This window comes from Lampris incognitus, chromosome 13, assembly GCF_029633865.1.
Source record: "Lampris incognitus isolate fLamInc1 chromosome 13, fLamInc1.hap2, whole genome shotgun sequence".
Classification (NCBI taxonomy): Eukaryota; Metazoa; Chordata; class Actinopteri; order Lampriformes; family Lampridae; genus Lampris; species Lampris incognitus.
Window position 1 is genome coordinate 51,114,911 of NC_079223.1, and position 70,000 is coordinate 51,184,910.

General features: G+C 46.2%; 2 protein-coding genes across 2 annotated transcripts in view; both read left to right on the forward strand.

Annotated features, from left to right (window-relative positions):
- The first annotated feature begins 3,858 nt into the window (after positions 1-3,858).
- On the forward strand, positions 3,859-39,790 carry hells (helicase, lymphoid specific). The gene is made up of 23 exons (XM_056291874.1): positions 3,859-4,201; positions 4,873-4,970; positions 5,700-5,818; positions 10,893-11,015; positions 15,528-15,569; positions 15,650-15,683; positions 15,803-15,861; positions 15,953-15,991; positions 16,089-16,316; positions 16,495-16,677; positions 16,953-17,096; positions 18,397-18,593; positions 19,251-19,347; positions 27,761-27,922; positions 28,396-28,538; positions 28,855-29,002; positions 29,812-29,895; positions 30,573-30,692; positions 34,894-35,010; positions 35,493-35,652; positions 36,871-36,967; positions 38,670-38,746; positions 39,038-39,790. The coding sequence occupies exons 1-23, from the start codon at positions 4,194-4,196 to the stop codon at positions 39,124-39,126; spliced, it is 2,568 nt and encodes an 855-aa protein (XP_056147849.1). The 5' UTR covers positions 3,859-4,193; the 3' UTR covers positions 39,127-39,790.
- A 24,960-nt stretch (positions 39,791-64,750) lies between these two features.
- The window catches only part of calhm3 (calcium homeostasis modulator 3), a 16,610-nt gene continuing 11,360 nt past the window's right edge, over positions 64,751-70,000 (forward strand). The window contains exons 1-2 of the mRNA XM_056292363.1: positions 64,751-65,037; positions 66,139-66,266. Coding sequence (XP_056148338.1) covers positions 64,751-65,037; positions 66,139-66,266 — 415 coding nt within the window. The remainder of the gene's footprint in view (positions 65,038-66,138; positions 66,267-70,000) is intronic.

Below are 70,000 nucleotides of genomic sequence, written 5' to 3' on the forward strand. Positions count from 1 at the left end.
GGTTAGAACAAGACTATTAGTTGACTAATAGAATCAGGTGTGTAACTGCTTGGTTAGAAAAAGACTATTAGTTGACTAATAGGATCAAGTGTGTAACTGCTTGGTTAGAACAAGACTATTAGTTGACTAATAGGATCAGGTGTGTAACTGCTTGGTTAGAACAAGACTATTAGTTGACTAATAGAATCAGGTGTGTAACTGCTTGGTTAGAAAAAGACTATTAGTTGACTAATAGGATCAGGTGTGTAACTGCTTGGTTAGAACAAGACTATTAGTTGACTAATAGGATCAGGTGTGTAACTGCTTGGTTAGAACAAGACTATTAGTTGACTAATAGAATCAGGTGTGTAACTGCTTAGTTGGAACCAGACTATTAGTTGACTAATAGAATCAGGTGTGTAACTGCTTGGTTAGAACAAGACTATTAGTTGACTAATAGGATCAGGTGTGTAACTGCTTGGTTAGAACAAGACTATTAGTTGACTAATAGGATCAGGTGTGTAACTGCTTAGTTAGAACAAGACTATTAGTTGACTAATAGGACCAGGTGTGTAACTGCTTAGTTGGAACAAGACTATTAGTTGACTAATAGAATCAGGTGTGTAACTGCTTGGTTAGAACAAGACTATTAGTTGACTAATAGGATCAGGTGTGTAACTGCTTAGTTGGAACCAGACTATTAGTTGACTAATAGGACCAGGTGTGTAACTGCTTAGTTGGAACAAGACTATTAGTTGACTAATAGAATCAGGTGTGTAACTGCTTGGTTAGAACAAGACTATTAGTTGACTAATAGGATCAGGTGTGTAACTGCTTAGTTGGAACCAGACTATTAGTTGACTAATAGGACCAGGTGTGTAACTGCTTGGTTAGAACAAGACTATTAGTTGACTAATAGAATCAGGTGTGTAACTGCTTGGTTGGAACCAGACTATTAGTTGACTAATAGGACCAGGTGTGTAACTGCTTGGTTAGAACAAGACTATTAGTTGACTAATAGAATCAGGTGTGTAACTGCTTGGTTGGAAGCAGACTATTAGTTGACTAATAGGATCAGGTGTGTAACTGCTTGGTTGGAAGCAGACTATTAGTTGACTAATAGGATCAGGTGTGTAACTGCTTAGTTGGCACAAAGACCTCTGCACCCGCACCGGCCCTTCCTGCATCATGTTGCCCATCCCTGTAGGAACACATACGTGATGCTTATCAACATATGTCTATGATGTTGGCTGGTTTTTTATCTTGGGACCACAAACAATTCCCGGGATGTTTATTTGTACTTAATAAGTATTGGTGTATAAACGATCATCATTATATTGTAATAATTATTTGTATATTGTAAGAAATGGAAATGGATGATCCGCTGTGGTGACCCCTAACGAGATCAGCCGAAAGTAGTACGAGTAGTAGGAGTAGTAGGAGGAGGAGGAGGAGGAGTAATAGTAGTAGTAGGAGTAGTAGGAGTAGTAGGAGGAGGAGTCGTAGTAGAACCAGTAGTAGTAGTAGTAGGAGTAGGAGGAGTAGTAGGAGGAGGAGGAGGAGTAATAGTAGTAGTAGTAGAACTAGTAGTAGTAGTAGTAGTAGTAGAACTAGTAGTAGTAGTAGTAGTAGTAGTATAATGAAGGATTTTTATTCAACCCAGTGTGACCCATTCTCGTCTTTAGAGCTGATTCCCTCTTGCAACGCCCGAAACTTCCTGATTTTCAATCTTCTCTCTGGATCTCTTAAAGACCTGGACACTGTTTCTTCATCACGTTCCCGGTGCACGTCAAGGGGGGATATAATTCTTTGACAAAGACTCTCCGGGTTGTGGTGTTGTGCAGTTTGCGTGTCCATTACATGACATTACATGACATGACATGACATGACATGACATTACATTTCAGTCATTTAGCCAACGCTTTTATCCAAAGTGACTTACAGTAAGTGCATCATTTAACGTAGGAAATCAGGAGAACTACTAGTCATCAGAGGTCATAAGTGCATCTAAACCAGCATCTAAGAGCAAAACCAGTGCTAAAGTAAAAGTGCAAGAAAGAGTTGTTTTGTTTTTAAATGGGTGAGTACAATAAGTGCTAAGAGCAAGTAACAGGGTAGTAGTTCTTGAAGAGGTGAGTTTTCAACCTGCGCTGAAAGATGGGCAGCGACTCCGCTGTCCTGACATCAGTGGGGAGTTCAGTCCACCACTGTGGGGCCGGGACAGAACAGAGCCGAGACCGGGTCAACCGGCAGCAGGGGCCTCTGAGCGACGGGGCCACCAGGCGTCCCGAGGCGGCAGTTACATGACTTTGATACAAGTTATGAGATATCACTGCAATAGAGTGTGGGCTTGCTTTGATAACAGCATCATATTGTTTTCGGTCATTTAATTACCTTTTGAACAAAAATTCTCATAAGATATAACGTTTCCTGCGTTTTCCATTAAGTGCATTATAGACCATATTCCTTTCTCAAGCCATTTTTTTACGAAACAAGGATTTATTTCTAAATACCACATACCCACAATTCCACAGTGGAGTGGTATGGGGACTAAAATTGTGCTTGTAGATCATTTTCCAATATCATAATATCTGTTGATGAAACGTTGATAATTTGACAGGGAGTTTTTTTTAAAGTTTTTTAGTATGGTGATGGATGAAGAGCTTGATAGGGCTCCTTCAAAATATCATTATAATGCTGTATCACTTGATTTTTGTGGCGTGTTTAAATTGAAAGATGCATGGTGCACTGACAATGTTCCCCCTAATGTCAGAGAGTCCGCCAGCTTTGCGGTGTTAAAAAGCATCTCAAGCTTTGGTTAAAATCAGCACAAACGTGTAATCACAAATAAATGTCCTTGCTTTAACATTTTGCACATATTTTAGATTTCACTCGGGGTTTTTGTTGTAGTTTTCATTCAGAGTAGTTACTAGCATATGTTTCTTAGTCAGGGGCAGCCTAGGGTTCTGGCTGGAACCAGCCCGGGTCCAGCCTGACTGTAGACTGCATGTGTGTCATTTATATTTCCTGCCATTGAACAGGCCAGACTGGTTTTTATAGCTGTTGTCATAGTTTAGGTCAGATTGTTATTTATTGATGTTTCAGGTCAGTTTACTAATTATATCTATTGTTGCTGAATAGATGAAATCCATATTCATTATGCTGTTGTCATATAGGCCAGATTGCTATATATCCACTGTTTTAAATAGATCAGATTGTACTTAGAACATCTGAGATTGGTTTTCTGATGTACTCTCATGTTTTTATTTTGTCTTGTTTGTGCTTTGTCTGCCTGTCCAATAGTTTTCTTATGTATTGTTGTGTTTTTACTTCTGTATTAAGTGTCGTTTGTTTGCCTGCCCAGGGACTGCAGATGCAAATTAGCTTCCGGCTAACTCTGGTGCGGTTGTAAAATGGTGCCTTGTCCATGTCAAAGACACAATAAACTGAGCTAAACTTAGAAACTAAACCATTGTAAACCCACATGTTCACCTGGTTAAAGCCCGGAAGTTGGGAAGTTAGACTCCTCCTCTATCAAAGGCAACATCCCGTCCAGGTTTTGCAGATTTCGCGCGAAACTGGGACGGCGTTTAGAAACGTCCAACCCGCGGGTGTGTTGTGTAGAGCCGTCGACTCCCGCTGTTGCCAAAACCTGACTCTGCGTCAACTGCTGACGTCTCACTCAAATCACGCTGACGCAGAACTGCGCCGTCATTTAGACAAGTTGTCCTTCGTGGTTATTTGTGACTACGATGTTCCCACCGCTCTGCTTAACCCCCCCCCCCTATGTTAGGCAGTGGTTTGATCCTCGTTGGCGCGAAACTGGCTAGCTCCTCCCACACGCGCACGCGCTACGGAGCGGCGGACGGATCGGAGAGGTGTCGGTGTGCGGGTCTGTTGGCTTTGTGCGTTATTGTGCTACTCTTCTGTCGTCCCAGTGCGGTTTCGGGAAGGCTGTCTACGGACCAACCTGCTTAACAGTCACGTCAGTGGGGTTCCAGTGTGCGTTGTCGTCGGTGTTGTTGTACGGGTTGCTTGTGTGCAGCTTTTGAGCAGCCATTTGTGTTGCAGAGATCCGAGCGGCGCCTTAACCGTCGAGTAACGCGGCGGTAGCGGCAGCAGCAGCGGCAGCGGCGGCGGCAGCAGCAGCGGGTTTCCGTTGGTTTCCGTTGGTTTCTGTGTGTTTCTCTCGCTTCCTTTGCCGCCAGGCAGCAATGAGCCGGTAAGTTACAATGTTGCTCTCTGACGCGTCCTCACGCACGACCCGCGCGCGTTGCAGGCAAGGCTGCGCGTAACCTTCGTGTTGCAGACTGAAGTCCGGTCGTCCTGTTTTCCAGGGCCAACATAAACCTTCATTGTGTAAAATCAAATTAGCTGTTATCAAACTGGTCTAAGTTTTAGAGAATTGTGTATTTAAAAGGGGGAAAATACATAAGTGAATGCTGTTGTGGAAACGGTGCCTAATGATGACCACTGACATCATTAGGTAACTACTGAACAGTTGCCTAGTTATTCTTGCCCTCTGGGGCAACAATAATTCTTGCCCTCTGGGGCAACAAAAAGACTGAAATGAACTGCGCAGTGATAAAGTGGCAGTTTTGTTAGCCACTATATCACTGTTCAGTTCATTTCAGCTTTTATTGTTGCCCCAGAGGGCAGTTAGTTTGCAGCAATAAGGAATAAAGGAATACAAAATGGAGAACACGTAACTGGGAAGATTAAACGACTGAATAAATGAATCCCGAAAGAAGAAAAAAGACCAGAGGCAGACACACAAGCCAATGCTTAGGTTCCATATTACTAACCACATGTGCTCTGTGAAGTTGTGCTGTTTAAACTGAAGGCCCTAAACTACAGTCTGGCCTAATAATCCTTTATTCCACTAATTTGAAGTGTGAAGGAGGAAAGTCGGAGTGTGTCCCCTCTCTGCCCCAAACCTGATGAATCCGAGGAACCGCTCGGCACAGCGATGAAGACTGCGTCCCCCGATGGTTAGTCACTCGAGTTGAAGTTGGGAAAAGGATTTGATCATTTGAAATATTTCTCTTTTCAGATCTCTTATGAGCCTCAAGTCAGTCCTGATGTTTCCCTTTGGTCTTTCTGACGCCTACAAGATGTTAGAGTCAGTTTTTATTGGCCAAGTCTGGTCACGTACAAAGAATTTGACTTGGTACACTGCGCTCCGTTACACATACATGTTGTGTGTACACAGACGGACGAGACAAGTGTAACTGAAGAGAGAGCTAGGTGTAAGGTCAACATGTCAAAAACTAAGTTGAATGTACAGAAGTGTGACAAGTAAAGGTATGAGTTAGTGCACATCCAGGTACGAGCAATACTAGAGGTGTAACTGAATAAAGGTGTGCTATGATAAGACTAGTCACTCTGATGCATGAAGCATGTGGTCAAGTCAATTGTATTTGTGTAGCCCAAGATCACACATTACAAATGTGCAAATTTGGTATTGCACACGCTGGAAATAAGATGACAGTTCATGTGATTCATGATCATCACACACACATGTGTATGAGCCAGAGTCCTAATAGAAATAAACTGAATATAGCATGGTATTAAACAATGGATGTGAACAAGATAGGAGACAGTTATAAATAATTATTAAGCAATAATAATAACTGATAAAAGTTGTGTTAAGAAATACAACGTAACAAGAAAATAAGACAGACTTGTTTAGGAATTCACATTTCCTCTTTTCCTCAAAGGTGTCGGTGTGCAACCCGAGAACGAGAAATCTCAGATTATCATCACCAAAGAAATGGAAGACGAAGAAAAGCAGCTGATGGAGGAGGGAGAGAAGAAAGAAAAAGAAATGATGGAAAAGGTGAATGTCTTCTTATATGCTTTCTCATCCCAGTTATTAGAAATTGTTTATCACCATAGCGATAAACAATTTTTTTTTTGTTTATGGGTCATTCCTGGCTATTGGTGAATTTTCTGCCCCCAGCAAATAACTATCAGTATTTTAGTCAAAATAAATGAAATGTTTATTATGAAAGGCTTTTATTCATGTAAAAAAAAATTTTTTTAAATTACCTCTTTTTTCTTTTTTGCACATACACTCCTTTTTTCCGATGTCCCCAAATGACATTTTCAGTTTGACTGAACCACGTTTTCAGTATACCCATCCATCCCTTATCCGAACCACTTATCCTGCTCTCAGCGTGGCAGGAATGCTGGAGCCTAGCCCAGCAGTCACTAGGCAGCAGGCGGGGACACACCCTGGACAAGCCGCCAGGCCGTCACACGGCCGACATGCACACACACACACATTTTCAATATAATTAAATATAAGTATACCTTTATTAATGTATAAAGTTAGATTCTCACTAATTATGAATCAATATCAGTGGAAACGGTAGTTATTATTTATTATTTTTATAATTTACTGTGTGTCCCAGAAATCGCATTCCATCCTGTTAGTTTGTGGTTTTTCCACTTGCACAAAAAAAACCTACAATTCCCATGAGTCCACATTCAGGAAGTGACATCACTCTTGGAGGGAAGTGAGGGTCAAGTCAACTTTATTTGTATAGCCCAATGTCTCAAATTACAAATTTGCCTCAAAGGGCTTTACAGCAACACTGTCCATAGACCCTCGCATCAGCTAAGGAACAACTCCCTAAAAAAAAAAACTTTAACAGGGAGAAAAAAGTTCAGAGACACAAACTGAGGGGAGCAACATTGTCTGCCTCTTTTTTTTTTCAAGTTTTAAAAAGTTAACCTGTATTTCCTACTTAAATTCCCACACTGTTAAGTCCAAGTTATGGAGAAGGTAAATATCATTTTAAAAATTTCACAATTATGTTTAATATATAAATTAAAATACTGTGTGTGTGTGTGTGTGTGTGTGTGTGTGTGTGTGTGTGTGTGTGTGTAGAGCTAGCTAGTTAAAGGTGCCGTGTTACAGAGCAATGGCTAATTTGTTTAAAAATGTCCACCCTGTTAGGAATATACAGTGCATCCGGAAAGTATTCACACCCCTTCCCTTTCCCCACGTTTTGTTATGTTACAGCCTTATTCCAAAATGGATTAAATGTATTTGTTTTCTCATCAATCTACACACAATACCCCATAATGACAAAGCGAACAAGGTTTTGTAGAAATTTTTGCAAATGTATTAAAAATAAAAAACTGAAATACTGCATGTACATAAGTATCCACACCCTTTACTCAGTACTTGGTTGAGGCACCCTTGGCAGCGATTACAGCCTCAAGTCTTCTTGGGTATGAAGCTACAAGCTTGGCACACCTATATTTGGGGTATTTCTTCCATTCTTCTCTGCAGATCCTCTCCAGCTCTGTAAGGTTAGATGGGGAGCATCGCTGTACAGCTATTTTCAGGTCTTTCCAGAGATGTTCAATGGGGTTCAAGTCTGGGCTCTGGCTGGGCCACTCAAGGACATCCACAGACTTGTCCCGAAGCCACTCCTTCGTTGTCTTGGCTGTGTGCTTAGGGTCGTTGTCGTGTTGAAAGGTAAACCTTCGCCCCAGTCTGAGGTCCTGAGCGCTCTGGAGCAGGTTTTCATCAAGGATCTCTCTGTACTTTGTTCCATTCATCTTTCCCTCGATCCTGACTAGTCTCCCAGTTCCTGCCACTGAAGAACATCCCCACAGCATGATGCTGCCACCACCATGCTTCACTGTAGGGATGGTATTAGCAAGGTGATGAGAGGTGCCTGGTTTCCTCCAGATGTGACGTTTGGCAATCAGGCCAAAGAGTTCAATCTTGGTTTCATCAGACCAGAGAATCTTGTTTCTCATGGTCTGAGAGTCCTTTAGGTGCTTTCTGGCAAACTCCAAGCGGGCTGTCATGTGCCTTTTACTGAGCAGAGGCTTCCGTCTGGCCACTCTACCATAAAGGCCTGATTGGTGGAGTGCTGCAGAGATGGTTGTCCTTCTGGAAGGTTCTCCCATCTCCACAGAGGAATGCTGGAGCTCTGTCAGAGTGACCATGGGGTTCTTGGTCACCTCCCTGACCAAGGCCCTTCTCCCCCGATTGCTCAGTTTGGCTGGGCGGCCAGCTCTAGGAAGAGTCCTGGTGGATCCAAACTTCTTCCATTTACGAATGATGGAGACCACTGTGCTCTTCGGGACCTTCAAAGCTGTAGAAATGTTTTTGTACCCTTCCCCAGATCTGTGTCTTGATACAATCCTGTCTCGGAGGTCCACAGACAATTCCTTTGACTTCATGGCTTGGTTTCTGCTCTGACATGCACTGTCAACAGTGGGACCTTATATAGACAGGTGTGGGCCTTTCCAAATCATGTCCAATCAATTGACTTTACTACAGGTGGACTCCAATCAAGATGTAGAAACATCTCTAGGATGATCAGTGGAAACAAGATGAACCTGAGCTCAATTTTGAGTGTCACAGCAAAGGGTGTGAATACTTATGTACATGCAATATTTCAGTTTTTTATTTTTAATAAATTTGCAAAATATTTTACAAAACCTTTTTCACCTTGTCATTATGGGGTATTGTGTGTAGATTGATGAGAAAAAAAGGAATTTAATCCATTTTGGAATAAGGCTGTAACATAACAACATGTGGGGAAAGTGAGGGGGTGTGAATACTTTCCGGATGCAATGTAAACCTAACAGGGTGGAACAAGTACCCTACAGGGTGGAAAATCTATTACACAATATAAGGAAATGCATATAAATGCTGATTTACACAATCATTTGTTATTGAAGCTGCTCGTAATATCTACTAAGATGGATAAAAGTTGACACTTTACAGTTATAATCAATTATTAGGTATTTATTTGGCATTTCCTGTGTTCTGCCACATCACAGCCATGATCAAATGTCAAATGATCACACCACCTTATGTATAATCAGTTAATATGCGTTTACACAGTAATTGATCATTATTATTAAGTGTTTTTATGCAACTTGCATAATGTAAAGTTACATTGTACGTATTTGTTAGGAAATGGCTCCACCACTAAGTGCAGCAGAGATGCAGCATCACTTCGAGATGCAGATCCAGACAGAAGAGCAGACTATCTAAAGAAAGAGAGGGCGAAATGGCAGAGACTAAGAGACAGGGAAAAAGAAAAGGATTGCTGACCTCAGTGAGGGTGAGCAGTGAGCTCAGAGGAAGAAATGGAGACAGAAGAAAGCAAAACTCAAGGAAAAGGCTAGGACAGCTATACCATCTTCTCCTACAGCACTTCTTGGATTGCAACCAGTGACGGGGCCCTCAATGTTAGAAGTGTAAAAATTCATTTATTACATCGTTATAAGGTATTTTAACTGCTTGGACGCATATACACTTCTCATTGGCTGAGCATAATTGTCTTATAACTACACACCAAAGTTGATATTGACATGGAAAAAGTTAACAGGTTCTTACTCATACCTTACAAAAAATAACACATGAATTACACATTGAAAAAAATAACACACTGAATTTTGTCCACTGGAAGGGCATATTAGAGGGCACTTGTGTTACATTTTGTCCACTGGAAGGGCATATTAGAGGGCACTTGTGTTACATTTTGTCCACTGGAAGGGACTTCTATCATGCTGTATCTACCATAGGGTCATCCAAAAGGGCACATTTGCTGTGTTTTTTTCGAACATGGGGGCACAAGGAGGGGCAATCGCCCCTCTTTGTGCCCCTCCCCGCCCCCCTCCTGAGTCCACGGGTACATGCGCGCACAAACACGTACACAAATTTTTTTGGGCCATTTCGAAGTATGTCTTAGCATGATTTGTTAATGTGTTTAAAGGTGCAGTAGGTGAATCTGGAGGAAGGCAGTTGATTTTTTAGTCTTATCCCCAGGGCTTCAAATACTGGTTGACCCAGAGCATCAGTATTTCAATCCCAGGGGATGAGACTCAAAAATCAACTGCCTTTCTCCAGAATCATCTACTGCACCTTTAATGTTTTATATGTTTAAAAATAATTTAATATTCTTAATTTTCAATAAATGTTAAATGTCCTGTGAGTTATAATGAAATTATTGTTGAAACTCACTGAGTCATTGATGGTTATTTCCACCCTATTAGGACCCTTTCCGCCCTGTTAGTCATCCATCCATTATCCAAACCACTTATCCTGCTCTCAGGATGCTGGAGCATGGTAATTTGTAGTGTTGGCAAGGATTAATAGCATACTTTTTTTTGTGCAAATGTCTGTTAATATTTACCATTTGGGGTAAATTGGGTACATAAATGTGATGGTTCTTAATAATGAACACATGTTCTGCTCAACAGTTCTGGATTCCTTGTTATTCGTACAAAAAAAAACCTTAAATGATGGAATAAGGGACACATAAGCTTTAAGAAAAGTCTGGTATTGTTGAATATTTACATTGTTACAACTTCGCAATACACATGTCCCTAACAGGGTGGAACTCTCTCACAGTCCATGTCTAAACAATCCATGCATAATTATTATTATTTATGTGCTTGAGCTTTACCAGTACAAGTTCTGGAAGGTTGTACATGTCATTTACCTAATATAATGTTTTTTAAAAAAAAAACTGAAAATTTATTCTTTTTTCCCCCTGAAAGTAAGCACATGGAAAAGTCACCAATAGCCAGGCATGACTCTTATATGCCATTCACATGTGCTGGTTCTTACTTCAACAACCATGTAAACTTGTCACATGTGTGAGTTTAAATGCAAGGCTCAGCGTTTTCGGTTTTTATTTTTCAAAGCTATCCAGCATGTCGAATTTCGCCACAAGAGGGCACTGTTGCATAACCTCACATGAACAGGAACAACTTTTGGATCGGTGGAAACATAAAATCCGGGTGAAAAATCTGGGTATTTTTCGCTGAAAATAGGTAATAACCGAAAACGCTGAGCCTTGTTTATATGACGATGAAAGCATTCTTTTACATCATAGTTTGGCTGGTAACATTTGCAACCCTTAACCAAGGCACGGGAATCCTGGGAAAGAGATTCTCATGAGATGCGCTTCAAGAGATTACAACATTTGCTTGAGAAGAGTAACATCTACTCCAAATTCCTGCTGACAAAGATGGAACAACAGCAGCAAGAGGTATTCCATTTTAATTAATTTCACTTACTAGGAGTTATGTGGAGCCAGGGTTTCCACTGAAATACTTGTTGCACTATGAACATCTTCTGCAATCCATCTATGGACATCATGCCTGGATAATGCATAATGCAAGATGTAAACGCCTACATTGCACTCAGAGTATGTTATTAAAAAAAAAAAAACTACCCTTGATCTAAACCTACCGAATAACTACAGACCTATTTCAAAGCTACCATTCATTGCCAAAATTTTTGAAAAAATTGTTGCACAGCAGCTCCTTGAGATCATTGCAGGACACTGTTTTCAATAAATTCCAATCTGGCTTTTGGCACCAACATAATACAGAAACAGTACTACCAAGAGTGACAAATGACATTCTCATGTGAGCTGATAATGGCAAACATTCTATCCTGGTCCTGCTTGACTTAACTGCTGCTTTTGATACTATTGATCACTCCATCTGGATTGAACATTTAAATAAGTGGGTTGGTATCTCTGGCGCTGCTCTCAGTTGGCTCTCGTCCTATCTGTCTTAACAGGAAGTTTCAGGTTGCCATGGACAACTTTGTGTCTTCAACTGCCCCTATACTCTGTGGAGTTCCATAGGGTTCAATCATTGGTCTCATCCTTTTCTCATTTTACCTCTAGACAGTCTAGTTAGCCAGTTCAATTGCATATCTCAGCACTGCTATGCTGCTGACATGCAGCTGTATTTATCAGTTGAGCCAAATGATGTGGGTAATATTGGTACCCCTCGTGACTGCCTGGCTGCTATTAAGGAATGGATGTCACTCGATTTTCTTCAGCTCAATTCAGACAAAACTGAGGGTCTCCTTATTGGTCCTAATAACTTTGTCTCAGAAGTGAAATCTTGTATCGGCCCTCTGGCCACCAACCCTACTCAAGAAATCAGGGTCTACTCTTTGACCAAAATCTGAAATTCAGCCTATACATAGACAAGCTTGTGCAAACCTGCTTTTTCCAACTCTGGAACATCGCAAAAATTAAATCAGTGTTATCAACCAGAGAACTTGAATTACTAATCCATATCCTAATTTTCTCACACCTTCACTACTGCAATCTTTTCTCAGCCAAGCAACTCTGTCCCGCCTGCAACTCGTGCAAAATACTGCTGCTAACCAATACCAAACTTGGATCCCACATTACACCAATCCTTGCGTCCCTTCATTGGCTCCAAGTAAATTATAGAATAGACTTCAAGATACTGGTTATTACATATAAGGCCCTACATGGTCTTGCCCCTTCATACATTTCCAAACTTTTGCATCCTTACTCTCACCTCTAGGCCACTCAGATCTTCTAACCAGGGTCTCTTATCTATACTCCGCTCTCGCCGCAAGTCCAAGGGGGGCTGCTTTTGCTGCAAGGACCCTGTCCCTTACAGCAAAACAGCTTAACAGAGGGGAGGAGACTCTGGAATAGTCTCCTCCCCTCTGTTAGATCAGCTGAGTCTGTAAACCGCTTTAAAAAACTTCTCAGAACCCATCTTTACTGACTTACCTTCCCTGTAATGGGGCTGTAATTTTTGCTTTTCTGTATAACTGTACGTTGTTTATTTTTTTCAGTATCTTGTGCAGCACTTTGTAACTTTCTTTTGAAAGGGTGTTATATAAATAAACCTTTACTTTCTTATTTGGCTAAATGTCAAACTTCAAACTGCTCTTCTTGAAGTGTCTTGTACTGTATACTGGTAAATCATCCCCCATGAGTCAGCCGTCCTTTTCCCTCCTGTCACTTAAATAGCATGAATTGCAGCACCAACCCCAATTCAGTCAAGATAACATGTTGCCGTTACTTTTCTTTTTTTAATTCTAGTTTTTCCCCTTATCCCACCCGATTAACCCAATGGCATATGGCCGGAACTCTTGTCGAATAACTCCCCTGGCTCACGTTTCCATAGGAAGGGGATAGTTGTAATGCCAGCTTCCTTCAAACTCGTGTCGGCTGCTCTCGCTATTTTACACGATGAAGCCTCGCGTGGATTGTATTTCCTTCAGGCCACGAAGGAGACGTAGGGGGAATGCTTTCGGTTGCTTGGCTGCAGGCGCCCGGATGGGCCAGAGGGGTAGCTGGAGAACGACGAGTCCCCATACACTACACCGATCTACACCCACTATCCCTTGGGTAAGGGTGGCCTAATGAATGCCTTACCCCGTGGACGCTCTGGCCGTGACCGGTTACGGCGAGTCTGGGATACGAACCTCCCAGCCACATGACGAGCGGATTGCAAGAAGGGCGGTTTACTCCGCTCGGCCATCAGAGCGGCCTTTGTTGCCATTACTTTTAACTATACCTAAAAGATGATCCCTTCCGTGTCAAAGGAAATGTGGCATGTTTGTTGTTGTTGACTGAAACAAAAGCAGACTTGCTTTTAAATAGTCCGCAGGGAAAACAAAATTTGACCAGGGTGGAAACAAAGCAGAATAAAGATCTCATGCCAGTATGACACCCAGATATACGTCAGCACCAGATCCCCTCACAATCCACCCCTCTCTCACATCGACTCCTGTCTGTAGTTAAAGTCCGGATGCAGCAAAACCTCCTCAAACTCAACAGTGACAAAACTGAACTCCTCTTCATTGGCTCCAAGTCCACTCTCAGCCAAATCAACAACCTTGCACTCACCATCGATGGCTCTACTGTCTCCCCTTCCCCCCCAGGCACGCAACCTTGGTGTGATCCTTGATCCCACCCTCTCCCTTGAGCCACACATCCGCCAAATGGTCAAATCCTCCTTCTACCACCTTCGCAACTTTCCAAAAATAAGATCCTCTCTCACACGCCCTGCTGCTGAGATACTGATCCATGCCCTCATCTCCTCCCGCCTTGATTACCGCAACTCACTCCTCTATGGCATCAGTGCTAGCTCTATCAAGAGACTCCAATTGGTCCAGAACGCATCCACCCAACTTTTAACTTTCACCAAATCCTGGCACCACATCACCCTAGTCCTAAAAGACCTCCACTGGCTACCCATCTCCCACCGGATCAATTACAAACTCATGGTTCTCACTTATAAAGCCCTTCACAAACTGGCTCCCCATACCTCACCGATCCCCTCTCCCCCTACCAACCCTCTCGGTCCCTCAGATCCACCTCAGCCTCCCTTCTCTCTACCCCAAGGTCCAACCTCCGCGGCTTTGGTGACCGAACCTTCTCCAGAGCAGCTCCCAGGCTCTGGAACTCACTTCCCCAAATCATTAGAGACTCAGAATCCCTCCCACTCTTCCAATCCCATCTCGACACACCTTTTCTCCATTGCCTTCTCGTGCCCTCCGTCCGCTCATACACCCCAGGTCTGGGGCAGACTGGGGACTGAGCGCTTCACCTGCGTCTGTGTTTTATGTGATTTATGGTGTTTGTTTTTCTTTCCCTTTATATCTGTCCAAGTCGGAGAGTACGGCTGGTGTCGTCTGTGGCTGCCCCTCTCCCTCTTGTAGCCCCCCTTCCCATCCACCCCTGTTTGTCTGTTATGTTCATCTGTCGTCTTGTTTCACTCCATTTATTGTAAAGCGACTTTGAGTACTTGAAAAGCGCTATATAAGATTGATTTATTATTACCTGGTGTAAATGAAAAGGTTGTAGTTGGATTGTTCATTGTCCAGATAGCTTGCCCAGATATTGACACCTGTTATCAATGGAGCCTGTGTGGCATTAAAACATGCTCCTCATCATCTCTGCTACAAAGCTTTACCAAACTACATTGACTCCTGCAAATATTACTCCACAGCACCATTACTCCGCAGCTCCACATACAACCATGATAGACTACCATAGCAGTCTGTTAGACTACTGGTAGAACAAATTAACAGTTTTGTGTCTCTCCTGGCTTTTTCTCTCTGCTCAGTAATATACAATCGAAAGGGTTTTTAAAGTGAGACTGAATAGTTATTTGCTCTCTTTTTCTTTTTTTTACATATTTTCATACCCCCGTGTTGCTCCTTAAGCTTTGATTTCTGGAGACATTTATTTTACTATAGGAGAGCATGTGTGGTGGATTTCTTACTTGTAAAAAAACTGTAGTTAACTGTAAAGGAGTTGTGCTCAGAAATCAGTGATAATACCCTTAATAACACCATGGGAGCACAAATGGGGACACATTGAACTAAAATCCCAAGAAACATTGCAGCATTGGTAGCTGGAGTGGAACAGCAAGTGGCTGGGCAAACCCTGCTATATGGTATTTTCTAAAGCATGGTGACTTAATTAACCATGTATCCTAACATCTGAATCCTTTCAGACTTTTCACTGCTAGAACATTTAGTTAAGACAGCAAGAACAAATACTGAGGTTCACTTCGACAAATGGGCAGAAATGCAAAGGATTGCATAACAATTTTGATCATCACACATGGGTGCATTTTAAAAATGTACAGATACTAATGAATATTTGTACTTTTGTACATAGTTTCTAATGCTCACTTGTAAAAACTGGCATTTTAATGTGACAAAGCAGCATTTCATTGTTCTTATTTCGCATCTAAAATTTCAGGAGAAAATCAGGAAGGAGAAGCTTGAAAAGAAGGCTAAGAAGGTGAGATTTTACATGAATATTGGCATATTGCTTTATGTTGAAATACACAACGTTGCTCAGGCAGCTTTTGTTCCTTTCAGACACAGAACACGGATGGCACCGCACCTGAGAAAGGTGAGCAGCTCTTCTCTATAGTTGATAATAAACTGACATTTTCAATTATTTCCACTGTCTTATGAAATGTATGAGCTAGTGGATTTATCTGACAAGCTCTGACCTGTCTTTTGGAATAGACAAAAGGAAGCGGAAGAGGGATGATGACTATAAAATTGCTGATGTCATATCTAAAGAAGTAAGGTCTTTTGATTTTTGTCCATTTCAAATGTCTTGAATGTGTTCAGTTTTGGAATATATGCTCATGTTCGCCCTCTTTATTTTTCCAGGAAATCATGTCAAAGGCAAAGAAATCCAAAGTGGAAGAAGTATGATCATTTTTTAGCTTTATGTATCAACCTTCTCTTTATTTTTGCAACACCTTGTCATTGTCACACTTCTCATGTTGTAACTTGTTCTACACAGAAGCAAGTTCCCACCTACCGAAAACTAGAGGCAGAGGACATCGAGAAGATAAGCGACTCTAATGCTGACATCAAGGGCCGTCTGTCTGAAGTGGTACGGGACAAAGCCAAGCATCTCTTTGACCCTGACTGGACAGTAAACGGTCAACCTGTGCCAGAACAGCAGCCCAGATTCTTTACCGGCGGGGTCATGAGGTGGTACCAGATAGAAGGCATCGAATGGCTAAGAGTAAGATGTTTGTTTTACAACCCATGTATGGCATGCTATGTTTCAGTAAATCCCTGTTAAGGTCATTTTTTTCTTTCCCAAGACCGTCCTGACAGCTGTTGTTGAGAGAGAACGGTGCATTATCAGTTCTGGTTTTCTTGGTCGAGGTTTTCACATTGGAAATCTCACTTTTCATTAGATGCTGTGGGAAAACGGCATCAACGGGATCCTGGCAGACGAGATGGGTCTGGGTAAGACAATTCAATGCATCGCCCACATTGCCATGATGATAGAAAAGAAGGTGATGGGCCCCTTCCTGGTGGTGGCCCCCCTGTCCACTCTGCCCAACTGGGTTAATGAATTCAAACGCTTTACACCAGAGGTAAAAAACAAGACATGTTTTTTGTCAACATTAACATTTCTGACAAATAATCCTAGGTCCTTCCAAAGAGTGAAGCTGTCTTCTGGCATTTCTGTTTTACTTCACACAGTATTAACATGTTTGGCATCCAGTTTTATAATGGGGGGAAAATAATTTTCTCAATCAACTTTGATTTGAAATTTGATGTGGAATCACTAAAACATCAGAGAAGCCTGTCTGTGGTAAAACAGGGTGAAAAATGTTGTGCTGCATTGGTGTCCCCGGTTTTCTTTCAGTTGTCAGTGCAACTCTACCATGGGCCCCAGCCAGAGAGGGCCAAGCTGATTAAGCACATTCGAAGACCCCAAGGGCCCCTCAACATGTGTCCTGTTGTCGTCACTTCGTTCGAGATTGCTATGATTGACAGAAAGGTCTTACAGGTAGGCTCGTGTATATTATAAATTATTGAAAGAATATTCAGATATTCTGCAAGGGGGGCATTTTTTATTAATATACAAAGTGTAGAAAAATATAAATCCATTATAAAGATAAAATTTTAAAAATGTAGTTGACAGCAGTTAAACTTAAAAAAAAAAAAAGAGTGGACTTCTGTACAAAGAAAGTACTCTACGTTTATCCCTGAGGCTCATTTTTTTTATGAAACCAGTAACTTCTCTAACACCAGATGAGTGCCATAGATAAAGCTTTTGTCAGTCGTCAGATGGTAGAAAGTGTTGTAGAACCCTGAGAGCAATAGTGTGATTTTGTCATTGACATATCTATAATCTGACTAGTATTTATGTTCTCCACGTATGCCTACTCTCGCTGAGACCTTTTTGGGGTCATACTCTTCCAAAAACCTGTATATATGGCAACGTCTTGATATTAATCAGGCTGACACAGAAGTGTGTGAACATAGACCCTGACACCTTCTCGTCACAGAAAAGTCATTCAGAATGATTAGTACTAACCCTGAGAGTACAAACCACGACCGTCAGCACCTCGAAGTCTGACACCCCTTGAGACAAAATTGGCTTGACATGACTTGAGGCCATGGTTCTCTACCGGAAAATGGTGGATTGTTCCCTCCGGGTTGGGAATGAGTTGTTGCCTCGAGTGAAGGAGTTCAAGTATCTCGGGATCTTGTTCACGAATGAGGGCAGGATGGAGCAGGAGATTGACAGGTGGGTTGGTGCAGCATCAGCAGTAATGTGGACGTTGTACCGGACCGTTGTGGTGAAGAGGGAGCCGAGCCAGAAGGCAAAGCTCTCAATTTACCTATTCAATCTTCGTTCCAACCCTCACCTATGGTCATGAGGTTTGGGTAGTGACCGAAAGGGGGAGATCGCGGATACAAGCGACTAAAATGAGTTTCCTCCGTAGGGTGTCTGGGCTCAGCCTTAGAGATAGGGGGAGGAGCTCGGACATCCGGAGGGAGCTCGGAGTAGAGCCGCTGCTCCTTCGCATCGAAAGGAACCAGTTGAGGTGGTTCGGACATCTGATCAGGATGCCTCCTGGGCCAACTGGGAGGTAGAGCCAGAACTCACTGGAGGGACTACATTTCCAATGTGGCCTGGGAACGCCTTGGGATCCCCCAGGAGGAGCTGGAGGGCGTTGCTGGGGAGAGGGACGTCTGGAGTGCCCTACTTAGCTTGCTGCCACCACGACCCGACCCTGGAGAAGCGGCTGATGATGACATGAATAGATAGCACTAACCCAATCTCTCCCCTTCTCTGTCAGCGGTTCCAGTGGAAATACCTCATTGTGGATGAGGGCCACAGGATCAAGAACCTGAACTGTCGACTGGTGCAAGAGCTGAAGGCTCTTCCCACCGACAACAAACTCCTGCTGACTGGCACACCATTGCAGAACAACCTGGCTGAGCTCTGGTCCCTGCTCAACTTCCTGTTGCCAGAAGTCTTCGATGACCTGAAGAGGTATGGGACTATTTTTTTGCTTTTTACATTTTTCTCCCTCGGTTATCAAAGTCTCAGAAACGGCATCTTTGAGCCTGTTTTGAAATAGTTTGACAGTCTGTGTACTTGTAAGCTGTATTCTCAATCTGTGCTCCAAAGGCAGTGACGTGATTGGCAGCGGTTTCTGTCTTATATGCTCCGTCATGTGATTGATAATGGCTTGAGGTCACATGCCGAAATTTCTTTTACAGGCTCAAAACTGTGGCATTTTCGAAGGCTTAGAAATACAACTTGTACAAACAAAGTTAAAATTACTTTTCACTGTTATTGTCTTTGCTATGTTTTACGAGTGACTGAACAAGTGTCAAATTCTTGGAGGTTTAAAAAACTTGTTTTGGAGGATAAAATGGATCTGATTCCAGTGCTCGTATCGTTCTTTATTTATTTTTTTCCATTCCTTCAGAGATGTAAGAATGTTCAAGGCTCACTTTGTAAGTTCCACTATAAAGTCTTGTGAAAGAGTCAGGCATGGCTGGAGGTTTTATACCAGTAATGACATCTGAAAAACCATGAATTTAATCTGTACATGAGCAGTATTTTCACAACCTCGAATATAAAACAATAGATTTTTTTTTTCTAGCTCAATTTATAGACTTTTTTTCTTTTTTGCCCCTGCAGCTTTGAGTCATGGTTTGACATCGACACCATCAGTGCAGAGGGGGAGAACGTTGTGGCCAACGAGCGCGAGCAGAACGTTCTGAGCATGCTGCATCAAGTGAGTCCATAGGGCGAGTAACTCTAGCTGTCAGTCCTTCATGTAAACAAACTGCTCTGTATGTGTTTGTGTGTGTTTCTAATGTGAAGCTGAAAAAGTGAGCCGTTATACACTTAATCAGTCGCGTGTGTGTTTGTGTGTGTGTCTATCTATATATAGTATATATATATATAGAGAGAGAGAGAGATTTTCTTATAGCTCAAAGTTGTTAAATGGCAGAAGAAGCTTGTTTTGTGCTCAATGCACTCATCAGCTGCCCTACATGGTTAAAGTAAACGTCCTTATTTATACCGGTTGCCTACGTTCTATGCGCGGTGTTCAATTTCAGGGTGGGGGGATGGTCCAATCTACAGTTGGAGCTGTCAAATACACTCCTGTGGCAGACTGAATAAAATAGAAAAAAAAATAGACTGAAATAAACATATTACAACCAACAAATGAAATCCGTGGCAGACAACCTTCACTGCACATAAATAGAATGGTAACTTACAGCGAGCCCCAACAGCATGTTCTCGCCGACACTGATCTGTATCCGCAGGCCGAAAAGAGGATTCATGCTCCAAAGCTTCAGTTTGAACTGCAGATTTTATCATACTGTCACCCGGCAGATCAAGTGCATGAATATTAAAGCTCCTTGATAAGGCGCTGTGACCCAGATCGCAGTATAATGCACCTCAGCAACAACATTTACTCATTGATTTCAGGAGAAATTTAGACTTACTAGTTGCCCTACAGGATGACCCAGGAGGAAGCCATGTTCACACTGCACAAAAGCCTAGTTAACGCAGCATCGCTACGGCGCCGAGCGATCTGTTTGTCCCTTTCGACTTCAATCACTCTGAACACCTTTTACTTCCCCCCCCTGGTAAGATATGAAAAGGAACCAATACACTGTGATTGTACTGGTTCCTGTACTGGAACCAGTACAATCACTGTGTATTGGTTCCTTTTCATACCTTAAAAATTATTTTTATATATATATAGCGGGGTTTTTTTTTTTTTCTGAAAACCATCAATGGTGTTGGTAAGAGTGCTCAACAAATGAGGAGTGGAATATTAAGATTGATGTAGGGAAAAAAACTTTAATTCATAGCAGTGCAAGCCTGTTTTGTGCGCCACGCACTCATCAGCTACTAAGGTGGTTAAACAACAAAGACGATACAGCAAATAAATACCACGCTGCCCTGTGCCACACCCCTAGGTACGGTGCACAGCAACCAACTGGAGGATAGGAAACATTTGAAAAATAACATCAGAAACATTACAACCAATGGAGAAGAGACGGGCTCGTGTTGAAAAAGCAAGGACTTAAAGGGCCAGGACACTGTTGAAAAAGCATCACAGTTGAAAGAGATGGTGATAAATGTGATGACCCTTATTAGATGTTACATTTTAACTGTCTGCTCTTCCAACTGTGCTCCAGCCCCACTCCACTAAAGTATATATCATATAGTGGGAGGTATATGATAAAGTATGTTGTGGCGGACACTAGCGGCTATGCCTCTCACCCAGCAGGGCTGTGAGCTGGGGGCGTGGTTTACATTCCCGGGCTGTCTGGTGCAAGGTTGTTCCTGTTTCAGTTTGGTTTTGGAGCTGAGGAATAAAGTTCAAACTCGCCTTCGTCTCCTGTGTTTTTCCTCATCCTGCCACATTGGTGACACCGAACTGACATGTGACATGGAGCAGAAGAAGAGTGTGAATCCACTTCGGCCACGCCGCCCCAACTCTCACAGCCGGCTGTTCTCGCTGCGGCTGTGAAGCTCCCAGAGTTCTGGCAGAGCGACCCGGCTTCGTGGTTCCAGCATATTGAGGCGCTGTTCCACCTGCGTGGAATCTCCGCGGACGACTCCAGATACTATCTGGTCGTCGCTGCGCTGGACCAGCAGTCCACACGCCGGGCCATGCAGCTGTTGCGCGCCCCTCCGCAACTCGGTAAATACGTCGCCCTCAAACATCTTCTGCTCCGGAGGTACAGCCTATCTACCGCAGAGAGGGCAGACAGAATCCTTTCCCTATCCGGTTTGGGCGACGGGACGGCTGTGGATCTCATGGACAATATGCTGTCGCTGCTAGGCTCAAACGAAGGCGGATTCCTTTTCCCGCACGTTTTCCATAGCCAGCTCCCGTCTCCTGTGCGCGCGGCTTTGGCTAACTCCCCGTGTCTGGCCGCTGGTGACTGCCGAGGTTTGGCTGAGGAGGCCGATCGGGTCCTGCTGGCTACCAGACGGTTCTCTGTGCAGAGTGTGGCATCGGAGCCTCTGCAGCCGGCGTCGGAGGACGCGGACCCGGCAGTGGTGGCTGGAGTGACTGCCCGGAGACGGCGCGGGAGCGGCCTCTGTTTCTTCCACCAGCGGTTCGGCGGCAAGGCTAAGCACTGCGTCCCTCCGTGCACGTTTGAGACGGCGGGAAACTCCAGGGCAGCGCTCGGTAGCAGCTGTGGGCGCTGGTGGACGTAGTGAGCTGCTCTTCATTAAGGACACGATGTCAGGAAGACGGTTTCTGGTGGACTCAGGCTCGCAAAAGAGCCTACTCCCTCCTGCTAAGACAGACAGGTCGGCCGAAGGCGGCGGCCCACAGTTGAATGCAGCTAACAGTTCGTCCATTGCGACGTTTGGCACAAGGTTGGTGACTGTTTGCTTCCACGGGCGCCATGTTGAGTGGGACTTTGTAGTGGCCGCCAATACGGTTCCTATTATCGGCGCGGATTTTCTGTGTGCTAATGGTCTGCTGGTTGATATTGCAAACCGCCGTTTAATTGATGCTGTGTCTTTCGCCACTGTTCTGTGCGAGACGGGGAGCCAGGCCGTTAACACACGCTAACTTTTTAGCATTAGGTGATGTTTTTCAGCGTTTGCTGGCGGATTCTCCATCGGTGACTCCACCTGCCTTTTCCACCGCGGTTACTAAACACGGGGTAGAACATTTCATTCCCACTCTGGGACCGCCAGTTTTTGCGCGCGTGCGGCGCCTCAACACGGTAAAATGGGCTACAGCTAAGGAGGAGTTCGCCATCATGGAGCGTCTGGGTATAGTGAGGCGTTCCAACAGCCCGTGGGCCTCGCCGCTTCACATGGTGCCCAAGGCAGATGAGTTGTGGCGGCCTTGCGGCGACTTTCGCCGCCTGAACAACGTCACCACCAATGACCGCTATCCCATCCCACACATACAGGACTTTTCCATACGCCTGGCAGGTACCACTATCTTCTCTAAGGTGGACCTGGTGCGCGGCTATCATCAGGTTCCCGTGCGCGCAGAGGACGTGCCCAAGACCGCAGTGATCACCCCATTTGGGCTTTTGAGTTCATGCGCATGCCTTTTGGCTTGAAGGGGGCCGCGCAAACCTTTCAGAGGCTGATGGACTCGGTGTTGCGTGACCTTGCTTTCATGTTCGTTTATCTCGACGACATATTAGTGGCCACTCCGTCAGCTGAAGAGCACCTGGCGCACCTGAAACAGGTTTTCCGTCGTCTGGACGAACACGGCCTGATAGTCAACCTGGCCAAGTGTCAGTTTGGACTGCCGGTGATTGACTTCTTGGGTCACCGCATTTCGCCGCAAGGCGCGGTCCCGTTGCCTTCTAAGGTGCAAGCGGTGGCGGAATTTCCCCGCCCGTTCTCTGTTAAGGCATTGCAGGAATTCTTGGGCATGGTGAATTTCTATAACCGTTTCCTCCCTCGCGCTGCCCACCTCCTTCAGCCACTTTACGAAGCCCTGCGGCTTAAGAAGGCTAACGACCCTGTCGACTGGACTCCCGAACGGGTCCAGGCCTTTGACGGAGCTAAGTGCGAAGAGCACTCTGGAGCAGGTTTTCATCCAGGATCTCTCTGTACTTTGCTCCATTCATCTTTCCCTCGATCCTGACTAGTCTCCCAGTTCCTGCCGCTGAAAAACATCCCCCAAACATGATGCTGCCACCACCATGCTTCACTGTAGGGATGGTATTAGCAAGGTGATGAGAGGTGCCTGGTTTCCTCCAGACGTGACGTTTGGCATTCAGACCAAAAAGTTCAATCTTGGTTTCATCAGACCAGAGAATCTTGTTTCTCACGGTCTGAGAGTCCTTTAGGTGCTTTCTGGCAAACTCCAAGCAGGCTGTCACGTGCCTTTTACTGAGCAGAGGCTTCCGTCTGGCCACTCTACCATAAAGGCCTGATTGGTGGAGTGCTGCAGAGATGGTTGTCCTTCTGGAAAGTTCTCCCATCTCCACAGAGGAACGCTGGAGCTCTGTCAGAGTGACCATGGGGTTCTTGGTCACCTCCCTGACCAAGGCCCTTCTCCCCCGATTGCTCAGTTTGGCTGGGCGGCCAGCTCTAGGAAGAGTCCTGGTGGATCCAAACTTCTTCCATTTACGAATGATGGAGACCACTGTGCTCTTCGGGACCTTCAAAGCTGTAGAAATGTTTTGTACCCTTCCCCAGATCTGTGCCTCAATACAATCCTGTCTCGGAGGTCCACAGACAATTCCTGTGACTTCATGGCTTGGTTTCTGCTCTGACATGCACTGTCAACAGTGGAACCTTATATAGACAGGTGTGTGCCTTTCCAAATCATGTCCAATCCATTGAATTTACTACGGGTGGACTCCAATCAAGATGTAGAAACATCTCTAGGATGATCGGTGGAAACAGGATGAACCTGAGCTCAATTTTGAGTGTCACAGCAAAGGGTGTGAATACTTATGTACATGCAATATTTCAGTTCTTTATTTTTAATAAATTTGCAAATATTTCTACAAAACCTTATTCACTTTGTCATTATGGAGTATTTTGTGTAGATTGATGAGAAAAAAAAGGAATTTAATCCATTTTGGAATAAGGCTGTAACATAACAAAATGTGGGGAAAGTGAAGGGGTGTGAATACTTTCCGGATGCACTGTACATCGTAAAGTATATCATATAGTGGATTATATTTTAGATGTATGCTTTTTCAACAGTGTCCCAGCCCTTTAAGTCCTTGCTTTTTCAACATGAGCCCCAGTCATTCCCCCATTGGTTGTAATGTTTCTGAAGTTATTTTTCAAATGTTTCCTATCCTCCCATTGGTTGCTGTGCACCGTAACTAGGGGTGTGGCGTGGGGCAGCATGGTATTTACTGGCTGTGTCTTTTTTGTTGTTTAACCACCTTAGAGCTGATGAGTGCGTGGCGCACAAAACAGGCTTGTACTGCTATGAATGAAAGTTTTTTGATGCAGATGGACAGAAAGCCTACTGTTTGCATCATGGACTCATGTCTGGTGTGTCAAAAGCCAGATAGAACGTCAGCCGTTCTTTAAGCCTGCTGGTGTCTTGAGACCAATAGTGAGGTTCAAAATGATTGGCCATTGTAATATGATGCAAGCTGTAGTTGTAATACCAAATGCAGGCTGCTGAAATAGTTGATAAATATAGTTGTTCTGTTGAGCAGGTCTAGAAAATGGTGTTTCTAGGACTTCCCAAACTGTTGAGCCTTTGACACACCGGAGGTGGGAGATGCTGACTTAATATATTCATGGACTTAATTACTTTGTCATATCACCATTACTTCCTTCTGACATCTGACGCTGGGTGCACAAAGGTAGACTTGGATTACGGCTGAGGTCTACCCAGGGTATGACTTCAGATAGACGTCCCATTTGTTGCACAATGTTGTCCTAATTCTTGACTATGCCAAGTAGAACTAATTTGCTATGTCCATCCCTTATCTGAAGCGCTTATCCTGCTCTCAGGGTCACGGGGATGCTGGAGCCTATCCCAGCAGTCATTGGGCGGCAGGCAGGGAGACACCCTGGACAGGCCGCCAGGCCATCACAGGGTATTTTTTGTAAATTGAGACTCTTTCAAACTAAAAATCATGGCCACTTAGATTCGTTCGGCTCCATTCACTCCAGCAGAGAATGTGTGCCTTCTAGAAGAATACAACTGTTACAAGGAACATTTTCTGATGAATTCGGCAATATCTCCAAAAAATTCTCATTGCTCGCTCCATAATGTTGGTAGCAAACCAAAAAATATGAGCCGTGTTTTTCTTTTTTCTTTTTCTTTTTTTTCTTCCATTTACCAGCAGGTGCCTTCGATTGTCAGGGTGAAACACAACTCTTAACTGTTTAGCCTTTTGTGCAACTGTCTAACTCACTAGTCTAAGAGCAAAAGCAATATTGGTCTAACTTTAACACACCTTTGGTTTAACATACCTTTGTGCTACCAGCTGCTGATCTTAGATTTGTTTGCAGGTAACAACCCAAACACAACAGGGTGCAGTTTAATGCGACCCTGCATATACTGACCAGTAACGAACCGTGACTCTTCATGCTTGGCCCACTGAACCCCCTTCCCTCGTTGAAGACAAAAAGAAATTGACCAGCCTAGCTTACTTTATCCTCTCCTATAGTGTTGCAAAAAGTTACCGAAGACAGTTCTAACCCTGAAACACAAATTAAGTCTCTAGTCCAGTCTTTGCAAATAGCATGGAGAGAGTGATAGTTATCACTAAAACAAGAAACAGCCCATTTCTAAAGCAAAACGCAAATCCATACAAATTATAGCATAATCACATATAATAACAATAATACAAATAATAACATAATACAAGTAATAACATAATAATAACATATCACATATAACAACAATAATACAAATAACATAATCACATATAATAACAATAATACAAATAATAACCAATAATGGCCCTGTGATGGACTGGCGGCCTGTCCAGGGTGTCTCCCCGCCTGCCGCCCAATGACTGGATAGGCTCCAGAATCCCCGCGACCCTGAGAATAGGATAAACGGTTCAGATACTGGATGGATGGATGGATGGACAAATAATAACATAATAATAATAACATAATACAAAGAACATAATAATAACATGATCACATATAATAATAATAACATCATCACACAAGCTTTGTGTTCACTGAAGTGGAATATGGTGACAACGGGCTTGGGTGCAGAACGCATGACAGCTGCCCCCTCCTACCGCACAAAAACAAAAAAATTACACATACATCATGACAGCGCAGCCATTAGCCATAGACACTTAAGAGTGGTTGACAGTGCACAGTGATCATGGCATTTTGGGGAAACCACCACCACAAACAAATAATAGTGTTGTTGTTCTTCTCTTTTCAGCTACTCCCGTTAGGGGGCGCCACAGTGGATCATCCGTTTCCATCTCTTCCTGTCCTCTGCGTCTTCCTCTGTCACACCAGCCACCTGCATGTCCTCCCTCATCACATCCATAAGCCTCCTCTTTGGCCTTCCTCTTCTCCTCTTCCCTGGCAGCTCCATATTCAGCATCCTTCTCCCAGTATACCCAGCATCTCTCCTCCACACATGTCCAAACCATCTCAATCTTGTCTCTCTTGCTTTGTCTCCAAACCGTCCAACCTGAGCTGTCCCTCTAATATACTCGTTCCTAATCCTGTCCTTCTTCATCACTCCCAGTGAAAATCTTAGCATCTTCAACTCTGCCACCTCCAGCTCCTCCTGTCTTTTTCATCTGTGCCACCGTCTCCAAACTATATAACATAGCTGGTCTCACAACCATCTTGTAAACCTTCCTGTGCTGGTACCCTTCTGTCACAAATCATTCTTCTCCACCCACTCCAACCTGCCTGCACTCTCTTCTTCACCTCTCTTCTGCACTCCCCATTACTGTGAACAGTTGACCCCAAGTATTTAATACTCATACGCCTACCTAGCTAGTTAATGTGTTTTTTTTTCCTCTCTCTCTGGCTAGCTTGTGATTCATGTCCCCCCCCAGTGGGCAGAACTTGTCATAAAGTTATTGGTAGTAAAGCCCACCCATTTAGAGGTCAATTTTACTGTCATTTGAAATTACTCTCAATTGTTTGGACCTCTGTAGAATTATAGCTGGACCAGCAATCACAGAGCTGGAAGTAATACCGTTTTCTCTGCAGCAACTGCAGAGGCAGCAGAATTCTGACCAGGAGACAAAGGGGCTTCTTTCATTGATCCCTTCACATTCCAACACAAACTGAATAGGCAGGCCTGGAAGGTTTATTTCCTCTGAAACATTTTGTTTAAGTGTTGATTGTCAAATTATGAATCAATAAAACAATTAGAACCGATGACTTTTTAAATATTTTTTAGAATATCTTAGGAGGGGCCCTGATGGTTCCCCTCTGGTACTGACGGTGGTCAGTCTTTGATTTTAAAGAATGTTCTTGTCGGTGTTGTGTTCAGAGTGCTAGCAGCTATGGAAATTTAAAAATATTCCATGGAATGCAAACCTAACTAATTAAAGAATGATTGGAAAGATAACTAAGTATTGTTCCAAGAATTTTCTAGAAAGGGAAAAAAATATTTCAATTCCTCATTTTTAGGAAGTACATAATTTAGCCACCTAAATTTCCAGACAGGGCACAATCTGTTTCTTTGTTTCTCTGGATTTGACAGAGCTCTCTGGTTTCAGATTTTAACGCCGTTTCTTCTGAGAAGACTGAAGACCGATGTGGCACTGGAAGTCCCTCCTAAGAAGGAGATCATCGTTTATGCCCCTCTGACAGCAAAGCAAGCAGCATTTTACACCGCAGTGGTCAACAAGAACATCTGCAAGATGTTGGGCCAAGAAAAGGTAATGTCAGTCTCCAATCCCTTTGTCCGTAAGAAAAACTAATTCCACTTAACACTAGAACGACTGGGATTTCACTCCTACCTCAAGTGACCATGGGCGGTCAAAATGACCGCTGGTTTTTAAACTCTATATTCTGTCAAGATAAATACCCAATTGAGATATTAATGCATTACATATGGTAGTATGTCTGTCAAGAAACGGCTGACACCAAAATAACATTTTAACAACTACTACTCCGTGTTCTCCGGTTCCCCCCCACCATCAAAGACATGCATGTTAGGGTTAATATGCCAGCCTCTGCCCCTCACCAAGGCAATAGGAAAGAAGAACCGGGGTTGGTCCCTGGGCGCTGCAGCTGCCCACTGCTCCTTGCATAGGATGGGTCACATGCAGGGAACAAATTCCTTGTAAAAATACAATGACAAAATGAAGTGACTAAGGCTAAGAAACCTCTGCTTTCTTGGTCCCTTTAGAAAGAGGCTTCAGTGGATTTGACAACTAGTGGCAGGCCCATACGTGGCAACAGGAAGAGAGTGAATTACAGTGAATTGGATGGAGACGGCCCCCATCAGCTGGAAAAGTACCTGGAGAAAGTTCGCAAGGAGGTAGAGCAGAGGTCAGCACCGCCGTCTATTGGAGAAAACCTAAAACTCTCTCCTGACACCATGCTGTACTCAGACAGATCAGTAAACTCACTTATCTGTCATGTTCTGATTATTGAAATTTTATTTTCTGAGTGTTTAAATTCTCTTTGTTTCTTTAAGAGCTATTTCATTACCAAACTACCGTCCATCATTTTTTGATTTAAACAGATTTGTTTGCAAAAATTGATGCAAAAACGATTTTTAAAAGAAATTACTTAACCCAAGTGTTGCTACAGTTTCATTTGCAAAGCTAGCATCCACTCTGCTTTCCTTTGTTCTGTCCCACAGCTCAAACCCCATAGTGGTGCACGTGAAGAGCCACCTCGATGCACAGATAAATCTGAAACTGCAGAACATCCTGATGCTGCTGAAGAGGTGCTGCAACCATCCCTATCTCGTGGAATACCCTCTAGACCCAGTCACCCAGGAATTCAAGGCAGGGACCTGCATCTGTTCCTTTCTCTGTCTGCAGAAGCACTGCTACCCTGTAGATGAAACAACTGCTGCTCTTCTGCAGCACTTTTGTTTGTGACCAGGAACAAGCACCTTTCCTTAATTCTTATTCATCTCGACAGTTCTACTGACTGTTACATTATTTGGTATCAGATTGGGGGAATATTGTTTTGCCTAATGTATTTGAAACACAATTTCAATTTGAAATCAAACATTTTTTTTTAATCCATGGTTGTCACTCTGGTCCTCAACAATGGATGAACATAATGAACTTCCTGGCAGAATGGGAAACCAGCAGTGTTGGTGCTGCTTGAGGATTAGGTTTGAACTACTGATTGAGTGATAAAGTGAGGGCTCTTAAGCACTGTTGTTTGTGTTATCAGACATCCAAGGCCTGTAATAATTATTTATTTAGGCTGGTTCTCCGCATGGAATGGGTTGTATCCAGGTGTTGTGTAACGGTCATTCTCCTGATAAACATTTTATGCATTGTTTCCTCACCCTACTTTTGTGTTTGAGGTCTGATTGGTTAGAGTTGGACACATCACCAGAAAGTTAACCAATGCTCTCGAAAAATAAGTCTTACAAGATAAAGATATTCAGAGTCACACTATATCTATAATATGTGTATTATCCAGGTTGTACCATTCATATTTGGGGACCTGTGAGCCATGCAGATGACTTCTTTCATGTTTCTTGCTTTCTGTGGGATATGGGTTCTTGTATTATGATTGAATAGCGACCCTTTTTCCCCTCCCTTTTTTTTTCTTCCCCCCACTCGTGTCCTAGTAGATTGATGAGCAGTTGGTCCAGAGCTCAGGGAAGTTCCTCATCCTGGACAGACTGCTGCCTGCATTGAAGAAAAGGGGCCACAAGGTACTGAGACTTCCAAGGGGCCAAATGGACTTGTATAAAGTTGCCTTTATTAGCCACATCTAAAGGAACAGCAGTACGGGTTTAGAACCGCAACCAGGTTTACAGTTGCATCTTCTTACCTGATTTTTTTTTTTGCCCCTTTTTCTCCCAATTGTACTTGGCCAATTACCCCACTCTTCCAAGCCGTCCCGGTCTCTGCTCCACCCCCTCTGCCAATCCAGGGAGGGCTGCAGACTACTACATGTATCCTCCGATACATGTGGAGTTGCCAACCGCTTCTTTTCATCTAACTATGAGGAGTTTCACCAGGGGGACGTAGCGCATGGGAGGATCACGCTATTCCCTCAGTTTCCCCCCCCCAAACAGGCGCCCTGATCAACCAGAGGAGGCGCTAGTGCAGCAGCCAGGGGACTTACCCACATCCGGCTTCCCACCCGCAGACACGGCCAATTGTGTCTGTAGGTAACATGGGGATTCGAACCGCCGGTCCCCGTGTTGGTAGGCAACGGAATAGACTGCTTCGCTACCCAGACGCCCTTCTCACCTGAATTTAAGATATGGCACTATTCTGTTACATGGGACATTTTTGGTCTTGGTTGGTAAGAAATGTGGCATGTGATTCTTACCCATGAGTGTAGTTGTGACTGCTGGTGTGTGTGGTTGTTGCTGTTTTTCAGGTGCTGATATTCAGTCAGATGACCTCCATCTTGGATCTCTTGATGGACTACTGCTACCTGCGCGGGTTCCAGTACAGCCGGCTGGATGGCTCCATGTCCTACACTGACAGAGATGAGAATGTGAGTTGTACACTTAACAAATTTCAAACCAATTCTTGGATTCTTGTTTTGTGGTCTTTAGGACAACTGCAAGCCTCGTTTATGAAGTAAACTCCTACTTAGGTAACAAATCAAACTGATAAGTAAGGTTACAACAAAGGTTTGGCATTTTTCTTGTTAAAATTTTCTGGTAGTCAAATCCAAGGGCTTGGTAGGGTCTCACAAAAGTCAAGTCATCAATTTTATTTGTATAGCCCTTTATCACAAACTACAAATTTGCCTCAGGGGGCTTTACAGCAATACAACATTGTGTCCTTAGACCCTCACATTGGATAAGGAACAACTCCCAGAACAAAAAAAATACCTTTAACAGGGAGAAATACTAGGAAGGAACCTCAGGGAGAGCAACAGAGGAGGATCTCTCTCCCAAGACGGACAGATGTGCAATGGATGTTGTGTTTACACAATTTACATAATACAACATTGAAAGAGGATAACACAGTTATAATGGAATTATAAGCAATATGAAAAATACATGATGAGGAGGATGCCAAGCAGTGTCCAGATGCCACTGGAACAGCCCAGGACCTGAGCCACGCCATCACCATGTAGACCTGACAGGAGGACAGACTACACATGCACACAGCGGAGACTCACATCACACCATTCACACACACAGGAGAAGAGAATGAGAAGACATCATTCAGAGAGACGAAATACTTGAGACAACAGTTTGCAAAAGTCAATAATCTGTACTCTAATCTGGTCAGCAGAACAGTGGTTGGTAAATTCATTGAGACAGAAACCGACCCGCCATGCAGTCCAGGTTGTGAAGGACTCAACTTCAAGACAACCAATTGTAGGTTAAGACAAAAAGATGAGTTTTAAGTTTGGATTTAAAGGACTCAACGGACTCTGATGATCTGATGGCAGCAGGCAGGTTATTCCACAAGAACGGGGCCCGATAGGAAAAGGCCCTGCTGCCACCAGCTGACTTCTTTTTAACTTTGGGTACACACAGGAGCCCTGTATTTTGAGAACGAAGAGCTCGAGATGGCATGTAAGGTTTAAGGAGATCAGACAGGTAGGATGGGGCAAGCCCATTTAGGATTTTATAAGTCAGCAGAAGCACCTTGTATTCTGATCTAACTTGGATAGGAAGCCAATGAAGGGAGGCAAGAATTGGTGTAATATGGTCAAATTTCCTAGTTCTAGTTAGGATTCTAGCAGCAGCTTTCTGAACCATCTGAAGACTTTTCGTACTAGAATGTGGCAGATCTGAGAACAGAACATTACAGTAATCAAGTCTGGATGAAACAAATGCATGTATTGGAGTCTCTGCGTCAGCCGTGGAGAGGAAAGACCGAATTTTAGCTATGTTACGTAAGTGAAAAAATGAAGTCTTGGTGATTTCTTTAATGTGCTTATCAAAGGAAAGGCATGGATCAAACGTAACACCAAGATTTTTGGCTGCCACACTTTGTGAAATTACAGAGTGTGTTGCTTACTTTTAATCGTTGACCACAGGTCAGCTATACCATCAGCTATACTGTTTACATTGTCTGAATGGATATCTGGGGGCTCATCTTTAACAGGACAAAGGTGGTGTTAAAAGTGCCTCTTCATGTAAATACGGTAAAGGCCTGATAACAGAGGGAGGTGTGAAAGCCCTTTGAGTGTCATGGGAGGCGGTCCTGGCAGAAGACGGGATGAGGGGCAAACTCTTAAGTATGCACCATTGTGGTGGAAACTACCTTCTCTTCATGACAAAGTCACTCTGGGTACATATCATTGTAATCGAAACAATGGGCATTGTTCTACTGTGTGGTATAAACATTGTGTGCTCCAAGATCGGGGCATGCACAAGTGCCTGAGATTGTCATTAAACCAGGGTGTAGGACTCTTTAGTCGCCTAGCTCTGGTAGGGAGAGGTGCAACTGAATCGAGGAGCCTAGAGAAGGGCACGTTTAAGTCACTAGGGAAATATTCAACAGAGTCAGTCTCTACAGTGAAAGGAGCTAAGACTTCAGGCAGCTGCTGGCAAAATGCAGCTACAGTGGAGGGACCAATGTGGCGAGTGGAGATCACATCTGTGCCGACATTAACTGGACAGGCCAATAATGCTTTGAATTTAATGAGAAAATGATCTGACACAGCAGATGTTTGGCAAGACATTCAGACAAGAAACAGCTATCTGTTAAGATAAAACCAAATCAAGGGTGTTACCACTGCAGTGAGCTGACTGTCGAACAAACCAAATGGAGCCAAAATTATCAACAAGTGCCAGAAAGGCTTTACTTAGAGGATCAGCAGCCTTATTCAGATAAATATTGAAATCACAATGAGTAACAAGACCTGAGATAAATTCTGCAAATTCTTCAAGAAATAGTGAGTAAGGGCCAGGAGGTTGGTAGAGTATCACAATCCTGGCTGAGCAGAGTCTGTTCGTGGCTGAGGGAGTTGGACTTAGAAGAAGAGCCTCAAAAGATTTGAAATTAGATTCAAGTTTAGAAGTTCAGAATCATGTTTATTTGCCATATAGGATTGCACATACATAGAATTTGACTCCGGTTTGGTGGCTCTCTCAGTGTACTTACCATAGAATAACAACATGACAACACAACAATCTTCAGATATATACACAAGGATTGAATTATACAGGTGAAATAAGAGGTGATAAAGTGCAGTGGTATAGCGAATATATCAGAGATGCTGAAATACATGTTAGCAGGTTACTGACATACATGGCTGAGTAAATGGACATGACAGAGCGTACAATGGCTGGATTTATTGACAGTGTTAAGTGTTCATTTGAATGACAGCCCACGGAAAGAAACTGTTTTTATATCTGGTTGTTTGGGGGTACAGTGCTCTGTAGCGCCCACCAGAGGGGAGGAGTTGGAACAGGTTGTGACCCGGGTGTGATGGGTCTGCAGTGATGTTTCCTGCCCGTTTACTGAGTCTGGAGGTGTATAAGTCCTGAATGGAGGGCAAGTTGGCACCAATGATTTTCTCTGCAGACCTAACTGTCTGTTGTAGTCTGTCCCTGTCCTGTGTGGTGGCCGAACCAAACCAGACAGTGATGGATGTGCAGAGGACAGACTGGATTATTGCGGTGTAGAGCTGAATCAGCAGTTCTTGAGGCAGTTTGAATTTCTTGAGCTGGCAGAGAAAGTACATCCTCTGCTGGGCCTTTTTGATGATTGTGTCTATGTTGGATGCCCACCTTAGGTCCTTCAGAGATTGTGGAACCCAGAAATCTGTAGGTTTTCACCGCAGACACCATGCTGTTGAGAATGGTGAGGGTGGGCAGTGTTGGGGGACTCCTCCTAAAGTCCACTGTCATCTCCACTGTTTTGAGCATGTTCAGCTCCAGGTGTTTATGGCCGCACCAGAGGGCCAGCTGATCAGCCTCTTGTCTATATGCAGACTCTTTCCTATCCCAGATAAGGCCAAAGATGTTTGTGTCATCTGCAAACTTCAGGAGTTTAACAGACGGGTCTCCTGAGATGCAGTCTTTTGTGTGGAGGGCAGAGCACGCATCCTTGGGGGGAAATGTCCGGGGGGGGGGGGGGGCACTGTCATCTCCACGGTTTTGAGCATGTTCAGCTCCAGGTTGTTATGGCCGCACCAGAGGGCCAGCTGTTCAACCTCCCATTTATATGCAGACTCATTACTATCCCAGATGAGGCCAATATGGTTGTGTCTGTAACTGCGGAACAGACACCACACACCTTTAACAAGGCTGCTTTGACTGCAAATGCAATATAGCCAACTGCTAAGCTAGGCTAAGCTCGAAGCTAGTAAACAGACTAGGAACAAAAGGCTGCCCCCTAACACAACATTTGTTTGAGAGAAAACTAGAGAATCTAACAATAAGTGAACTAAGCACAGAAAATGGCGAAATTAGTAGGACAAATGAAGAGGGCAGGGCAGAATATAGAGAAGAGAGAGTAAGAGAAGATACAGCAGTTATTGAACTAACAAAGCCAAATCTCACAAATGTGGAAGCTGGAAACGGCTGGCAGTGACGGTGGCAGCGATAACGGGCAGAAAGCAGTTTGTACTCTTGTTTTATACATGGGGACCTACAAATAATGGATTACAAGGTTGTCACTACCTCCTTTCATTTGATTAGCTGCTTGATATGCTAGTTCCAAATGAACAACCATTTGCCATCTTTTTGTATTGCTTCACCCACGTTTTTTGGTTTGTTCCACAGATGACCAAGTTTTCCACAGATCCAGAAGTGTTCCTGTTCCTTTTGAGCACCAGAGCTGGGGGACTCGGGATCAATTTGACAGCTGCTGACACAGTTATCATTTTTGACAGTGACTGGGTGGGTGCAAATGCAGACATTTCAATCCAGAGTCTTTATCTTACCAATAAATCATGTGCTAATGTTGCTGTTTATATTGGTCATACACCATCAACGCTAAAGGTCTAGGCATGTATTTTGGAGTGTTGTGGTGAGAAATCAGAGTGAATGTCCTTTCAAATTTATAGAAACACCATGTATATTTTTATATATCAAACTCAGAATTTATAATCCCACTTGGCACTAAATACTCATGGAAACCCCCCATAGGCATGTATTACAAACAAACACTCAGCCATAGATGTGGTGGTCTTATGCTAACCTTGGTCAAGGTAAGGGTCATTGCATAACTGCTGTAATGTTCTTGTATAACCTTGTCTGTCATGTATATCTTGTTTGTAAAAGACTTCTTATAGGTTGTAGAAATGAAAATGCTGCTGCTTAGACAAGGACTAGATTGCGATCACTGCTGATTCTGTGAGTGCTATCCCTCACCCTCTCAGAACCCTCAGGCCGACCTGCAGGCTCAAGACCGCTGCCATCGTATTGGACAGACCAAACCAGTGGTGGTGTACCGCCTGGTCACAGCCAACACCATCGACCAGAAGATTCTGGAGAGGGCCTCTGCCAAGAGGAAGTTGGAGCAGATGGTCATCCATAAGAGTGGGTGTCTCGACTGGACATGGATCCATAAAGAGCTTTTACATTTTTGTTAAAATATCAGTTGCATTGTTGGAGGATAGGATTCATCACCATAATAAGCCACGCTACCTAGAGATCCCTAGCTTTCTCTCTTCTCCCTGTTGTAACAATCATTTCTTAGCAACCACTGCTAGCCAACCTATCTCAGTCAACAGCCCAGAATACTGTTGGGCCAGCCTGTACTTGTCAGTAAAGACACTGTAGATCCAAGATGTTTAAAATATGTGGCTGGGGAATATATGAAAGTGACACCCAGTATCCTGATTGAATGGATGCAATCCATTTTCATCCATTTCCAAAACAACTGGACATGTAATTACTATCACGTCCCTGTCATGGGGCTTGTTGGCACTGAGCAGTTTATAATTATAATTTCAGAGGTCTCTGTGCTCCTTTATATATGAGGACAAACAATATTGCACATTGTTAGTATTACCATGTGAGTTAAATGTTCGTCTCCTAATCATCAGCACTCTCAAGTTAAGGATGCAAGCTCAGCGTACTTCTGAACTAATATCAAGCAATAACCACAGAGAACTTTAGGATTAAAGTTCTCCTTAGGGTGATTGGTTCTGCTGTTAATGATCCCTCCATTTCTTTTTTTTAACCTGATGTTAAATTGTGTGAAAAATGTCTCCACATCTGGGAAGTTGTTCCACTTCTCTCAACTCTGGCTGATGGCATATGATGTGAGACCTAACATCTGTAGTGTTCCCCAAATACTTAATATTGAATGAGTCATGTCAAGCTCCTCCTTCCCCGAGGTTGTAAAATCCAAAATGCACCCAAATGCTTGCCTTCAGTGATGATGGGACTGGCTGAATTTGTTGCTGCTCCATTTTTAGAAAGGCTAGCAAGAGCTAACGTTAGCGGCAACTGACTAGCCACTGTCGTGTTTTCCGGAAGCCGGAACGGGTGCGCAGCAAGTCAACATTACCAGCAGTGAGGAGGCTACTTAAGACTGAGGAAAAAAACGTTTTTAAAAATCAATTTTTGGAATTTGTGAATCTATTCAGAATCATAGAAGATAAGAATCATGATGAATCGATTCCCCACACACACACACACACACACACACACTTCTACTATATAAATAAAGTTATTATTATTGAGAGAATATGGCAGAAATGTGCTCTGTCGCTGCTAAATGTTATTTTTACCTCTTTTTGTGTTCCTCAGACAAATTCAAAGGAGTGAAGATGGAGCTGAGCCAGAGTAAAAGCTGCATCGATCTAAATGAGCTTATGGACTTGCTCAAAGGCAGAGACACTGCAAAGTAAGATATAATTCTCTGGTTAGACATGAAGTTATACACTGATGAGCCAAAACATTATGACCACTCACCGGTGAACCAAATAACGTTGATCCTCTCCAAACAAGGGCACATGTCAAGGTCCGGGTAGATTAGATGGTAAGCGAACAGTCAGTTCGCGTAGCCAACATGTTGGATGCAGGAGAAATGGGCAGGAGTAAAGACCTGAGCGACTTTGACAAGGGCCAAATTGTTATGGCCAGACGACTGGATCAGAGCAAATCTGAAACGGCAAGGTTTGTGGGGTGCTCCCGGTCAGCAGTGGTAAGTACGTACCAACAGTGGTACGTACTCACAAACCACAAACTGATGACAGGGTGTTTGGCTTCTAAGAGGCATTGATGCGTGAGGGCAACGAAAGCCATCCTGTCTGGTCTGAACTGACAAAGTCTACTGTGGCAGGGAAAATTTTAATGATGGTTACGGGAGGATTGTGTCACAACCAGTGGCAGCTGGTGCTAACAATTTTTTTTGGGGGGGGGGGGGTTGCAGTTTACCTTGGCGCATTTACCTTAGCAATTTACCTTGGTGCTGTGCCAAGGTAAATTGCGTCCCCCCAAAAATTGTTGGCACCAGCCGCCACTGTGCTTGAGCTTGCACGATCTAGATCCCCAAATTCGTCCTCAGCAGCTGCTGCCGCGCTCTCTAGCCACAGTGTGTGAAGACTGGCTAGAAGCTCTGCTTTAATTCTAGCAGCCTCCGCTGGTCACAACACAGTGCATTGCACCCTGCCGCGTATGGGGCTGCATAGCTGCAGACCCATCAGAGTGACACTGATGCCTCCTGTCCACAGTCCAAAGCACCCACAATGGGCATGAGAGTGTCAGAACTGGACCTTGGAGCAGTGGAATAAGGTCGCCTGGTCCGATGTGTCCTGTTTTGTTTTAGATCACGTGGATGGCCGAGTAAGTGTGTGCCAGTTAACTGGCGACGTGATGGCACCAGGATGCACTGTGGGAAGACAACAAGCCGGTGGAGGGAGTGTGATGCTCTGGGCAATGTTCTGCTGGGAAACCCTGCGTCCGGCCATTCATGTGAAAGTCAATTTGACATGTGCCACTTACATAAACATCATTGCAGACTGGGTACACCCCTTCATAGCCATGGTGTATTCCCTGATCGCAGTGGCCTCTTTCAGCAGGATAATGCACCCTGCCACTCTGCACACATTGTTCGTGAATGGTTTGAGGAACATGATGAAGTGTTCAAGGTGTTGCCCTGGCGTCCACATTCTCCAGATCTCAATCCAATTGAGTATTTGTGGGATGTGCTGGACTGATAAGTCTGATCCGCAGCAGCTCCAACTTGCAAATTACAGGACTTGAAGGATCTGCTGCTAATGTTTTGGTGCTAGATACCACAGGACACCTTCAGGGGTCTTGTAGAGTCCATGCCTCAGCGGGTTGGCGCTGTTTTGGTAGCACACAAGAGGACCAAGAGCATTATTAGGCAGGTGGTCATTATGTTTTGGCTCGTCAGTGTACATACAAAATTAAAAATGTTTTAACACAAACAATTTTTGAGAAATTGTGCCGCACATAAGACCTGGGAACGAACATCCTGACATTACTGGATGAAACGGATGCTGAGTTTCCTTTCCTCTTGGACGGTGGTGTATCACCATGTCATTCGTTGTTTGTGTCTCTTTTTGTTTCTTTGCCTTCAGGGAGGTGAAAGGCTCAAAGGGGAAAGTGATCAGCGACAAGGACCTGGAGACCTTACTGGATCGCAGCGACTTGCTGGGTAAATAAATCAGCCAAAATTAAATGAATTGGGAATTAATTAATACACGTGGAATCGTTACTTCGAAGGCATCCCAGGATGCACTGCTCCCGGAACGTGTCATGCCTGCTGCCACGTGTCCATTTTTATGTGCTGTAACCCATAGGACCCATTTTTCGCATCAGAAAAAAATAAAATAAGGTGTTTACATACGTTGATGTAACAAAAATTAATTTAGCGATTTTTCTGTAATTAAAAACGTTATTAACTTCAACTTAGAGGTAAAAAGAAGTGGTTCTGTCTTGTTTTCAGACAGGGAAAAAAGGAGCTTGAAGCAAGAGAAGGTGGGAGTTTTCAGAGTTCTTGAAGCCAAAGAATCAGCCGACATAAGCCTGGCCTGAGACGACGTTCCTCGAGTAGAAAAGTTAAAGCCGGCTTCGTGGGACCACTCATGGAGCTGCAGGAAAATACCTTACAACTACTCTTTTGTAACTCTTGAAAAACGTATATAATCATTTGTTTGGTCTACTTTCTTTTTATTGCGCTACAGTAACTCTGTTGTGACTAGTGAGTCACCGCTGTTCCTGTTGGCAGTCGGTGAACAAGAGAGAAAACAAGTTCACCTTCATACATTAGTGCCACAGACATTCCACCCTTATCGTCACATTTTGAAATGTTATGAGCCGTGTCATCACATCAGGTAATGTCACAAGAACAACACATTGAATACACGCTATGTGCACTTTAATGCAATGAAAGCATACTTACAACCTGTCTCAACCACTGTTTTTTTTTGTTTTGTTCATTTGTTTTCTTGCTGTTGTATAAATAAACATAACCTGAACATACCCGAGCTGTAGACTTGAGACTTAAGACTTCGGACTCGGATTCAAGTCGTGAAAACCAGAACTTGGGACTCGACCTGGACTTGCCTGCTGTGAGACTCGGCCTTACTTGCGACTTGACTCCGTTGGGATTCGAGACTTGAAAGCTCAGACTTGAAAACATCTGACCTGTTAAAACCTTGTAGCAATTTTTTATTAAAAAAAACCGTTTTTGTTTTTTTATGCATCTCTGTTTTGTCCTCTTTAGCCTACTTTGTCCTCCGTTATGCCGCTTGGCTAAATGCCCATTCTGCAGTGATACTTCTTAGTGACTGATACTCACTTTAAATCAGTGTGAAATTATGAAGGATACACTTAACATAACAGTGTGTATATATATATATATATATATATATATATTCTGTTATGTACGAAACAGGCCTGTACTGCTATGCATTAAAGCTTGTTTCCTGTGTCTGTTGATATATATATATATATATATATATATATATATATATATAAATAAGATGGATGTAGGAAAAAACCTAACACATTGCAGTATAAGCCTGTTTCGTCCATCACGCACTCATCAGCTGCCAATGTGGTTAAACAACAAAGAAAACAGCACAGCCCATAAATACTACGTTGCCCTGTGCCACGCCCCTAGTTACAGTGCACAGCAACCAATGGCAGGATAGGAAACATTTGAAAAATAACATTACAACCAATGGGGTAGGGACTGGGGCTCGGTTTGAAAAATCAAGGAGCTATATGTTACATATGTATGAATTTAAAGTAACATGTTAGCAAACACCACCCATCAGAAGTGCAGAACAGTAGTTCACACTATATTCACACGCCCATCACATAGTCCATACAGCGTACAGGGGGTCAGGCCGACCTCCCGGCCCGGAAGAGCCTAGGTGAGGCAAGGATGGGCTCGGGAATCAAAGGAACAGCGTCCGGTTCAAGATAACAGTCCATGTCCGTTAGAAACAAACGAGCCTGCGGGGCAAGCGGGAGGCAGCATCCCCCTGCAATGCAGCCGGTGGAAAAAAGGGTGAAGAGAGTCCTTGATGGTTCTGCCAAAAGTAAGGCCACAGCCGCAGCCTCTCATAATGAATGGTTTGGGGAGGAGACTCCTCCCCAAATGGGCTAATAATCTGATATGTGACCCCCACCTCGTCATCCCTTTCCATTTGTCGTACCAATTAAGGCCACCAATGTCTTGTGTCCTGCTGGACCTCCCTGACATTGGCGCCATTGTGTGACGGTGTAGATCAAGGCCTGGTCTGTAGGAGCCTGGCGATCAGCGGAAGAACGGGCTGGAGCTGAGGTTCACGGCAGGGTTTATAGGCATGCAGCACAATCCCTGAACAGCGCTTCAATGTCGTGGGCCACCACACCAAGACCGCATCACTGTTTGAGCTTCACTGTGCCTAAGTGACCCTCGTGCGCCGTGGATAAAACATGCACGCGGGCCACTCGGGACCACAGTGCAAAGCTCCCGAGAGAGACGAGACACTTTCCCAGCAGGACAGCTCGTGTTTGATTCTAGCATAAGGTGCCAGGTCGGCAGGCACTTGTGATGGCCATCCAGCATGTATGTACGTGCAGAGTTTCGCTAGTATAGGGTCCTGTTCTGGTGCCTGTTTGAGCTCATTCAACATGACGACTGGCTGGAGGGGCATGCACAACATTTGTATGAACTCTGCTTCACCGTCCTCCGGTGAAACAGTCGGAGTAGGGGCATCAATAGAACGGGAGAGGAGGTCTGCTACCACGTTACCCCACCCCGGAGTGAACTTCAGCAGTAGTTATACTGTCTGAGGCGGTCGGCCCACCTGTGTAGCCGCAAGGGCTTGTGGCCTGAGACTTGAGCCTGAGGCCGACAGCAGCGTGGTGAGTGCCTAGTGGTTTGTCCAGAGCGTGAACTGACGTCCGCACAAGTAAAGGTGCCATCGTTCACACGCCCAGACACAAGCCATTGCCTTCCGTTCACCCACCAATTAGCGTTGCTCTGTGGGAGTCAGGGCCCTGGAGGCGAAGGCGGCAGGTCTCTCGACGCCATGCTGCTCCTCAGAGAGTGTGACCCCACTGCTCCAGCAGAGGCATTGCAAGTGACCACAGTAGGGCATGACGGGACAAAATGAGCCAGCACAGGTGCAGTGGGGAGTTGGTTCTTTAGCTTGCAGACTGCATCCAAACATGCTGCTGTCCAGGTCCATGGCAAGTCCTTCCTGAGGAGCTAGCGGAGGGGCGCTTCGGTCTGGGAATACCCAGGCAGAAAACGGAGGTAATAGGCCGTCATACCCTACAACGAGGCCACCCGGGAGGCTGACGCTGGCTCCGGGATGCGATGGATGACCTCGATGTTCGACATGAGTGGAGAAATGCCCCTAGCTGAGAAAGGGAACCCCACGAACAGGGGCGTAGTGGGAGGGGGATGCGGGGGATCTCCGTCCCCCCATTTCTTCCAGCATTATTTTATTTTCATTTAATTTTTAGAGTCTTAATATTAAAACTACGTTAATACCAACGGTAACAATAATTGCACACATCAAGAAAATAATTGCACACATCAAGAAAACCTCTCCAATAATGTCTGTCATAAAAAAGTCAAATTCCCCCCCTAAAACGTGTTACAGGGTGGTCGTCATCAAGCTGCGACACTGCGACCTGCAGTTCCGCATAAACGTTTGAAAACCAATGTCGCTGCCGCTCGCTCCTGAAACACAAAGTGTGGTTTAAAATGGCTAGTCGCCAGAAAAACAGAGATTGTTTCCCGTAAGGATATCGATAACGAAGCTCAAGGAAGAACAGCATCAGTTCCCCAGCCGGAAGTTCCAACAGCCAGCACCACCACCAACAGCCCAGCAACCCCCTCCGCGACTGCTAACGTCAGCACAGGGGTGGTGGAGGTGGGTAGCTCACCGTTCACAGTATGGACAGAGGAGATTGTGATATCCTGTAGCTAGACATAGCCTAGGACAGTGTTTCTCAACCGGGGGTCCGCGGACCCCTAGTGGTCCGTGGTGTAACTGCAAGGGGTCCGTGAAAATAAAATATCTTTAAAAAAAAGATCCTATGACATTTATAGAAATAGAATGGCCAGACTGGTTCGAGCTGATAGAAAGGCAACAGTAATTCAAATAACCACTCATTACAACCGAGGTATGCAGAAGAGCATCTCTGAACGCACAACACGTCGAACCTTGAGGCAGATGGGCTACAGCAGCAGAAGACCACACCGGGTGCCACTCCTGTCAGCTAAGAACAGGAAACTGAGGCTACAATTCGCACAGGCTCACCAAAATTGGACAATAGAAGATTGGAAAAACGTTGCCTGGTCTGATGAGTCTCGATTTCTGCTGCGACATTCGGATGGTAGGGTCAGAATTTGGCGTCAACAACATGAAAGCATGGATCCATCCTGCCTTGTATCAACCGGTCAGGCTGGTGGTGGTGGTGTAATGGTGTGGGGGATATTTTCTTGGCACACTTTGGGCCCCTTAGTACCAATTGAGCATCGTGTCAGCGCCACAGCCTACCTGAGTATTGTTGCTGACCATGTCCATCCCTTTATGACCACAGTGTTCTCATCTTCTGATGGCTACTTCCAGCAGGATAACGCGCCATGTCATAAAGCTCGAATCATCTCAGACTGGTTTCTTGAACATGACAATGAGTTCACTGTACTCAAATGGCCTCCACAGTCACCAGATCTCAGTCCAATAGAGCACCTTTGGGATGTGGTGGACTGGGAGATTCGCATCATGGATGTGCAGCCGACAAATCTGCAGCAACTGCGTGATGCTATCATGTCAATATGGACCAAACTCTCTGAGGAATGTTTCCAGTACCTTGTTGAATCTATGCCACGAAGGATTAAGGCAGTTCTGAAGGCAAAAGGGGGTCCAACCCGGCACTAGCAAGGTGTACCTAATAAAGTGGCCAGTGAGTGTATATCTAAGTTACAACTGAAAGCTCTTATTTTTGCCCCAAAGAGTGAATAAATGCTATAATGCAATCTAAAATGCAGTTTCTACTGTTTCTATCAAATTGCAACCCCCCTCCCCCAAGATCAGGTGGAGGAGTCCTCAGGGTAGATCAAAAATACGCAGGGGGTCCAGGACCCCAAAAAGGTTGAGAACCACTGGCCTAGGATATAGTTGGCTGACACGACGCCTCATTTGCATACGTCAGGGTTATAAGAGGATGCTTGCTGCATGACTAAAACACAAGATGGACGCTGCAATAAAGAGTAGTGGGACGTGATATCGTCTACTGTCAATTTCCTATAAGACCACTGTAAGAGTGACTATAGCGAAACCACAAAGTGTTACATGGTGTCAGAATAGCGGACTCATCGTCTACCATTCGAAACGGATTCCTCGGGTGTTCCAATACCGAGATTGGATTGGGACTCGACCAGTTTACCGGAGTGGTGGAGAAGGTTCAAGCAACATGTACAGCTACAGTTCATTGGACCGTTGAAGGCAAAGAGTGAGGAGGATAAGTGCAGCTACCTCCTTCTGTGGGTCGGAGACAAAGGACGGGATAATTTCAATATGTGGACACTGACAGCGGACCAGGCAAAGGTACTGCAAACATACTATGATCAATCCGAGGAGTATGTTATCCCGAAAGCTAACCCAATCTTTGCTAGATATACATTTCAAGAGAGAATACAAGGTGCTAGCGAATCGTTTGAACAGTTCGTAACAGACTTGAAAGTGCTAGTCAAAGACTGCGGCTATCCTAACACAGAAGGAATGGTTAGGGACCATATTGTTTTAGCAACCAACTCGCCTAAAGTCCGAGAGAAACTGCTTAGCCATGGAGCTACACTACACTTAGCAACCAACTCGCCTAAAGTCCGAGAGAAACTGCTTAGCCAAGGAGCTGCACTAGACTTAGCAACCAACTCGCCTAGAGTCCGAGAGAACCTGCTTGGCCATGGAGCTACGCTAGACTTAGCAACCAACTCGCCTAAAGTCCGAGAGAAACTGCTTAGCCATGGAGCTGCACTACACTTAGCAACCAACTCGCCTAAAGTCCGAGAGAAACTGCTTAGCCATGGAGCTACGCTAGGACTTAGCAACCAACTCGCCTAAAGTCCGAGAGAAACTGCTTAGCCATGGAGCTACACTAGACTTAGCAACCAACTCGCCTACAGTCCGAGAGAAACTGCTTAGCCATGGAGCTACACTACACTTAGCAACCAACTCGCCTACAGTCCGAGAGAAACTACTGAGCCATGGAGCTACACTACACTTAGCAACCAACTCGCCTACAGTCCGAGAGAAACTGCTTAGCCATGGAGCTACACTAGACTTAGCAACCAACTCGCCTACAGTCCGAGAGAAACTGCTTAGCCATGGAGCTACACTACACTTAGCAACCAACTCGCCTAGAGTCCGAGAGAAACTACTGAGCCATGGAGCTACACTAGACTTAGCAACCAACTCGCCTAGAGTCCGAGAGAACCTGCTTGGCCATGGAGCTACGCTAGACTTAGCAACCAACTCGCCTAAAGTCCGCGAGAAACTGCTTAGCCATGGAGCTACGCTAGGACTTAGCAACCAACTCGCCTAAAGTCCGAGAGAAACTGCTTAGCCATGGAGCTACACTAGACTTAGCAACCAACTCGCCTACAGTCCGAGAGAAACTGCTTAGCCATGGAGCTACACTACACTTAGCAACCAACTCGCCTACAGTCCGAGAGAAACTACTGAGCCATGGAGCTACACTACACTTAGCAACCAACTCGCCTACAGTCCGAGAGAAACTGCTTAGCCATGGAGCTACACTAGACTTAGCAACCAACTCGCCTACAGTCCGAGAGAAACTGCTTAGCCATGGAGCTACACTACACTTAGCAACCAACTCGCCTAGAGTCCGAGAGAAACTACTGAGCCATGGAGCTACACTAGACTTAGCAACCAACTCGCCTACAGTCCGAGAGAAACTGCTTAGCCATAGAGCTACACTAGACTTAGCAACCAACTCGCCTAAAGTCCGAGAGAACCTGCTTGGCCATGGAGCTACGCTAGACTTAGCAACCAACTCGCCTAAAGTCCGAGAGAAACTGCTTAGCCAAGGAGCTGCACTAGACTTAGCAACTAACTCGCCTAAAGTCCGAGAGAAACTGCTTAGCCAAGGAGCTGCACTAGACTTAGCAACCAACTCGCCTAAAGTCCGAGAGAAACTGCTTAGCCATGGAGCTACACTACACTTAGCAACCAACTCGCCTAAAGTCCGAGAGAAACTGCTTAGCCATGGAACTACACTACACTTAGCAAAAGCGCTGGACATCGCGCATTCACACGAGAACAGATGAAGGTTCTGGTGAACAATCATGCGCCATCAGCCAGCCATGCAGTCCATGCAATGAGCCGCGGCAAGACACACGGAGACGCTCCGAAAAACAACGGTCACGGGAAAACTTTCAAAAGCAGCAGAGACAGTGCCAAGCGTTACAGAATGTGTGGGAATTGTGCAAGGGAGCACAGTGGACAACAGGAATGCCCTGCCAAAGGACGGCAATGCAACAAGTGCAAAAAATTAAATCACTTCGCCAAGGTATGTATAGGTCCCAGCAGCCACGCAGGCCCAGGCCAGTGCATACAGTAGAGGGCAGTGATATAGAGGAACTGGATGAACTGTACACTGACACAGTTACAAAAGAGCAGAAAGGCACAGACAGGGAGCAGGCCATTGCTGAGGTTGAAATCGGTCAAGAAAAGCACAGAGTTAAATTCAAGTTAGATACAGGTGCTCAGGTCAACATTATTCCAGCTAACCGTTTTAACAAACTGTTTGGAAGTGTGTTACTTAACCCCACAGCCCGCCGTCTCACAGGCTATGGTAGTGAACCGCTTAATGTTAAAGGGACCTGTAATCTGAGCTGTAAGTACAAGGGCACTGCCATGACACTTGAATTTTACATAGTCAGCACCCAAGCTCCACCTGTCTTAGGACTGAAAGCCTATCTTGACATGGCTCTAATCAAGCTGGCCCTGTCTGTGAATGCTGCACAAGCTGAAAGCTGTGATGTAATGGAGGAATTTGCAGATGTTTTTCAGGTGATCTGACAGTTTCCAGGTGAATGCAGCATACACCTTGACCCCACAGCCACCCCAGTCATATACCCACCACGGAGAATCCAATTCACGCTCTGCAGCCGTCTGAGGGACGAGCTGGATGACATGGAAAAGGCCGAGCCTACAGACTGGGTGAATGTGTTGGTGGTGATAGAGAAGCCCTGCACAAGCAAACTGAGGATATGCCTAGATCCCCGCGATTTGAATAAAGCCATCAAAAGACCATACTGCCCACTTCCCACGCTGGATGACATCACTCCAAAACTGGCAGGAGCACAGTTCCTCAGTGTCATGGATGCAAGGTCAGGCTTCTGGGCAATTAAGCTAACACATGAATCCTCCATGTTAACGACGTTCAATACTGTGGTTGACCAATACAGGTTCGTCCGCCTGCCTTTTGGCATCATTTCGGCACAGGATGAGTTCCAGAGAAAAATAGAAACCTAGGAAGGGCTGAGTGGTGTCGCTGCAATTGTCGATGACATCCTGGTCTATGGCCAGACCAAGGAGGAGCATGATGCCAACTGCGAGCCATGCTGGAGAGGACCAGAGAGAGGGGAGTGCGTCTCAACCCGGAAAAGAGCCAGATCTGTGTCACAGAGGTCAGTTACTTTCGACACAGGCTCACACTCGACGGCATCAAACCGGACCCCGAAAAGGTAAAAGCCGTGAAGGAGATGGAGCCACTACAGAACAAGGCTGAGCTGGAGACCATTCTGGTGATGGTGAACTACCTGGCCCGATTCGCCCCCGGGCTGTCCGAAGTAAATGCACCCCTCCGCCAGCTCCTGAAGCAAAGCAGTGAGTTTGTATGGGATGAAACGCACCACTCCTCTTTCCAGCAGATGACGGACCTCATCACATGGGAGCCAGGACCCGTGCCCACCAACTATGACCCAAACTGGGAGCTGAGGCTCCAAGTCAACGCGTCTAAGAGTGGCTTAGGGGCAGTGCTCCTACAGGAAGGTAAGTCCATCGCATGTGCTTCCAAATCACTCACAGCCATAGAAGAAAACTATACTCAAATAGAGAAAGAATTATTTGCTGTTCTCTTTGGGTGTAAACGTTTTCACCAATACGTCTACAGGCACAGGTCATTGTAGAATCAGATCACAAGCTGTTGGAGTGGATACTGAGAAAGCCCCTTGCAGTAGCTCCTCCACGCTTGCAACAAATGATCCTACAGCTGCAGAAATATGACATCGCCATCATCCAGGTAAAGATATTCCTGTTGCAGACACACTGTCCAGGAAGTCAGTAGCCTACAGTGACCACACTGAGCGAGGGCATGGATACTCAGGTTCACACAGTCATCAGCAACCTGCCAGTGAGTGACAGAAAGCTTTCTGACATCAGAGCAGCAACTGAACAGGACGCTCAGCTCACCATGTTGAAGCAGACAATACTGTCAGGATGGCCTGAGGTGAGAAAAAGATGCCTTTAACATCTGTTGGGGTCCCCAGTGCAGAGACATGCAATGCCACACTTCACATTGGCTCTTGCACAGCAGCATCCTCGGGCACACATGCTTTTTTTGCAGCGACAGTATTTGCTGTGTTTGAATTCAGAAGGTTTTTCCTCCTTCAGCATCATGGTTGCCACCAATTTTCCATTGACAAATTGTCTCCCAAAATCACTGGCAGCCGGGTAGGTTGGCTGAACCATGTGTGCCCGCTTACACACAGCCAACTGATGCAGGGCTCGGCGAAGGTGTAACAGGGAGGCATCTTCAGTTGGTGGAAGGCAACGCATGTCTCCTTTGATGCTCGCAAAGAGATAGGCTCGTAGTGCATCCAGAGTACCACCAAAGTCACTCCTGTCATAGAGTGACACCATGTATCACCTTGCTGCTGTTATGACCTCTTCCTGAACATCCAGGCTTTCCTCAGGGTCACTGTACCTGCACAGCGGCAGAAGGTCTGTCAAGTGTTTAATGGCAGTTGTGTAAGCCCGCCTTTTTCCTCTTCTGTACAGATAGCTGACTGTGTCACATCCGGTAAGTATGTAGGTGCTGAGGAGAAAGGATGTAAGATCTGCAGCTGCAACATCATACTTCCCTGCCAGAGCTTTCGTGATGGCATGAACAGGTAGGAAGATATCCATCGTCTTCACCCACAGCTCCTGCAGGCCATCCATGTGTGTGATGTAGTACATGCACATCATGATCACATCTGTGTCAGTCGCAACCACTGCAGCCCGTTTGTGGTGCAGAATTTTTACTGAGTATGCAATGTGAGCAAACATCCTGGTATCTGCCTCCTCATGTTTCTCACAGGAAAGTTCTGGAAGCTCAACCTGACAATCCACTGACAACAGGACAGTGCGACCAGGATCACGGAAGATTCCACCAAGAATAAGTGTGCATCCTGCAGGAAGTGACTTGTTCTGAGCTGCCCAATGCTTCTCCCATGTAGTTCAACAGATTAGCTTTATTCAGTGGATTGTGAATGAAGCCTTTCCATTCAGGTATAGGGAGAGTATCATGTGGCTTGTACTCCTTCATTTTGCTAGGGCATGTCTTCATCCTCTTCTCTCGTTCCTCACCTTTCAGACTTTCAGCAGGGGAGACATCATATCGATCACCAACAAAGTGGATGCAGTCACACTTGTCTGGGATGATTCCAAGGAGCTGCCTCAGGTACTTTCCTTGCAGTTCATGGAAGGTGCTGCTCCCAAGATGTTGGTAACGTTGAATGAAAGCCATGGCATCTACTACCATTACAACAGGCTTGTCGGACGGCGGTAGTCTGTTCACTTCCCCCCATGAGCTGCCAAGGACTGTCTTGATTGCAGCCAGGTAGTCTGCCCTGTTTCCTTTACGCATAGCATAACCTTGGTCAAGGGATGGATCTGGCTCAAACAGGGAGGCTGGGCAACTTGTCCATTCATGACCAAAGACTTCCACCTTCCTGTCTTCATCTAAGTCCTGCACAAAGTACAGGTTCCGGACAACTGCACTCTCTTCCTCGTAGACCTTCTTGGCTTTGAATGCCACGGAGAGTGACTTTTTTGGCTTTGCTGCAAAAGTGGCAAGTTTTATTTGGGCTGCTTTCTCACGGTCTGTTTTTCTTGCTGCAGCCAGTGCCTACAGTCCTTTTTCACGAGCGCTTGCCAAGTCTGCAGATGCAGCTTTGTGGCCTGTTGAGATGTTCATCAGCTCCTGTTCTTCACATGTGAATGGATTGATCATCTGGTTGTGGATGACATCTGTTATTTTCCTTACACTTTCTGCCTCCTTTGCACCTTGGCTGTTAAAGTCCTCATGGTGTTTGGTGTCATCCATATCCAGGTGTGCCATAGCCTTTGTCTGCTCTGACACGGCTGTCAGAACTGGAAGAGCTTTCAAGTATTTCTCCATGGCCGCTGGCTGCTGACTGATGCCAGTGAAGAGTTTTGTCTTGGCATCACGGTTGTAGGTTTTCTCAAGTACCATGTCTGTCCAGACACCATTGAACCGTCCTTCTGTTTGACGTACAGTGAACTTCCCATCCTTGAATTCCCTATGGATGTTTGGAGCCAGTGTAGGCAGGCTTCTCATTGCTTCTAAGTAGTGGGACAGGCAGGTCACATACTTGTAGTGGCCAGCAGCTACAAGGTATGGTAACATCTTTTCTACTTCAGCCAGGTGTTCCTCCCACAGATCTGCACGCTCAACATGGATGAACCGTTTCAGAATCATCATCGTTTTGTGGTAGGTGAGGTACATGCTTCATCAAACTCAGCCATCAAACATGACAGCTTTTTCAGTTGGTCAGTTGCATCAGCACACGCAGAAGATGCCTTCTCTACATCCTCTTCTGACAGGGCATCTAGGAGGAGCTGGACATTGTTTGCAAGCACACACACATGTACTCCAGGTCCTTCTCTTCAATGACCAACCATCTGGCAAATGCTTCCCAGTGTAGGGCAGACATGGCTGCATACACCATAGTGTGGGCATGCAGCATTGCATAGTAGTCTTTCCCACTGATGATCTTGTTTGCTGTTCCACGGAGACAGACATCAGCTTCGACCATGATGTCTTCGATTCCAGTGGACTGCATCAAATGCCTAATGGCTCCAAGGAAATTCTGAGCAATGTGGAAGCCACCCATGCGCAAGATAAGTTTGGCATACTTCTCTTGGTTCTTCTTTTGCAGACTCAGAACCACCTCATAGATTGCTTGGTCACATGTGATGATGGCATACTCTTGGCCATGTTTTCTCGACACATCCATGCAGTAATGAACCGACTGTTCAACCACATCTGGGTTTGTTGGTGACTTGAGGAAGGAGGGACCATAGCTGATCACAGTTGCAGGGGTGGCATCTGGGATGAGAAATGCCTGGAATGAACTCCATGTTGGAGCAGCGCAGCTTTGTTTCAGTTCCTCCAAGAGTACAGCAGGGCAGCTATGCACCACATGCCACAAGATGCTCAGGTGGTTAAGAGGTTCCGCTTGACACACAGGTAGCTTAGGCTCTGTTTCAACTCAAACCAGGGAGCGACTCCTTTGACGATCTTTTAGACTGAGGTGGCTTTCCTTGGTTTGAAAAGGCTGAGAAGATTCCAGAGATGATTGGCGGGTTTTCAGCAGAGATAAACTAACCATTGGTGTGGGATCTTCATCTGGATTCTTGTACTGGAATATGACGTGTGTTGTGCCATGCTGTGTTCGTCCATCCTTTGTGTACTCTTGGAAGTCAAGGTTATCAAATGCAAACTGTGTGAATCGTCCAACCTTGAGGTTCGTTGGTATGAAGGCACCATCCTTAGTTGCCTGCTCTTCAACTGATTTTGCCATTGTTGTAATATATCTCTGTGCTTCTTGGTAGCTGATGCTGTTCCCAAATCTATTTAGGAGTGACACAGTCGACTTGGTTGTGGTTTCCTTGAGGATGTGTGTTACGTTCCCCGTTAAAGGTCCAGGGGATGAGGGGAAGTAACAAAGAAAATAAAAGTATCCCGGGGGAATAAGAAAGGTGGGAGGCGGAACCAGGTGTAAAAACAGATTTATTAACAAAAAGACCCTTTAGTCAAACTATAAAGTAAACAGGCAACTAAAGAGGCTGGCTCTTAGCTAACCAGGCTTTAACAAAAACGCAGATCAAACCAAACCGAAACAAGAACACTAATAAGTTTCACCCTCCTTCTCAAGGAGTCTAGACACAAGAGCTTGCTCTCTGGTTGGCAACAATGGCCCACTGGCCGTCTCTCTCCACACACTGCTATCAACAATGGCCCACTGGCACTGTTGGGTGTCTCTCTCCAAGTTATATACCCAGCTGATGAGGAATTGGGGTCACCTGGGCTCAATCAGCAGCTCCACAGGAGGCGGGGCATCACCTGGACAGGGAAAACTACAGACACACGGCACTAGGGCCGTAACACCCCCTCCCATAAATACAAACCCTAGGTTGGCATTCAAGAGAGTAATCCTCTTCACTCCGTTTCAAGTTGGCTTCGTCCTTCTCCCTGAGCTGCTGCATCAGGCAGATGTTTTGCTCCTGCATGTCCTCAAATGCTTGGCCTGTCACATCCATCTCCCAGAGCAAGGCATCCTCCTGTTGTTTCGCTATTGAAAGCTTCTTGTTGAGGATGTCGACCTGCACCTTTACAGAGCGAATCTTCCTCAGGGCCTCTTCGTCAGCCATCTTCTTGCCTTCTCTTCGCTCCCTCTCTTCCAGGTCCTTCAGCCTCAGCTCCTCTGCCTCGGTCTTCTCAGTCGCCATGAGCTGGACTTTGTCCCTCTGCTCCTTGGGTGCTGAGCGGTACATATCAAGCAGCAGTACTCTGTTCAATCCACCCCTGTCCTCTTCACTCTTCTCTCATCTCCACTCTTCTCCTCTCCTCTTCAATCCACTCCTCTCCTCTCCACTCTTCTCTCCTCTCCACTCCTCTTTACTGTCCTCTCTACTCGTCTCCAATCCTCTGCTGACTTCTCCTCTCGCTTTCTTTTCCTCCACAGCAACTCCAATAAGATCAGAACCAAATCTGTAAATGGGAAATATTGTGCATTCAAGGGAAAGAAGTCCAGATGTTTGACACTATCAGCTAACTAGCTGTTCACAAATCCACTCTCTCTATACACCGTACAGTACTATATATATAAAAACTAACTATGCATAATAAATAGTTTGTTTACAGCTTACAGAACATTTGTATTTTTCAGTACTGTGATATCCAACATAGCTACATTTCATTTTTGTGTGGCCATTCATGCCACAAGCTAACTAGCTACAATTTTTCTAAACCTGAACCTAACAACTGGCCATGTAGCTAATTGCTAACTGTAGCTAACGTTTAGGGCAGCCTATAGTTATCCTTACTAGCCTGCTATCTCTCTGACATGAAAAACACTTCAGCTAATTACCATTACAATATCCATAATTACCATTCCCTTCCCCAAACGCTGGGACAGACCTATTCACAAAACTCACTGTCACTAGTCGCTTACCAGAGAAACTGATGAGCAGCTCTGAAGCCCGTTGGTAACCGTTGGTTGCTTGTTCCAAACTCATGCAAATCACTAAGATCGTGTGTGTGTGTGTGTGTGTGTGTGTGTGTGTGTGTGTGTGTGTGTGCGTGCGTGCGTGCGTGCGTGCGTGTGTGTGTGTGCGCCATGATGCTAAATATCCAGTATGTCTTTCGGGATTTGGAGAGTAGCCCAAAATGCTATTGAGGTTCTGAGCCTGTTGATCGCCAACTAGCAGTAAAATCCTCACAGAACCAATGATTTGGGTTGGGTTTTTATAAAAACAAATCTGTGGAGTGAGTATACTGTTTGGAGAAAAGAATGGCATATGGACTGATGTCATAACTCGGGGCCATAGTTGATTCCCAATGAAGTAAACATGAAAATATTGAAAAAAGGGGAAAAACGCCTCATTTTTTTTGCATTAAATTGGTCCCAAATCATGAAGAAATGTATTTTAAGAGTTATTTTTTCAGTGGGTGTCGTCACCACATGTGTTCTGTGTATCTGGGATGCATTTATTGACAGCCTGCCCAACCCACTGAGGATTTGGAGAAAAAAATCATTTCCCCCGTTTTCCTGTCAAAACATGAAGGGTGCATACACTACAATGGCCGCACATTTTGTTCGCGATGTTTCCGGCAGAGCAGACCCTTCAATTATTGGACCTTAGTGTCCAAGTTAACAGAAAAAACACAAACAGAAAGTACGGCAGAGCGTGTCAGGTTCAACCCGGTTTATTGAGCTTTTGAGCCTGTGGATCCCTGACTATGAGGGCCGTTGCCTCCTGTCCTGCAGACCAAAGAATGCAAACCGCAACCCACAGCGGAAGCTGGTGTGACGGGCCGGACATCCAGACGACCCAGAGCTTACCTGCACATACCACTGGCACCGAGGACTCTGCCACTGACACGGGCAAACACCTCGTGTCATTACCAGGTCTGGGCGCAGAGTCGAGCCGAGACACGTGCTGGACTTGTACTTGTAAAGGATGGAGGCAGATCGCTGCCCTATATAAAAGAAAAGAGAAAAATCCTCTTACAATGTTCACTGAATCGCAAATGTGAAAAAGTGAAATGTGTTTGTTCAACATACCCGTTACTTACCTGTTACTTACCCGTTACTTACTAACCCGTTACTTACCTGTTACTTACCTGTTACTAACCCGTTACTTACCTGTTACTTACCTGTTACTTACCCGTTACTTACCTGTTACTTACCCGTTACTTACCTGTTACTTACCCGTTACTTACCCGTTACTTCCCTGTTACTTACCCGTTACTTACCTGTTACTTACCCGTTACTTACCTGTTACTTACCCGTTACTTACCTGTTACTTACCTGTTGTGCAAGGAGAAAAGGGGCAGTGCACTGTTTAGCATATTGTTCAAGTGAAACTTGGAAAGGTGAAAGTGTTATTATGATTAGATCTGCATTAGTCGTTGTCATGTACTTTAAGTGCTAAAATGTTGTAATGTGGAGTTAGAAAACAACGAGACAGGAGACGTGAGAGTAGACGTAGTCGAGGTAGTTTACTAGCTCCAACTTTGCATGTCATACGTTCGACAACGACACTGAACTGACTGAGAACCGGAAGCGGAAGTGCATTATCTGACCCCTCGCCTCTTCCCTTAAAGGTACACCGTCCTCTTAGGTGAATGTCTCTCGATATATAGATGTGGGTCACCACACAGGCCACCCCAGAATTCACCTAAACAAAACAATGCAAAACAGCAAAAGTGCAAGTCATGAACATAAAAATAGACTCTACAACAGAACAGTCAATGACATAGTGCAAAGTCACGGGGAAAACAGGTGACGAGTCGGAGGGCGGACCCTGCGGCCATAACGGCTGCGCTTCACAGGAGGGGAAACAGATGGGGCCGAAACCCGGGCCATAGGCGGGGCCGAAGCAGGAACAGAGGCAGGTGCCGGGGCCGACCTAGGAGGGCGCCCCTGCCGCGGGGGTAGGGCCAATTGCATTGGGTCCCCAATGTCCATGTGAGCGGGCTTGAGACGGTCTATAGCGACCCGCTCCGGCCTGCCCCCCATGTCCACCACAAAGTTCTTATCCCCCGCCTCCAGGACGCGGAAGGGCCCGTCGTATGGGGGCTGCAGCGGGGACCGATGGCTGTCGTGCCTAATGAAGACGTACCTCGCCGATGGCAGATCCTTGGGGACGTAGGACCGGGGGAGGCAGTGTTGAGACATCGGAACGGGAGCGAAGGCACCGGCAGCGCTCCGGGACGCACTGAGGTGAGAGGCGGCCGACCAGGGAGCCGTAGCATCCGGAAGAAACTCCCCCGGAACCCGCAGGGGCTGGCCATACACCAGCTCAGCGGAGGAGGTCTGGAGGTCTTCCTTCGGGGCCGAACGCAGGCCGAGCATGACCCACGGGAGCCGGTCCATCCAGTCGCAGCCAGTGAGGCTTGCCCGCAGAGCGGCTTTCATGTCCCGATGGAACCGCTCACAAAGTCCGTTGCTCTGCGGGTTGTACGCCGTAGTGCGGTGGATCTTCATCCCCAGGTGCTCAGCGACCGCCGTCCAGAGCTCCGAGGTAAATTGGGAGCCCCGGTCGCTCGTGATGTCACCAGGCGTGCCGAAACGGGCCACCCAGCAGCCGATGAACGCCCGCGCTACCTCTGCTGCCGTCGTGGAGGACAAGGGAATAGCCTCTGGCCACCTGGTGGCCCTGTCCACAATAGTGAGGAGGAACGTATAACCACGGGAGGGGGGCAGGGGACCCACCAGGTCAACATTGACGTGGTCAAACCGCCTCTCTGGAACCACAAACGGCGCCAAAGGGGCCTTGGTATGGCGGTGCACCTTGGCGCGTTGGCACGCCACACACGAGCCGGCCCAGGCTCTAACATCCTTACGGAGCCCAGGCCAAACGAACTTGACGCTCACCAGCTTGGTCGAGGCCTTCACTCCCGGGTGGGAAAGGCCATGGACGGTGTCGAAAACTCGGCGCCGCCAGGAAGTAGGCACCAGGGGGCGCGGTTGACCGGTGGAGATGTCACAGAGGAGGGTGGTGTTGGCCGCGTCGAACGTCACTTCCTCCAGCCGTAGCGCCGTAGGGGTCGACCGGTAGTCTTGAACGGTTGCGTCCTTGGCTTGGTCCGCTGCCATAGCGGCGTAGTCGAGTCCCAAGTGAACGGCGTTAACAACTGCCCGTGAAAGGCAGTCGGCGACGAAGTTATCCTTGCCCGACACGTGTTGTACACTACCGTTCAAAAGTTTGGGATCACCCAAACAATTTTGTGTTTTCCATGAAAAGTCACACTTATTCACCACCATATGTTGTGAAATGAATAGAAAATAGAGTCAAGACATTGACAAGGTTAGAAATAATGATTTGTATTTGAAATAAGATTTTTTTTACATCAAACTTTGCTTTCGTCAAAGAATCCTCCATTTGCAGCAATTACAGCATTGCAGACCTTTGGCATTCTAGCTGTTAATTCGTGGAGGTAATCTGGAGAAATTGCACCCCACGCTTCCAGAAGCAGCTCCCACAAGTTGGATTGGTTGGATGGGCACTTCTTTGAGCAGATTGAGTTTCTGGAGCATCACATTTGTGGGGTCAATTAAACGCTCAAAATGGCCAGAAAAAGAGAACTTTCATCTGAAACTCGACAGTCTATTCTTGTTCTTAGAAATGAAGGCTATTCCATGCGAGAAATTGCTAAGAAATTGAAGATTTCCTACACCGGTGTGTACTACTCCCTTCAGAGGACAGCACAAACAGGCTCTAACCAGAGTAGAAAAAGAAGTGGGAGGCCGCGTTGCACAACTGAGCAAGAAGATAAGTACATTAGAGTCTCTAGTTTGAGAAACAGACGCCTCACAGGTCCCCAACTGGCATCTTCATTAAATAGTACCTGTTAGAGCCTGTTTCGGCGGAGCCGGATAGCGTTGCTGAGTGGTGGACTTTGCCGAGATCGTCAGCTGCGTGAGTCTTCTCTTCATCGTGAATCTTGTCATATCTCCTCCTGCTGCTGCCGCCTTGGACCTTGTGTATTGGAGGCTACATTCCACTGAGGGAAGGTACCGTTCTTTTGTTTTTTGCCTGCGTGGTGAAGCAGCCGTTTTGTTTTTTGCCTGCGTGGTGAAGCAGCCATTTTATTTTTGCCTGCGTGGTGAAGCGGCCATTTTGTTTAAGGCTACAACGTTCACCAGCTACACTCAGGCCTGCATCATTTGAACTGGGTAGGTGAAAGTAGGCTAGGTTACTGCCGGCTATTCTCTTTTCTTGGGCCCTTGTGTTTTCAATGTGTATGTATTTGACTGTGAGATTTCAAAAGATATTTGAAAATGAAGCATTTACACACTGAACAATATTTTCTAAGTAAATATTTTAAACTTCTTATAACACAGTGGTGGTGAATGACTACTTTTGATATATTAAGTTAATTAAGAAAGAGTATTTTCTGTTTAAAAGTGGAAGAGTGTTTACTGGTTACAAGTAATTCTAGACATTTTAATTTAATTCTAAAGTGTACGAATTAACGCTTAAATAGTGATTTTGAATGAAAGAGTATTGCATATAGCCTACCAAGTATTAATTACACACATACAAGTTAAACACTGATATGTTTATTAGTGAAACCCCACTTATTTGATTAGAAGTTTTAAAGAAAACAGGATGGCCACCTCTCACTATAGCCAAACCCGCTAGAGAGGCGCTACATGTAATACTGCAATCTGCAATAATGTAATACTGTAATATTGCAATACTGTAATACTTCAGTACTGCAATAGAAGATGTTACGATAACCCGATAATGGCTGAGTAAAGCAGAAGGAGCAGTTGATGTTTGATCCGGTATTTTTTAAGCTGCCTTTATAAGAAAGTGAAGTCGTTGAGCTTTTGCAGTGATGTGTTCTGTAGTAATGTGCGTAGACGCCTTGTCTTACTGACATAAGAATAATTCAAGAATGAGCCGACTTCGTAGGTTCTTAACTGTGTAGCTTTTACTAGCGTCCGTTCAACATACAACCTTCCTAACATGGGCGTCTAACTTTCTGTATACGTCACACGCACTGCACGTACACCCGTGAGTAGGTCAAGTTAAACACGTGACAGGACCTTCAAAATAATATCTTTCATTCATTACATCTCCCCCTCTAAGATGATTTTCTAAACATTTCTCTGAACATTTACTGCCAACAATTTTAACTCCAGTTTAGCAACTCCTGACTTTAACCGTAGCTTTGACAAATAAAATACCATTTTCTTTCTTTCAGCGACTGTAAAACAGAGAGCAAAGACATCAAACATCTTTGATTTACAGTGTCCAACATTTTACTGACAGGCCTGGGGTTTAAGCTTTAGAGAGTCCATAACTCAACTGAAATATTTATTTTTTAATTCCAACCTGTATATCACCCACCTTTTCACAAAGAAAATTAAAAAAATCTCCCACAGTACACAAGTCCATACGCCTCACAAATCCAGCCGGATTGCTGGCTTGCTCACCCTGCCAGAGCGAGTAACATATGGTGTGGAAGTTGGCATTTCTGCTGCTCGGGACTCATCCGTGTTTCCACTCTCCCCTGGAGTGACATGGTCAGGATCCCTGCTGACAAAGGTGAGTGTTTTGGGTGTGGCCAACAGGTGGCTCCTGTTCCTTCTGTAATGTTCACCTTGAGCTGTCTCTACTATGTAGGATCTGGGAGTGGCGCTCTGACTCTGAACAACTGCTGGCATTGTCCATGTTTTCTGTCCATCAAGTCTGGTGAGTACTGCGTCACCCGAGTTCAGTGGGCGCAGTGTCCGCACGCCGTTCCTGCGGTTGTAGTAGAAAGCCTGCCTCGATTTGGCTGCGGCGTCAGCGGTTTTGATCAGTTCCTCTTTAGGCCAGGCCGGTTTCAGGTTATGCTGCAATGTGGGTAAGGTGGTTCTGAGTCTCCTACCCATGAGCAATTCCGCTGGAGTGGCTCCAGTGGAAGAAGAGGGTGTAGCTCTGTATGTCAACAGGGCGAGGAGAGGGTCTTCCTGCCTTAATATGCTTTCGGCTATCTGAACAGCCCTCTCTGCCTGTCCATTACTCTGGGGGGTAGTGTGGGCTTGAAGTCACATGGATGAAATCGTAATCCTCACTGAACCTCCTCATCTCTTCTGAAACTAGCTGTGGCCCATTATCACTAACTACAATTTCAGGGATACCAAAACGTGCAAATGTAGCCTTCAGCCTAGCTACAACCTGACTGCTAGTAGTTGTTGGTAGATTTAGGATCTCCAAAAACCTGGAATAATAGTCAGACACTATCAAGTAGTTTTGCTTTTTGTACTCACACAGGTCTATGCCAACTTTCTGCCATGGTCTGGATGGGAGCTCACTTGACATTAAAGGCTCTTTTCTCTGTGTGTTCTTGTGTTCTCTGCAGAATTGACATTGCTGTATCTTTGTTGTAATGTGCTCCGTCATTTTGGGCCACCACACTGACTGGCTAGCTCTCTCTCTGCACTTAACTATCCCCTGGTGCCCGTCGTGTATTCTCTCTAAGATCACCTCCCTCATCTCTGTGGGAATGACGATACGACTGCCTCTGATGACTAAACCATCTACCTCAGATAACTCCCCTCTCACCTGATAAAAGTCTCGGACTGTCTCCGGCACTTTATCGACATACTCAGGCCAGCCGTGTCTGATGAAGCCCAGCACTGTCTGGAGCTGCAGATCCCCATCCGTGCTCTGTTTTATCTCCTGCATCCTTTGAGGTGGGGCAGGCACCTGGCACACGATGGCATCAATGTGCGCCGCAACATCATCATGAGAAGCACCATCTCCGTAGCACTGCTCTGGGCCTCTGGAGAGTGCGTCAGCCACAGCTAACGTTTTGCCTGGTGCGTATTCAGCCACTGCATTGAAACGCATCAGCCTCATTAACAGTCTCTGGCACCTAATGGGCACATTATCCAAGTTTTTGCTGTTCATGAGAGGCACTAGTGGTTTATGATCGGTGACAAGTCTGAAATTGTCAAGCCCAAACAAGTACTTCTCGAACCTTTCACATGCCCAGACGCTGGCTAAGCACTCTTTCTCGATCTGTGCGTACCTTGTCTCTGCGTCACTCAGCCGTCGGGAGCAGTAGGCCACGGGCTTCCAGTGTTCCCCGTGCTGCTGGAGCAGAACGCCCCCCAGCCCGTAGCTGCTGGCATCTGCTGACACCACCGTAGCCTTAGTGACGTCATAAAAGGTGAGTACCGGGGCGGTGACGAGTGCTGCTTTAAGGTCTTGGAATGCTGTGTTCTGTGCAGGTCCCCACAGCCACTCTGTCGTTGCTTTAAGCAGTCCATAAACCGGCTGACCTACAGTGGACAGCTCTGGGACGTATTTTGCCAAATAGTTCACCATCCCGAGGAACCTCTTTGAGTTCCGTCACGTTCTGGGGCTGAGGAAAGTTTTCTATTCCGGCCACTTTGTCCGGGTCAGGTCTGATGCCTGCCTCGTCGATGACGTGACCAAGGAAGCGGACTTGTTTCTGTTTGAACTTGCATTTCGCTTGGTTCTGTTATGCTCGCGCACCAGAACCTGACCCGTGTGGCGAAACCCAAGACAGACAGATACGAGATGACTTCAAAATATACAAAGGGGGGTTTTATTGTGGGAGGGAAATGTATGGTGAAAAAAAGGCGTTCCGTTAGTGGGATGTGTGAATAAACTATGTGTGGTGTCCCGTGGTTTGCGTGTATAACTATGTGTGGTGCGGTATGTAAATGACCAGGAGGTGTTGAAATAATGTGCGTGCACCTGGCGAGAAAGTCTAGTCCGTGATCCAAGAGGGGTTGTCCGAGAAAGTCCAGGTCCGAGAAGTCGAGTCCGAAAGGAGGGGTCCAGATAGAGGGACAAGATCGCAGGAGAGGTCCGGGGAGAAACGTGAAGGTCGCTGGGGACGAGGGAGACGCGGGGAGCCGTGGAAATCGCGGAGGGAGAGTCTTGGGAGGAAACAGAGACACGAAGATAAGACACTGGGGAATAAACAGAATGCAAGGAACGCTGGAGGGCTTGTCAGAACTTTACCGCAGGGTTCAGTACGTCGAAGCACTGAGAGACGTTCTGGGAGGCTTCTTGTAGAGGGCTGCCTGATTGCCGCAGGTGTGCCTGATGGATGATGGCAAACACCTGGTGCAGTGCAGCGCTCGTCTCCTCAGAGCGCGAGCCGAGCGCTCGGATGTTTCCGTCACGTCCGAGCTGGGGGAGTGGCTTGAACGTGCCGGGGAGGCAGCTCGGGGCGGTGTAACCACAACAGGTTCAGTTTGAGACCTGCTGTTTCAATGACCCCCAGCGCCTCTGCTAGGCGCCGGTCATGGATTTCCTCAGTCTCTCCATGTATAAGGATGTCATCCATGTACACCTCTGTGCCCTCTAGCCCGGTCAGAGTTTCCGCCATCTTTCTCTGGAAAATCTCTGGAGCACTCGTTATACCAAATGGAAGGCGGCAGAAAGCATACCTCCCAAATGGGGTGATGAAAGTGGTGAGCCCCCTGCTGTCTTCATGCAAGGGGATCTGGTAAAACCCACTTGCTGCATCCAACGTTGTGAAGAACTTTGACCCTGCGAGCCTTGGCATTATTTCCTCCATAGTGGGCAGCACGTATTTCTCACGTTTCACCACTTGATTCAGCCTCCTGAGGTCAGCGCAACAGCGAACCTCTTTCTTGTTCGGTTTCAGCACCGGCACCATAGCGGCGCACCATTCTGTGGGCTGAGTCACTTTTTCAATAATGCCCTCATTTTCCATGCGCTGCAGTTCTTTCTTAACCAGTGGTACAAGTGGCAGCGGTCTCCGTCTGGCTGTATGCACCGCGTATGGCTGGGCATCCTCCACCAGAGCTATTTTCACTGGGTCTGTTTTCAGCAGTCCACTTGAGCCGAAAACTCCACTGACCTCATCCATCCGCTTCACTAGACCCATCTCCACTGCCTCTGGACGACTCAGCAGACAGCTGCCTCTCCCCTTGATCACATACACTGGAAAGGAGTATTGTTTCTCCTTGTAGTTGGTTGTGGCCTGAAACTGTCCTATGCAGCTGATGTTTCCACCTGGGCTTATGAAGCATGTGTCAGGAGGTCCCAGTTTTATGTTTGGCTTCAGCTTTTTAAATGTCCCTTGGTTGATAACAGTAGCGTCAGCCCCCGTGTCAATTTTAAAGGTTATTGGTACATTCGTACATTCGTATTGGTACATTCGTACCTACTTCGTAGGTTCTTAACTGTGTAGCTTCTACTAGCGTTCGTTCATCATACAACATTCCTAATGTAAACTACTAATAGGGTCTGATCCTGCAGCCGAGCGGTTAGTGATGTCGCCTTGTGGTGCAGTACACCCCGTATCGAATCCCGCACCGGGCAAGAAAATAACCGGTTACATTGGTGGCAGCGGTGGGACCCGGAAGTGTGCAGATCTTCAGAAATCTCTTCGGAGCGCGGGAAGAACAAAGCGCGAGGGCGCGCTTCCGGGGAGGGTGACGACTGTAAACTACTAATAAGACACGTTAGTCCCTAGCTAATGGGTCTGACCCTTTAGCCGAGCGGTTAGTGACGTCGCCTTGTGGTGCGGTACACCCCATATCGAATCCCGCACCGGGCAAGAACATAACCGGTTACACTAACATGAGCGTCTAACTTCCTGTATACGTCACACGCACTGCACGTAGGTCAAGTTAAACAAGTGGCAGGACCTTCAAAATAATAACATCTTTCATTCATTACACCGTGTGTTTATAAACAATACGGTGTGCTTATAAAACATTTCTTGTGTTTATACACAATACCGTGTGTTTATAAACAATACCGTGTGTTTATAAACAATACGGTGTGTTTATAAACAATTTCGTGTGTTTCTAAACAATACCGTGTGTTTATAGACAATACCGTGTGTTTATACACAATACCGTGTGTTTATAGACAATACCGTGTGTTATTACGCAATACCGTGTGTTTATAGACGATACCGTGTGTTTATAGACGATACCGTGTGTTTATACACAATACCGTGTGTTTATAAACAATACCGTGTGTTTATACACAATACCGTGTGTTTATAAACAATACCGTGTGTTTATACACAATACAGTGTGTTTATAAACAATATTGTGTGATTATACACAATACCGTGTGTTTATAGACAATACCGTGTGTTTATACACAATACCGTGTGTTTATAAACAATACCGTGTGTTTATAAACAATACAGTGTGTTTATAAACAATATTGTGTGATTATAAACAATACGGTGTGTTTCTAAACACTACCGTGGTATAACGACCCAACCCAGCGGTGGGTTTCATGAGCACATATGGACGTGACCATTAACTGGAGTTACAGTGGCCATGGTTACTGCTCACATCCCTCGGCCCCGCCCTCGCATGGATCTGGCCTCTGACTGCCCGTTCTCACCATGTTCCTCCCTGTCCCGGATGTCGCCCCTCATCTCAGGCCTCAGGCGGCTGCTGTGGGGAAGCGGGAAACTCAGCACCACGTCTCCCAGCAGCACTGTTGCCATAAGACATGAGCAGTTCCAAAGGCTTGTGTGACGTGGACATGAAGGGATGAGTTGTTGTCTTAAACCAACAACAACAACAACAACAACAAGGATCAGAAGGCCGTGTGTTTGCCCGTGAGCATGGAGGACTGCGGCTCACCGTGGTCGCCTCAGCAGCAGAGGTAGGTCTGATGCGGTCCCGCTCTGCAGCCTGGTGTGGGAGTAGCGGACCAGGCCGTTGTACTGGGAGGGTAACACACCTTTGTTTCTCTCCGCCTGCTCTCCCGGGCGTGGGCCGACAGCGCGGTCACGTGACTGGCGTGCGGCAGGTTCCCCGTCAGTGCGCATGCGCGCTGCTCAGTCTGCGTCACCTGGGCTTGGTGAGTTCACCGATTCCGTTCCTCTTTACTACGCGTTGTGTTGCTCTGCACCTCATGTTGCACACAGCGCCCCAACCCGCTGGGGTTACTTGTGAATGTACCAGCTGAGCTGCGTTGTGTGTGTCCTTAAAGGATCAACACAACACAGCTGGTACATGAGCAGAGGTGAATTATACCGAGGAAGAGTTCAGGTACGTCTCCATCTCTCGTCTTTACACTGCGCTGTTGGTCAGGTGAACTGATTTAGATTCGACTTCACCGCAACACACAACACTGCAGCATTTTATAGTTGTAGACCACAGTATGACGCGTCACGTCCCACGCGTCTTCTTACTCCACCTGTCTCACGTGTGAATCGATCTTTCTCCTGTTGTGCGTTTCCTCGTGGAAGGGGACGCTCCAGGGACTGCAGACTGTGTGTTGCACAGCACCGTCAGGTGACTGCACCGCCCTCTAGAGTGAACTGTGGTGTAGGGTGTTCAAAACGGGACTGGGTTAGTTTTGTTGTATTCATCGTTAACTACAATACAACAAGTTTTGGTTGGGAATTGCACAATTCGGATTTGTCACCATGCAAACACAGACCTTCCCTCGTTGCAGTGCATTGTGTTTCTATGGAGACGACGGCATGGTGTCCATGTTACACACCTTCCGGTTCCGCTTACATTGAACTGATGTTTTTGTATTCATCATTACGACGTAATTGACACATCCTTGTTGAATCCCCTCTCTTGACTCCGTCTTTGACCACCGACCGATGTCCAGCCATGGAGTGTGTGAGGCTAGTCCTGCAGTACTTCCAGTCCAACTCGGAGTCCATCTCCAACGGACTCTGTGTGGTCCTGGCGCTGGTGAGCGTCAAGCTCTACACCAGCTTCGACTTCAACTGCCCCTGCCTGCCCGAATACAACCGGCTGTACTCGCTGGGGGTGCTGGTGGTCCCCCCGGTCATCCTGCTCCTTCTGGGCATCCTGGTGAACCGGCATACAGGGGTCATGATGGATGAGTGGAGGCGGCCCGTGGGGAACAGATCCAAAAACCCCGCCATCGTAAAGTGAGTTCAAAGGCTTTGTTGTGTTGTTTGTTCATCTGGTTTGTATCTTTTTGTATCCACGTTTCAGAACACGAGACGCGTGGGAGGACGCGTGGGAGGACGCGTGGGAGGACTCGTGGGAGGATGCGTGGGAGGACGCGTGGGAGGACTCGTGGGAGGACGCGTGGGAGGACGCGTGGGAGGACTCGTGGCAGGACGCGTGGGAGGACGCGTGGGAGGACGCGCGGGAGGACTCGCGGGAGGACGCGTGGGAGGACTCGTGGGAGGACGCGTGGGAGGACTCGTGGGAGGACGCGTGGGAGGACGCGTGGGAGGACGCGTGGGAGGACTCGTGGGAGGACTCGTGGGAGGACGCGTGGGAGGACTCGTGGGAGGACGCGTGGGAGGACGCGCGGGAGGACGCGCGGGAGGACTCGTGGGAGGACTCGTGGGAGGACGCGTGGGAGGACTCGTGGGAGGACTCGTGGGAGGACGCGTGGGAGGACGCGTGGGAGGACGCGCGGGAGGACTCGTGGGAGGACGCGTGGGAGGACGCGTGGGAGGACTCGTGGGAGGACTCGTGGGAGGACGCGTGGGAGGACTCGTGGGAGGACGCGTGGGAGGACGCGCGGGAGGACGCGCGGGAGGACGCGTGGGAGGACGCGTGGGAGGACTCGTGGGAGGACTCGTGGGAGGACGCATGGGAGGACTCGTGGGAGGACGCGCGGGAGGACGCGCGGGAGGACTCGCGGGAGGACGCGTGGGAGGACGCGTGGGAGGACTCGTGGGAGGACGCGTGGGAGGACTCGTGGGAGGACTCCAAGACCACCACGCGTACGTCTGCCTCGTTTGAAGGTGTTGGGTTGCAGTCGTGTGTCCTTTGAGCTCCTTTTCAATCTGCAGTAATCACACTTAAGCCGCGAGACATCTTACCCGTAGGAACCGGAACACGATGGAGTCAAACCCACCTCGTCAGTCGGCTCACACAACCCGCCCGCCACCTCTGTTCGGTTCGGGCTCGACCGCTCCTAACTAGTGCGCCTCTATTAACCCTCGATGTGTGAGTTTTAGCGCAGCCGGGCATGTAAAGACTACTGAAACCCGCCGTGTCCCTCCTTCCAGGTACCTGTTCTCCGCCATGCTTCAGAGGGCCATGCTGGCCCCGCTGGTCTGGATCTTAGTCACCTTGCTGGATGGAAAAGTCTTCGTCTGTGCCTTCAGTATGAGTGTCGACCCTAAACACTTCTCAGGTACCTGAATGAGTATAATGCTGCTATAACGCTGGGAGGAGGAAGCCCTGCTGGACGCCACGCCACAGGGCTTCCTCTGTAACTACACCTGTACCCATGATGATGCTCCCATAAAGAGCTGGAGCAGCCTCTGTAACTACACCTGTACCCATGATGATGCTCCCATAAAGAGCTGGAGCAGCCTCTGTAACTACACCTGTACCCATGATGATGCTCTCATAAAGAGCTGGAGCTTCCTCTGTAACTACACCTGTACCCATGCCGACCCTCCCATAAAGAGCTGGAGCTTCCTCTGTAACTACACCTGTACCCATGATGATGCTCCCATAAAGAGCTGGTGCTTCCTCTGTAACTACACCTGTACCCATGATGATGCTCCCATAAAGAGCTGGTGCTTCCTCTGTAACTACACCTGTACCCATGATGATGCTCTCATAAAGAGCTGGAGCTTCCTCTGTAACTACACCTGTACCCATGATGATGCGCCCATAAAGAGCTGGAGCTACCTCTGTAACTACACCTGTACCCATGATGATGCTCCCATAAAGAGCTGGTGCTTCCTCTGTACCTACACCTGTACCCATGATGATGCTCCCATAAAGAGCTGGTGCTTCCTCTGTAACTACACCTGTACCCATGATGATGCTCCCATAAAGAGCTGGTGCAGCCTCTGTAACTACACCTGTACCCATGATGATGCTCCCATAAAGAGCTGGAGCTTCCTCTGTAACTACACCTGTACCCATGATGATGCTCCCATAAAGAGCTGGTGCTTCCTCTGTAACTACACCTGTACCCATGATGATGCTCTCATAAAGAGCTGGAGCTTCCTCTGTAACTACACCTGTACCCATGATGATGCTCCCATAAAGAGCTGGTGCAGCCTCTGTAACTACACCTGTACCCATGATGATGCTCCCATAAAGAGCTGGTGCTTCCTCTGTAACTACACCTGTACCCATGATGATGCTCTCATAAAGAGCTGGAGCTTCCTCTGTAACTACACCTGTACCCATGATGATGCTCCCATAAAGAGCTGGAGCTACCTCTGTAACTACACCTGTACCCATGATGATGCTCCCATAAAGAGCTGGTGCTTCCTCTGTACCTACACCTGTACCCATGATGATGCTCCCATAAAGAGCTGGTGCTTCCTCTGTAACTACACCTGTACCCATGATGATGCTCCCATAAAGAGCTGGTGCAGCCTCTGTAACTACACCTGTACCCATGATGATGCTCCCATAAAGAGCTGGAGCTTCCTCTGTAACTACACCTGTACCCATGATGACGCTCCCATAAAGAGCTGGAGCAGCCTCTGTAACTACACCTGTACCCATGATGATGCTCCCATAAAGAGCTGGTGCAGCCTCTGTAACTACACCTGTACCCATGATGATGCTCCCATAAAGAGCTGGAGCTTCCTCTGTAACTACACCTGTACCCATGATGATGCTCCCATAAAGAGCTGGAGCTTCCTCTGTAACTACACCTGTACCCATGATGATGCTCCCATAAAGAGCTGGTGCTTCCTCTGTAACTACACCTGTACCCATGATGATGCCCCCATAAAGAGCTGGAGCTTCCTCTGTAACTACACCTGTACCCATGATGATGCTCCATAAAGAGCTGGTGCTTCCTCTGTAACTACACCTGTACCCATGATGATGCTCCCATAAAGAGCTGGTGCTTCCTCTGTAACTACACCTGTACCCATGATGATGCTCCCATAAAGAGCTGGTGCAGCCTCTGTAACTACACCTGTACCCATGATGATGCTCCCATAAAGAGCTGGTGCAGCCTCTGTAACTACACCTGTACCCATGATGATGCTCCCATAAAGAGCTGGTGCTTCCTCTGTAACTACACCTGTACCCATGATGATGCCCCCATAAAGAGCTGGAGCTTCCTCTGTAACTACACCTGTACCCATGATGATGCTCCCATAAAGAGCTGGTGCTTCCTCTGTAACTACACCTGTACCCATGATGATGCTCCCATAAAGAGCTGGTGCAGCCTCTGTAACTACACCTGTACCCATGATGATGCTCCCATAAAGAGCTGGTGCAGCCTCTGTAACTACACCTGTACCCATGATGATGCTCCCATAAAGAGCTGGTGCTTCCTCTGTAACTACACCTGTACCCATGATGATGCTCCCATAAAGAGCTGGTGCTTCCTCTGTAACTACACCTGTACCCATGATGATGCTCCCATAAAGAGCTGGTGCTTCCTCTGTAACTACACCTGTACCCATGATGATGCTCCCATAAAGAGCTGGTGCAGCCTCTGTACCTACACCTGTACCCATGATGATGCTCCCATAAAGAGCTGGAGCTTCCTCTGTAACTACACCTGTACCCATGATGATGCTCCCATAAAGAGCTGGTGCTTCCTCTGTAACTACACCTGTACCCATGATGATGCCCCCATAAAGAGCTGGTGCTTCCTCTGTAACTACACCTGTACCCATGATGATGCTCCCATAAAGAGCTGGTGCTTCCTCTGTAACTACACCTGTACCCATGATGATGCTCCCGTAAAGAGCTGGTGCTTCCTCTGTAACTACACCTGTACCCATGATGATGCTCCCATAAAGAGCTGGTGCAGCCTCTGTAACTACACCTGTACCCATGATGATGCCCCCATAAAGAGCTGGAGCAGCCTCTGTACCTACACCTGTACCCATGCCGATGCTCCCATAAAGAGCTGGTGCAGCCTCTGTAACTACACCTGTACCCATGATGATGCTCCCATAAAGAGCTGGAGCAGCCTCTGTAACTACACCTGTACCCATGATGATGCTCCCATAAAGAGCTGGTGCTTCCTCTGTAACTACACCTGTACCCATGATGATGCTCCCATAAAGAGCTGGAGCTTCCTCTGTAACTACACCTGTACCCATGATGATGCTCCCATAAAGAGCTGGAGCTTCCTCTGTAACTACACCTGTACCCATGATGATGCTCCCATAAAGAGCTGGTGCTTCCTCTGTAACTACACCTGTACCCATGATGATGCTCCCATAAAGAGCTGGTGCAGCCTCTGTAACTACACCTGTACCCATGATGATGCTCCCATAAAGAGCTGGTGCTTCCTCTGTAACTACACCTGTACCCATGATGATGCTCCCATAAAGAGCTGGTGCAGCCTCTGTAACTACACCTGTACCCATGCCGATGCTCCCATAAAGAGCTGGTGCTTCCTCTGTAACTACACCTGTACCCATGATGATGCTCCCATAAAGAGCTGGTGCTTCCTCTGTAACTACACCTGTACCCATGATGACGCTCCCATAAAGAGCTGGTGCAGCCTCTGTAACTACACCTGTACCCATGATGATGCTCCCATAAAGAGCTGGTGCTTCCTCTGTAACTACACCTGTGCCCATGATGATGCTCTCATAAAGAGCTGGTGCAGCCTCTGTACCTACACCTGTACCCATGCCGACCCTCCCATAAAGAGCTGGTGCTTCCTCTGTAACTACACCTGTACCCATGATGATGCTCCCATAAAGAGCTGGTGCTTCCTCTGTAACTACACCTGTACCCATGATGATGCTCTCATAAAGAGCTGGTGCAGCCTCTGTAACTACACCTGTACCCATGATGATGCTCCCATAAGGAGCTGGTGCTTTCTCTGTAACTACACCTGTACCCATGATGATGCTCTCATAAAGAGCTGGTGCAGCCTCTGTAACTACACCTGTACCCATGATGATGCTCTCATAAAGA

What these genes read in the sequence shown, in the direction of transcription:
- hells (XM_056291874.1), top strand. An exon ending in GTCTTCGATGACCTGAAGAG is followed by an intron (nt 18,594 to 19,250) that starts GTATGGGACTAT and finishes TTGCCCCTGCAG; the next exon opens with CTTTGAGTCATGGTTTGACA. An exon ending in TTCTGAGCATGCTGCATCAA is followed by an intron (nt 19,348 to 27,760) that starts GTGAGTCCATAG and finishes CTCTGGTTTCAG; the next exon opens with ATTTTAACGCCGTTTCTTCT.